Source organism: Neolamprologus brichardi, chromosome 16, assembly GCF_056152115.1.
Source record: "Neolamprologus brichardi isolate AB-2024 chromosome 16, ASM5615211v1, whole genome shotgun sequence".
In the NCBI taxonomy this organism is placed as follows: domain Eukaryota; kingdom Metazoa; phylum Chordata; class Actinopteri; order Cichliformes; family Cichlidae; genus Neolamprologus; species Neolamprologus brichardi.
In genome coordinates, this window is record NC_142119.1 from 31411335 (window position 1) to 31483423 (window position 72089).

At 39.9% G+C, this 72089-nt stretch overlaps 1 long non-coding RNA gene across 1 annotated transcript; it reads left to right on the plus strand.

Moving 5' to 3' along the window:
- The first annotated feature begins 644 nt into the window (after positions 1-644).
- Positions 645-35692, plus strand: LOC148098320 (uncharacterized). Its single transcript, XR_015716611.1, has 3 exons — positions 645-795; positions 26831-26941; positions 35267-35692. It is a non-coding gene; the product is annotated as an uncharacterized LOC148098320 (long non-coding RNA).
- Positions 35693-72089: the final 36397 nt, after the last annotated feature.

The following is a 72089-nucleotide window of genomic DNA, read 5'->3' on the forward strand; positions in this document are numbered from 1 at the left end:
CATAGTAAACAACAATTCATGTGCCCTGTGTTCCTTTTTTTAGTTACTGCTTTTAATAGCTTTATTTAATTACACTTTTTTATTTGCATAGGCTAGAAAAAGCTGATATTCATAAAGTGGATACAAGTGTGATACTAGGAAAACCTGAGATATTCAGATATAAATATAACACAAATTACTGTACACATAATATATTTATAGGGAATGCTCTTTAGTTTTCAGATTTATAGAAAATATGTTTCCCGAATAGACTACATTCACAGTAGACAGATTTTAAACTTGCTCAGTGTGCTTTGCTTCTGGCCAGGTGGTTAAAGAGTAATCCAGCCTTATGAGGAGAGCGTGAGCGAGAGTCGTATGCTGTCTGGACAGCATCCTTGGGACTGGCGGCTGCATGGCAGGTCCAGACAGACCTAGAGAGAGGATTTGGTCACGCAGGAGTGACAAACTGGAGCACACTGGGATCTGTGGTCCTCAGAGTGAAGTCTTGGGCATTAGTTGCATAAACCTGAGCTGACCCAGCAACGGTTGTTGCTACATCCCATTGGTCCAGCTGCAACTTGCGGTGAGCAGATATTGGGTATCAGCTGTTGTGTTGGCAGCTGCTAGTCAGTCACCACCTGTCTTTCTGCTGGATTGGCTTCTAGAGTGGCTGTGTGGCAAGTTCTTGGACTGTGTGTGTTTGGAGGCAGGTTTCACAAGGAAGATTTTTTCTTTTCCTTTAGCTATTTTTCAACTCCACTGGATTATAAAAAACACTGGAGCAGCAGCACTTAGGGTTTCAACACATACCCGGTGAGTGGAATTCTTTTCATAGCAGTATGCCTAGTGTGTTAATTGCTGGTTTGACCAATGCAGACCTGAGCCACTGCATTGATTCTACAGAAAAAAATAATAATAAAAAAATTGAAACGAGCCATCAAATCATGTCATTGTAGGAGATATAAGTTGGTTACTGTTGCTAGACTAAGTGCCTTTCTGGCCCCTTATAACTGGAATACACTGTTAATAATGCTAAGTTTTCTGAATGCATGCATCACCTCCTGGCTCTGTTTTCAACCAGTGGCACAGCAGGTGCTGTATAGACACCCCTTATTACCCAGCCTTAGTTGATTGCTTGTAATGCCTGAGTGCGTATGGCTGAAAGCATGCGCTGGTGTCAGTGGGAATGCCCTCTTAATGGGGCCAGCAATCAGGCAGCCGTCCCCACTGAGCCAAAGGAAAACACGCTGGAAACATGCGGCATGTCAGTGGCTCATTAAGGAATGGAGCAGCGTTTATAGCACCGCTGAGAGGAACAGTAAATCACTGTGCTCCCCTAGAGCGCTGAGTGGAGGGAGTCCTGCCCTCTTAAATGCACCAGTCACTGTGCTCCACACACTACTGGCCCTGTGTGTGTTTGTGCTCAGAAGCAATGGCCAGAGGGCCTATTTTTACTTTCATGTTGTACGAAACAACTGGTATTAAGAAGTATAAATAGTATCCCTGTATTGATGACAAAGTTTACATAGAGTGAACGCTGGCACCTGTGGGAATCTGAATTAAAATACATTTTTGTACTATATCTGACAATAATGACAAGACAGTTTAATTTAATTTGCATTCACAGCTTATAAGAAAGTTGTGGCGTGTTGAGCACACAGCAAGGTTTCTGCACGCTGATGTATCGACCCAATTACGGTCTGACAGTCTCCTGTGTTGGATCGCACTCTCATCTTTTTTTGATACCCCCAAAACTATTGATTGGTCATTTTCAGCCTCACCAGCTTTCTATCAGCACTGTTTGTGTGCATAGTATATAAGCTCAGTTTTAAAAATTCACTTTGTACCCACAGCTTGTGGGCTGAAGGTGTCCCACACATCAAATATCTGAACAAGAAAATAATAAATCTTCCACAGACTAAGGCTTCATTGTGAAAATTAAAATTAGCATCAGGATTTTGAGTCACACTCTGTGGCTGAAATTACTCACTATCAGATGTTTTCTTGGCTGAAGTTTGTTCAGTTCTTCACAATCTTCTTTCTGTTACATGATGTTGTTTGTCTCTGTTCATCAGGGATCCTCAGCATTTAACCCTCATTCCCCTTATAACTGTGCTAATGTGTTTATATTACAGTTACCATAGCGATGTCCTTAAGTGTATGTTTGGTAGATGGTGCTCCATAGTGAAGTGGCAAGTGAAATGTTGGTGGTTTGCTCCAAACAGAAACATGGGGTCATGTCGGCAAGGCTAGCTGATGTAAAAGTCTTCCAGCATAAACATGCAGAGCTACCTGCTGTGGTGACCCCTAGTGTCAAGGGAGCAGCAGAAAGTAACCTTCATAGCAATATAGCACATCATTATACTGTAAACCAACCCAACTTCACAACACAACTTTGCCATTTAGCTTTTGTGTCTTTGTTTAGACCTCAGTGATCATTTAATTGGAACAGAAATGATTTTAATGGGATGGCAGTGTAGACTGGCAAACTGTTCAGGGTGCAGCTACCTTTCTCCCTATGTCAGCTGGGGTAGGTTCCTGCCCAAGCAGTTAAGAAAGTCAATAGATGGATGCATGGTACCTCAGTGTTTACCTTTGGGAACTGAAAGAGCTGGAGCTAATGATGTCAGACTTAACAGCCACACAAATTTCCACTGATAATAACAAATGAAGGACAAGGTTATTGCTGTTTGCATGCAGCCGAAGTTGTATGATTCAAGTTCACATTTATTTAGACACAGGAAGAGAGGTGAGAGCTGGGAGAGAAGGGAGAGAAATCTCAGTGCTTCTTGGTTACTTCCAAAAATATCATGCTTTTCTTGAATTCCAGCTATCAGTAGTGCCTTGGACAAACAGGTTCTCTTAGTAGCTTTTTGCAGTAAATATTTAAGGGCTACTAGATAGACTAAACGATTACAAAATAGTAAACACATGTTACTGATGTATACATGAAGATTATTTGAGAAAATTGGCTAAAACACTCATATGGAAAGAAGTTGTCTTGACCTCAAAACCATGTTTAAAGTTAAACATTTAAAGCATTTAAAGCTGTTTCTAGCCTTAGCTTATCTGAACATGAAAATTTGAAACATTGAAATCACATCATACATGCATTCTCTTAATTTTTCTGGAAACAATTTATCAGACTACTTCTGAGCTATTATGAGGAGGAAAAGCTAAAGCACAGAAATATTAGCTCAAAATGGAAAGAGTCATTTAACCAAAAAAACCCATCTTCTGTTTTTTCTGTTAGATCCAGTCTGAACATAATAACCTTTCTTCTGGCTCTGCTCCACTGGATTTGTAGAGGAATCAGTCTTTGAAAGAAAAGGCACAAACACTTCAATTCTTCTGACATTATCTCTTGATTAACTCTTCCAATTAAATAGCCATCAGCAGGACTGGGGCCCTGATACAATCCAAATGGGATATCGGACACACAACCAGAGTGAATTGTGTCATTGTAAGGCTGATAATGACTGCCTTCTTCCACACATTAAATGCAAGTCAAGGGGCCCTGGTGGCCTGTTTTTGCATGAGGCAAAATGCTTCTCTTTCAATCGGGTACAGGCTGCACCATTAAACATTTACGGAGGCTGTTTAAACAGCCGTTAATTGCACATTAAGTGAGATCTATGCTCCCAGTCTTGATCACACACAGATCACTCTCTCTCTCTCTCTCACACACACACACACACACATCTATATATATGTATATATATATATATATATATATATGCCATACACGTAGATCATTCACATGATGCCATGCAATGCTGCATTCCTTCTGGGACTTATCAGGTGTTCATATGTAACTGAAGTTGTAGATTCCTGTGGGTTCCTGAAAGATATGCATATAACATAGTGCTTATTTTGGCAGATATTGAAGGATTGTTGGGCGATCGTGGCTCAAGAGTTGGGAGTTCGTCTTGTAATCGGAAAGTTGCTGGTTCGAGCCCCGGCTCCGACAGTCTCGGTTGTTGTGTCCTTGGGCAAGACACTTCACCTACTGATGATAGCCAGAGGGGAATAAAGTGGAATTGTAAAGCACTTTGAGGGTCTCAAAAAGCGCTATATGAATGCAATCCATTATTATTTAAACCAACTGTTAACTGTATATTTCTGTACATTTAAGTATTATTATTCATATTGCCGCATTCATTGACCTTGTTTATAGGTAATTTCATTGTTTAATTATGTTAAAATGTTCTTAATTTAATGTTTAAAAGCACTTGAAAAAGGCAAAATCCCATGTAAAATTAGGGCAACAAACTGTATTGTCATTACTGAAAATAACCATATTTTCATGAGAAAGTTATTTTCTGTTATTTTCTGGTATTATTTTGGCGCCCCAGCTGCCGGAAAATTACTGTTTTTTTTAGGATTTTTTTTTTTACAGTGTATAGTGGGTGTGGAATTGTCTGTATTTTTCACACCTTTTCAAAAATCTTTGGAAAAAACACACATTTTACTGCCTTTAAACTGACATCAGCTCTTACATCAATTGTAATTTCAACTCTAATATCAAAGCAGCTTATATTACCATTGAACCGAGATGCAAATTTCACATTTATTTTTTGCAGATCCTTAACAAAAGCAGGAGTAGCGTTAATTGTAAAGCATCTGTTCACTGATTAAAACATTAGAACATTTTTTTTACCATACACACTTACATTTGGCAAAACGGATCTTTCCAGGACTAGGAATTAGGTGTCACCTTCAGCTTAGCTGCAGAGGGGTTGCTTCATTCATGAATAGAAACACAATTAATGTTAATTGCCTGAGTGTACAGAATTCATTTAAGCTAGTGAACATCTTCTATGGCACACAATCTGAAACCTAAAGGGCTTAACCTAGTGTTTAATGGTGATGTTATGGTAATTTCTAAAGACAAACTCAAGAAAGACAGCACAGGTGTCTAATTACAGTAGAGACACTCACTTGTGAGAGAGTCTCTCTACTGTCCTGGTGCCCTGCTATTGGCAAGACCATCTATTTCTTCTTCCTGTTTTCACTTGTTATTTTGCGGCTAATCTGGTCTTGAAACCTCTGTCTGAACAGACGAGATCTGGGGCTGTGTAAAGGATGCAACTGTGACTGAGACTGTGACCAGGCCAGATTAACGTTCTCTGTCAACCCAGACACAAACGTGACGTAAGGCTGAAATCGTGCCTGGAGCGTGTTGTAAAGCGTGTTGGCCTGACTAATATGGAGTTAGCCTCCTTTTGCCGCTCTGTAATTAGCAGTGAAGGCAAGTTGGGAGATAGACTGTAGGTAGGCAGGAAACGCAATGAGGTAACGAGGCTGGTCCCTGCAGGGGTCAGAGGGTCGTTAATGAGGTGAGGATGTTTTGCTGTGTTGATGACTCAGGTGCCGTGTGGAAATACCAGGAACACTGACTCGATGTGTGAGAGAATAAAATAGGTTGAATCGTGGCCAAACTGAAACCAGAAAAACCTGGAATATAAAAAAAATCAACCAAAATAATCCCACTTTAAATAAGCATTGACCAAAATGTATCGAGAATAACAGAATTTGTCGTGTGTGTGGCTTTATTTTCATGCTCCGGGCCAGGGTTGCAAATATGGTAATAAGCCTGCTCACACAGTTGAATTGGCAGCGCTCGCAGTTGGCTCGTTGTTGTTTTGGTGTTTTGTGTGGGCCGGGGCCAGGGTGCCTGCCGAGGCGCTGGTGTGGACAGCTGGCCCGTCTGATCCCTCTAGTCTGCTCTTAAATTGGTTTTAGCGGCAGCACTAATAAAGCTGATTATCTGTGTGGCTCAAGGGCCCACTAACCCTGTGACACTGCTGGCAGCTGGTGGGACCAGAAGCTCGGACGCCATCCACACTGCAAAAGAGGAGCATATTAATGAGAAACTGTATCATGAAAGCATTAAGACTTTATTTTTGTGTGTTTAAAATATGCAGAAACAGTACATCTCTGGCGTAGCCTGCTGGCATTTTACGACACACATTGTGCTTTGGCTAATTTTATTGAAGCCAGTGAGTGTTTTTATGACAGCTATAATTAATTCCACTCATTATAGTGAATAGACTTGAAGCTAATGTACAATTTAAATATTTTTTGAGAGCTTATTCCTTTCTCCTCATCCTCCCTCTCCTCCACCAAGCCACCCCCCACCCCCTTTGCACCTGTCCCCACTTTGTTTGGTAAATTTAATGCTCATAAACTGTGGGCATTGTGCATGTATGTTTGCCTTTAACCATCTACCATGGTTATGTTCAGCATGCTGTTGCTTCCTTCTCTGCCCGCGTGCACTCTGACATATGTGCTTTTCCACTGTTGAACATGGGTGGAGGGCGAGTGAGGGGGTGTCAGCCTCTGTTAGAGCCTAATTGTTTAATGTGTTAAATGTGTGCTAAACGACCACGTGAGGTGCAGGACACTGAAAAGTGGGCACTGGATGCCCAGAGAAAGCACTCAGAGAGAGAGAGGGAGGGAGGGGGTGGTGGTGGAGATTATGGTGTTTTAGCATTCATATTGATTAGTGTGTGATGTTATTTTGGAAGGGCAGCAGGGGACAGGCAGCAGGCGGCGGGGTTATTTTAGTCGAACATGAGAATATTGCTTAAAAGCAGTATTCACACGGACATTCACAAACAACTTGATTGCGGTGAAAATCCAGATTATGATAATAGCTAGATTAAGGCCTTTACATGATTTGCTGTAGCCACAACAATAGCTGAGCCATTATCTGAATAGACAGGCGAGAAAGAGGATTTTAAAAGGAAAATTTAGACTTGCAGTTTTAATAAATTATTTTATGGAACAGCTGATGGTTAACTATATAATTTTCATTTTTATACAATTATTGGATTTACGTATTTCACTAATATGTGTGTGTGGGACTCAAACGGTATATAACAGAAGTTTATGCATTACAGTTTAAAAGTCTTGATATATCATAGGAAATGGGAAATGGGTGCAGTGATTTATTGAAACATGGACTGAACTCTCTCAGCCAAGCCTGTAATTTTTGTAAGTAGTCTTCGGGAATAGTTCTCCAGGTGTCTTAAAGGAAATTTAAAGCTTTTCTGTGGATGTTGGCTGCATTTTGATCTGTTCTCTGCCAAGATGATCTCACACCGCTTCAATAATGTCGAGGTCCAGGCTCTGGGGAGGCCAATCCATGACTGATAGTGTTGTTTACAGTTACTTTTATAGCATTGGAAGTGTGTTTGGGATCATCGTCGTGTTGAAAACTTACGGCACTGTAGATATTTTTTTAAAACCTGAAGCTTTTGTTCTCCAATTCTCCAGTTTATTTATATTTTTCCAAGCACTCACTGCACACCATATTGATATATGTCAAGTTTTGCGCCAATAGCTCTTTAGGAATCACCTTGTAAGCGCAAAAATATTATTTTATTCCTGTCAAACTGTTTAATCTTAGGCACCATTCAACTAAAGTAATGAGTGCAGGTGGCTGCCCCTCCCTGAACCTGGTTCTACTGGAGGTTTCTTCCTGTTAAAAGGGAGTTTTTCCTTCCCATTGTCGCCAAAGTGCTTGCTCATGGGGGGGTCATATAATTGTTGTGTTTTTCTCTTTATGTATTACTGTAGGGTCTACCTTATAGGATTAAGCGCCTTGAGGCGACTGTTGTTGTTGTTTGGCGCTATATAAATAAATAAAATAAATAATTGAACAAATGATGTGTTTTTAGGACAGACTGATAGCAGCTATTTAAAAGTTTATCTTGTCCATCTATTGAGTTACGAGGCTTTTTTATACATGAATAAATTCATAGGTCAGTGTTAAGTGGCTTAATGAACAAAAAACATTCCTTTGAAAATGGTCACGAATGGACTGGACTGAATATGAGGGAAAATGCAGCCAATGTCCAAAAAAGATGAATGCATGACATTTTAAACAAACTGCAGCCTCTCAAAAGTCAATAAAAGTCAGGTATTGTGTACTAAGCTTTCTAAAATAATCAATCAAAGTGTCCATAGTAATAACTCCATGTAGGTAACAACAGAGAATGTGTGCTACTTGTATGACTTACACCCCTGAGAGGAGTGTGTTCTTCGTGAATGGTTGTCTTTGAGTCACTAACCCTGCTCCCATGAGCATTGCCATTTCTCTGGTTTCATTCGCTGAGAGCAGCTAGACTGAACTGGCCAGGGGCGGGGGGCCTCCTAAAGGCTAACAAAGTGTTTATGACCAAATGTCTGTCACCTCACAGGAGAAAGAAGAGTTATCATGGGAGAGAATAATTCTTTCAGCTGAAGTGACCTGTAAGCAGAGTAAAACCTTTTGTGCTTGTGTTGCTTATCAGCAGAAGAAGCATCTGTCTTCTTCATATCTGAGATCAAAAGTTTAAAAAAAAAAAACCCTCTGTAGAAATTCATGTTTGATATTATGACTCAGTTCTGGTGACCTCTCCACCTTCTCACGTGCAGACATGGAAAGCAAAGGAGAGCAGACCACACCTCTGCACCCTTCCATGTGCAGGCATCAGTGATAACAGATATGACACCGATTCAGACACAAGATGAAAGGAAGAGCTGGGGTGGGGATGGGTTTCTGCACATAATGTTCAGCAATTATGTGCAAACCAAACAACAAACAACAAATAGTGTCTGGTGGAAAAAAGTGGCATAGCAATGTTTTTCCAAAAAGTAATCGTCTAGATCAAATTACTCAAAGAAGCCATATCACTTTTGTTTATTCAGTTTTTTTGCAGGGCATGAAATATGTAAAAGGAACATAAAATTAGTTTTTGTTTTTTGTTTTTAAGGCCAAGACAGAATCATTGAGACCTCTGTATATGACCTGGGGTGTAGAAACTGCAGGTATGGAAAGTTAAATGGCGCACACTGAATGAGCAGGCCGTTCTCACTCCCGAGGCGTAACATGCCGACGTTTTGTCACGTCCCGCGGCGTTCCTGAGGAGACCTTCGGCGTTCTTATGGTACGCGGGGGGTTATGGCTGAAATCCAGTGCAATGACGCTCCCGCGGTAATAGACGTTCCAGCCCTGTATTCCAGCCCTAAACCTAACCTTATCCCTAGCCCTAACCATAACCTTTTTCTTGACCTTAACCATGACTTTAATTATGTTAAATAGTGTGTTTCTAAGCGATTTGAAGAAAAAGAGCGAACATGTGTAGATTGAGTCCAGACGGTTCTCATATTTCCGAGGTCGTCATTTAGGAACGTGGTGGGTAGCCGAAAACGTAATATGTTGACGATTTGTCACCTAGCCTAAAATGTGACGCTTTGGGAGTGAGAACGTGTTGCAATGAGATGCGACAACTTTATGTGTAGGAGGGTATCGGCTGATTTGCTGAAATTACAGTTAAGTTTCACTTTGTGGCATGTCTGAACTAATGTTATGCTTGATTTGGTAAACATACTTGTAGCAACCACTGTAGATGGCTCCTGGATACCTAACGTGAAAGGAACTAGCTGTGGACCCTGGGACAGGAGTGAAACACAATAGCTAGATTATATAATTTGCCATAAGTTCCTAAAGCGTTCCCATAACAGACAAAGGCATCTGGGCTATCTTGCATAGCCTGTTGATACTGTTACCCACAACCAGAAACACCAGAGATGTGACTGCTTCTTGTAAATGATGTGATTGTGGCCTTCAGTGTTTAGTCATTTCTGCTTCAAGACAATCTATGAACTGTGCTCTATGTGAATATTTTTCTCTTTCTCAAGAAAAAAAGAATTGCAGGAAGGTGTTGCTTATGTGGCTGAAATGGCCATAAGAGGAATATCCTCTATCTATGACATCACGTGCATCCAAAACTAGAAAAAACTGAGATAAACTGAATGTTTGGAGCAGTCTGTTAACTTACTGAAAACTTTGATCATGTGTAATATGATCATTTGAACAATAGATCTATAAAGAGAATCGAGAAAAGTGGAATAGCTGCTCTTTAGTTTATCACCAGATCTACAGTATGTTCCAACTTTGTCATGGTGATGAGGTCTAGGGAGTGAGAATTCGATCATGATGTTTATTCATAGACTGTCTGCCTGTCCCGAGAACAGGAAAGGTTGTGAGGAAGGAAGGAATATATGCTGCTTTTACAATAAGCAACCTGTTGAGTTTGGATGGGCACCTAATTAGCATCCTTCCTGGCAGCCTTGATGAGGAAGTAGTGCAAGCATGTCCAGCTGGGAGGAAGCTTAAACCAATAAATGCATAGTGCCATTTGGAGGAACATTCAGGCTACCTTTATCAGCCTTAATGCACTGTATTTGAAATTCAGAAGAAAATTGGTTATACTTGTATTTGAGTACATAGCTGTGCTGGAGCAAAATGCAAGTTTTTATGTGTATTCAATAGAAGTAACTCAATGATTCCAGAAAAATCTAAAATTGTAATAATTTGCAAAATACATCTGCTGATTTATCTGGGTATACCGACCTCATTTAAAATAAATTAATAATATCTAGTTCAACTAAATCAACTCATACAGACTCATATTTCATTTGCACAAGTAGTAAGTAAACCCATAAAAAAAAAAACTTAACGTTCTAATTCAAGCTCATCTTCACATTGACCTCTGGACAATTTTTATATTTGTAGTGGTTGTCCTGCTCTCTGGTGTTATATTGCAGTGAATCTCTTCTTTTGTGTTCTTCAACTTGAATTTGATTTTGGGAAAGTTTAAAAAAGTCACTGAGAAGCAAATCTGGTGTGTTAGGTTGGTGGGAAAACTTGGCACTGCCTGACCCTAAGAGGAAGGATTCAAAGTGCGCCAACCAATATACGTTGAGAAGAAAATAACGAAGAGTATTCTTCTGGTCTCATTCTAAAGACTGCTTGGTTGACCACCAACTCTCACCATCAGTAATGATCCACTACATGAAATTCAGGCTTGTCTTAGAGAAAAGTTGGTTGGTTTCTGCACAACTTTGAGGTCTGTGGTGAAATCTCAGAGGCCACGGTGCATGTGGTCAGGACGGGACTTCCAGGGAGAGATCTAAAGGTACAGATGTGCTGGAAGCTGTCTGGACATTCCATAAAGATGACCTTTGAACAGGAGACTGGCCAAATTTAAATCGGGCAAGGCTTTTTATTTTTATGAACTTGTTCCCAGAACTGTTTGATCACATAATAATCCACAGTAGGGCAACCTCAGTAGACTGCCAAACACCTCTGCAGGACAGAAACATTTGTAGTGCAAACATCACTGTTTTTTATACTTACCATAAATCACTATAGTACTCCAGCAGCTTAATTGCATTTTCTTTTTATTGTTTTTTTCTTACCTTTGTGATTTTTGGGGGATAAAATCTGTGTGAAAACAGATTTCAACAGTTCTCACACGCTCAACACATGTGACCATTGTATGATCCCTCTGTCAAGGTGACTGTAATGGAAACTGCAGCCCAGTCAGGAGTGAGTTGGTAATATGGCACACATCTGGACCTTTGCACATTGCTCACAGCTAGTTTCCTACCCTGAGAGAAAGAGGAGCCCCTAGCACAAGGAAAATACTTCAAAAGGCTTAAAGACTTCAGAACATTTTGGAAGTAAACAAAAAAGTGACGCAGGCGGCTGCACTGTAATTGCCTGATTCCTTTGAACGTTGCCCGGACTTTAAACTGGAATGTGTTAGTAGAGGAGCAATGAGTGTAACTTGGCCTGGATGAACAGTCTGCCTGGCACCTGACTTGGGGGCTAGCATAGCTGAAAGACTGATGTCTTCAGAGAAGAGCAAGACATGTTGAGCCAACGCATTCTTACTCACACCATCATTCAACTCTTTAGAAACTGATGCCTGGTAAGGAACCCATAGTGTTACACTTGGACACACTGGAAGTCCCTTTAGGAAAATGTGGAAGATGGTGCTGCATGGTACCGAAGTAAAAAAGGAAGTACAAAACCCACCCAACTCAGGCTGCGATTATGAATAGCATGCCAATTTCCTTAACCTCTTAAGCAACCCAGATTGGGTCAGGGCTAGGACATACTACATAGACACATTTTCATAAAACACAAGGTGTTACATTTCAAATAGTCTCATTAGTCTTTTCAGTAGAAAATTATTCTTCTTCAAAAAGCTCGACATTAACCAAGCCAATGATCTGGTAGGTTTACTTAATTTGAAAACCATCCATGAATATTCTATGAATACTATGAAGTTGCAACTGATAATTATAATAATTATAACTGATAGTGAGAACCTGCAGACTGCGGTTTATGCCATGCTTTGCTACTTAACTTTCACTTGCTGTTTGTGGTTAGGTTCAGGCAGTAAAAGCATGCTTATAGGTGTACCCGGTGTGATACACTGTGATGTCAAGTTTCTGTATGTGACTTCAAAGTGACACCAGTCTCACTATTGTTGCTAGAAGTGCACCAAGACACAAACACTCTGTGCTGACAGTGAAACTTGTTTTACTTTTTAGTTCTAAGGGAACATTTTTGGGAAAAGGTTGCAGAGCTGTGAGTAATTTCATATTTATGTTAAATAACTATATACTCAAGCAAATTTACCTACCTTCAATTTTCTCCCACTTTTTGCTCTTTCACACTAAAGTAATACAAGGACAGCAACCACCCTGTAACTATCCTTCTGGATTCAGCAAACGATTGCAAGTAGTTGCAGTCAGGCAGGCAACCTGGTTGCTCAGAGGTTGAGCATGCAACACCCTCAACCACTTTCAACCTGAAGGCAAATGCAGAAGGTGCCTGGTTGAAGGCAACTTGTCTCCAAACAATTGTGGTCCACCTCAGACCACTGTCTACTAGGGCTGGGCAATATGGCCTAAAATCCATATCGCGGTATAATTTGAAGCATGTGCGGTAACGATATATATCGCGATATATTCCTTTCTTCTGTATAACGTATTTTCCACACTATAAGGCACACTTAAAATCCTTTAATTTTCTCAAAAATCGAGAGTGTGCCTTATGTATGAATTCTGGTTGTGTTTACTGACCTCGAACCGATTTGGGCGTGCAGAAATCTGTTAAAAAATGTTTTAGTACAACTTTGGTAAGCCGCACTGATGGATGGATTGTCAGAGCATTACGGCTGCCGTGGTGAGGAGCTTCGCGGAGTAATCTGGGTCCAAAACTCCCTCCGCTTCAGGTCCCAAAGTCAAATGAAAACAGAATTTATTTAATTTAACGGAGTTACAAGTTAACAGGAAGTTAGCTTGCTAGTTTCCACCTAAACATGACATACCACGTTCTGACTGAGATTTTTGAAACAATTCAAACGTACAGTTCTGCTATACGATATTCTATCGTATATCGTTTATATCGCCCACCCCTACTGTCTACAAACTGGGGTCATTTGTAGACAGATTGGTGTTGGTGAAGGTTTGCAAGTAGTTGCCGTCTAATTTATAAACACAAACAAATTGTCAACATGTCACAGTCGGTCTTAATCAGTCTGCACCAATGAGCATAACTCGTCTGTGATAGGAAGACTCAAAACAAATGGTTGCCAAGTGGTTGTATTGTGGAGCATGGCTAACACACATAGAGACAGCCATTCATTTCTGTTCCCACAGCCTACAAACTCAAACTCAGTTTACCGCAGAGTGAGAGAGACATGATAGAGAAATCTGACTCTATGTATAATATCATAGCACATGTCTCACTTTGCACTAATGCCTGTAATAAATATTCATGAGTATCATTGAAAAGATTAAAAAGTGAAGCATACCACAGGGAATTTATTTGTCAGGCAGCATATCATAGAACCTTTTAAGCTACAAAAGAATTTACTTTCTACCAGTACTTGGTTATGAGAGTACCTAGAGCATATCTCTTCTCATAATATTATTTCTGAATGTGAGTGTGTTAGCAAAGAATGTGCTCCAGTTTACAAGTTTCATCACTTAGAAATGATGATATAAACAACTGGACATTCTTTGGCTATGAGATTTGAGATGATGAAGAGAGAAGTGGAACGTGTTTTCTTTGGACGATTAATCTGGAGTTCAGAAGAATGACATGGGCACGGACCTTATGTTTTCAGACGTTTCTCTGCTTTACTTCATTTTTTTGGGTTTGGTTCTAGAAAGGCTTTGGCAGCTGTCAGCTATAAAAATTTTGAATGGGGGAAAAATCGACTGGCTGCAGATACAAACAATGAAAATTTGAGGTGATGCTGAAGAAAACCTGGTGCTAAAAAGGGAGAAAGTGAAGCTCATCTATAAACCAAATGTATGTAATGCACTACTAATCAACAAGACAGCCCAGATTCAAGTCAATGTTGCATCAAGAGTAGAAGTATTAGGAGTCAAATATAGAGAACAAGTATAACCCCAACTCCAATAAGTTGAGATGCTGTTTAAAATATATATGAACACAGAATGCAATGACTTGCAAGTCTACAAATTGTGCAACATTTTCAGAATAATGCTGCGCTCCATTAAAAACAGGCATGATTCTGTTATGGAAATCATTGCATGGGCCCAGAAACACTTATGAAATCACTGTCTGTGAACACTATTGCTATTCACAAATACAGGTTAAAGCTCTATCATACGGTGGCCCAGAGAGGCCAAACGAACTGCAAATTAAGAAAACACCAGCAATAAGAAAAATGCTGCAAAAGCACACAAAACACAACGGAAATGGGACAGAAGAAAATGTAAATAGAGAAAAAGAAATGAGAAATAGAAAAAATAAAAACGGAAATAGGAAAAAACATATTTCCAAAAGCACAAGGGAAGTGTTTCTGGGAAGTGTTTCTGGGGAGACAATAACCCAACGGACCAGTTGCAGGAACCAAAACGTGCTAGATAAGCGTGTTTTAATCTCATGATTCATATAATACTGATGATGGATTTTTAGGCTAATAGTTAGGATAACACACTTACCTCTCATCTTATCTTTCCTCACAAAACCCATTGATCTTCCACTTCGTTTAAGTGTCTCCTAGCGCAATTCTTAGCATATTTTGGTTCCTACGACTGGTCCGTCGTGTTATTGTCTCCCCAGAAACACTTCCCTTGTGCTTTTGGAAATCTGTTTTTCCTATTTCTGTTTTCTGTTTTTGTTTTTCTTATTTCTGTGTATTGTGTGCTTTTGCAGCATTTTTCTTATTGCTGGTGTTTCCTTGAGTTGTAGTCCGTTTGGTCCTTCAGGGCCACCGTACTATCACGCAAAAATAAAACTGCCATTTTCTCTGTGCTAAACCTCATGAGTAAAGTAGAGAACTGTTCCCTACCAATTCCATATGCAGTAGAGAACCGCACATTGTGCTTCTGGAAGGGCATCATCAGCGCTGAAAGGCATACAAAGGTTTTAGAGCATCTTATAATCTGATCCAGATGAAGTCTTTTTCAGGAAAGAGCTCGGATATTTCAGCAGGACAATGCCAAATCACATACTGGACCTATTGCAACAGCATACCTTCATAGTAGAAGAGTCAAGGCTCATGAATGGGCCCGCCTGCAGTCCAGACCTTTCACCAACGGAAAACATTTGGAACACCATGGAATTAAACGTATGACAAAGAAGACCCGAGACTATTGAGCAGCTTGAATTCTCCGTTGGGAATTTTCAAAAGGAATAAGAAAACATTCTTCTCCCAAAAGTCCAGCAGCTGGTCTCCTTAGTTCCCAGACGGAAGGATGCTAGACAGTGGGAAAAATGTCTAGCATCAAGTGCAAAATTAGCTCATATTTTTGTTAAAATGGTACATTTTCTCAGTTTAAACATTTGATGTGTTTCTTATGTTCTGAATAAAAAAAAAAGACTTGCAATGTAAACCATTGCATTATGTTGTTATTTAAATTTTACAGAGCATCTTAACTTTTGTGAGAATGGGAGCGTATGATACATATATTAAAAAAATAGAATTAAAAAAATTGGAGAAATAAGCAGTTGTAAGCTTCCAGGCAGCTGGACATGCTGACAGGTGTAGGTAGCAGAGGTCTGAATAAAACTGGTTACAGGATGACATGAATGCAAAGACACATAGGATATGAATGATGCAACCGACTGTGGTAAGTTGGAAGGTATGCACTGTGTATACTGTGAGGTGATTTGGAAATGAGAAACACATGAAGTGTGTTTCAGAGAAAGAAAATCAGGACATCTGAAGGGTGGACAGAAAGTCACTCGAGACAGTGTCAGTAATTGAATTCAGTCCACTGTAGAAATCCACAGCAGATCATTCATAACATTAAGATTGTAAAATTAGAACATATGATGTTTTGGTTTTGGGGGGATACTTGTAGTTAGAACGTGTAGTTAATGTTTTTATGGGGCTTCTTTTAAGCCAGACTTGAATTATTTCCTAAACTAAATCTAAGAAAAACATTCATAAGATGATTTTATTTTTAAAAAATCCTTTTTTTCAGTTCCAGAGATGCCTTTATAGCAGAAAACCATTACCAACATTACCATCAATATTAGATCCTCTCCACCAAACCTCTGTCAGACAATCATGTTTATTATCTACACACCTCTCCACACAGATAGTGTGTAAAATAAACCTCAGTGCCTCTTAATCGATTACTCTCTCTGTGATGAGTGGAACTTGTTGTATAGTCTTGCAGTTGCATAAGGGCTTAGCCAAGGTTAGGGTTAGGTTGTATTTTCACCAAATGCTCAAGATGCTACGTTCCAAATGAACTTTCATGTGGGTTTTTTTTTTATGTTTTTGTGTGTTTTAAGACTTCAGGTATGTATGCCAAATAGGTGACAACAGCATATGAACCTAATGTTAAACAGGTCACTAGTGCTCCGTCGGTCACTTTCACTGCTCTGCACATGGTACACAGCTATGCATCATCAAAGAATTCACTTTCCCCATCAGTCACTCTCACTATTGTTGGTCATTGTAAACTGATGTTGCTGTGCATGTGGGCATACAAACTGGAATTTTAGTGCACCAGTCCATTAAAGTTCCTTGATTCTCACTCTTGTAAATGTCTCTAATATTAGGAGTCAGCTTCAGACTCCAGATGAGATGACATTTAATACTGTTTGAGGAAAAGACCGAAGGAATCATCCTGTTACTGTTTCTTACTGTAACGGTTTGCATAAACAATTCTAATGTTTCAGATTTTACTCATAAATGTGTGATAAGTTGTAACTCACAGAAGTATTTAGCTTTTGGATACTAAGGTAAATATCTTGTGAAGCTTTGGGACAGCTTTGAGCATGGGAAAATAACTGATTATGTCAGCAGGGTTATCTCAGTCAGCCAGCTCGTGGGATGGATAATATTGTGGCTGCAAAAACTACAGATATGTAAAGTAATGATATTTGACGTCAGGACTCAGACAAGGACACAGATATGAGGGGTGGGCTGCAGACGTCTGCTAAACCCATTGCTTTTATAATCTTTACCTTTGACAGGCTCAAGTGATATCGTGAGCGATATTTCACTTTATTTATACAATGTGCGTACGGCAATAAGGAGCGCAGCAGCAGACTAAACTAGATGAAACATTTTCTCAAGCTCAATGAGGACGTTTGGAGCGTAAAATAGGACATGACCCTGACACAATTTTGGTGCAGTCTGAGGAGCGACACAGCTGTTATACCGATGATGAGGATACCTGTCAATTTATGCTCATACCTTCACTTCATTCTATGCACGAGTAAAATCGCTTGTATTCACAGTGGATTCATTTTAAGAGACAGTCAAAAAAAAAGGATTTAAAAAGAAAAATAAACTACAGATGGCAGACTGACTGACTTTTCCTAACTCTTAGATCATATAAATACTTGATTTTAAACGATTAGCTTTTATTGTGAAATGAAAAATAATGTTAATGTGCAAGTTTAATCAATTGAATTCAGTTTATGTTTTATTTTCTTCACACTCTGTTGCACATTTTAATACATAAAATATGTATTTCAAATAGCTGACTAGCAGAGCTTTGTTTTTGGTCCTGAGGTCATGACCTTTCAGGTAGTGTCCAACTTACTCACCTAACCTTTGAGCATGTATCCAACATTGCTTTATATAGTCCACTTACTTTCAAATAAACTTTTCCCTTTCAGGATTCGTTATAGTTTTTCTTCAGCTCTCATTATTTATGCTGCTTTACAGAATTTCATTCTATTAATTGCAAAACTTGACGGCCTACTTAAAGGCACTCTGAATCAATTAACCACTCAAGTTTTAGCAGTGAGTAAGGCACTGATAAATGAAGTTTTTAATGATTTAAAATCCAAGGCTGTATAGTGCTTAAAAGGAGGGTTTTGGCCTTTCAGCACCTGCTAGAGAGCAGCCTCCACTGTCCATCTGGAAGAACCAGAGATATCTTCATTGTCAGCAAGGAGAACACTTCCTATCAGTTCTATCAGTCTGGAGAATCTCTGGCCTCTTGTAAACATGCAGTGTTGTTTCCTCCTACAAACAGATGTAATTTCACAAGCTACCTCCATCTCTACAGAGCACCGTAAATCTCCCGGGTCCTGCTTCAGTATATAGGAAGTTTTCATAGCCCCGTCCTCTAAAAGCAGTTTCATAACAGCTACAAATGGCACAGTAAAAACAGGACAACCGTGTTACTGGGCTGAAGTGACAGACAGCATCCAAGCAGTTTACACTGGACTGGGACTGACATAAACACACTCTCTGCCTCTGTGCTATCCGCTCTGGGTATCCCTCTATCCTTTCTGGAGTGGTTCTCAGCAAAACTCAACAGTAGTGGTGGGGTCAGAGGTTAAATATGTGACCTGACCTTGTCAGGATGTGTCGTGGGGTTGCCGTGACGAAAGATAAGACTACACTGCTGCCCAGGCCCTGTGATTTTTCTGAAGCCACATCCAGAACCTGGACTGTGTTGGCCTCCTGAGTATTTATATAAATATCATCAGTCTGCTATGGAACTCCCACAGCACTTATCTCCACAGTGTATATACATATATATAGATAATATGTGAATACATGTCTGTCTAAAAGCATGTAAACCACAGTTAAAAGGCTTTCTCCATATTTTTTTTAGGGTAGTTACTTTTGTCCCTTCTGTTTCCTGTTTTGGTCAATACTGCAACCTTCCTGCAAACTCAATGCATCAAATAAGAAACTCTTGTTGGCCATCAGCCGCTAGTAACGTTCTTCCATAAGCAAGTCTCCCCCATGGGAGATGTGTTGAGAAGAACGATCATTTCTGGGTCTTAGACAGAGCATGAAAATGATCTGCTGCACATAGAGTTTATTGCTTTTGATCATTCCCAAATCTTATCCCTCATTTAAATGTTTATAGTGACAAAACACAAATACAACGTTATGATGTTCAGTTACAAAAACAAAAAAATCCCACAATATACAGTAATAATTAACTGGATAAAAATATAGAACGTACCAGGATACACATGCGTCAAATATGCTACAAAAAATAGGCTGTGACTGCCTCTACTTTGTTCTTACTATTTCTTTGCCATATATAATAGAGTGAAAGTGTGAGATTTGGATTTTATAAACAAGCTCATCTTAAAGTTGTTGAAAACTCTAATAGAGACATGCAGGATAGTACACAGTTACATTTACAGTATACATACTATATACAGTATATATACAGTAATTTATATAGGTATAAGCTGCTTCTGAGCAATAAAGACGTGCATGCAGACCTTTCATCCTTTACTGCAGAAGTTGTGCATGTTCACCTTAGTGTTCTCCCCTTCAGTCCTACCAGAAAAACCTGATTTTAATCTCGTTGTAGAAAGAAGGAAATCTAGAAAGGTGAGCAACAGCCGGTGTAAACAGGTCAATTGAAGCATTCATTTGATACAATAAAAGACCAAAGTGATTTAAAATAGTCTTCAGTCATTTTTTTCTGGTCTTTTTATTGTTTTTATTAAAGTCATCATTAGCGGAATCCGTTTGACCTCTGTTATATCGAGGTGTATTGTCTCATACCCTGATACTACTGCTGCTGTGTGTTGTTAGCAGCGCTAGCCTTGACCTTGACAACCAAGCAGCCTGCCATCACACCTCATTAACATTAACAACAGTCTTCCTGGTGTGAACTGTTGGCTATGGGAACCTTCTGGACTTTTATGACTCCAATTGGCTGTCAGGTTCTAACATGTGGATAGAGGAAGTTGTATTATCTTCACTGCTAGGCTAATGGTAGGCTGCATTCATGCTAGAAATGCCTCACAGTGTGCAGTGGTTAACACCCACGCCTCTGAACAGTGCTGTATCAAATTTTGTCACACCTTTTGAGAAGCCATTGTCAGAACTTGCACCCTTGTACTTGGAGCACTTAACACTCTTAATACGGATGATAATAACTGGGCTGAAGAGGCAATAAAATGTGTGAATGGTGGCCTTTTATTATCATGATGAATACTATAAAAAAGGCGATTTATTTTTAGCTCTGTGTGGTGTAGTATTGAGTAATTTAATTGCATTTTGAAGTTTTATATATATATATATTTCTATGGAGTTTAAAATTCACACTTCCTGTAGCAATTATTATATTGCTACACTATCAGTTTGTGATTAAATAGGGCAAGCAGGCAATTACACACAATCTGTTTGTGATAATACGACAGTTAACTGTGATAAATCTGTGAAACTTGCAAATCTCTTGCTATCTACGAGCACAGTAATTCACATTAACTAGTTACATTCAGATTCTAACCAGAACCTTTATATTGGAATATAAACGGTATATCTGGACACAAATCTATAAACATTCAAACCTACGGTCAATTTAAAATTCACCAGCTAACCTAACTCCATACATGTCTCCATACAGTACCAAGAGAGAACTCACACAGATCTCAGATCATGCAAACTCTGCACAGAATGACCCCAGGCTGGATCTGAACCCAGGGTTTGAACCTGGAACCTTGTTGCTAACTACTGCACTGCTGATTGTCTGATCTACATCCTGCAAATCAAGTCAAACAACATTTTTTCAACACAGGGCATCTCACCATTGTGTACAAGGTATATTCTGGTGTCTGTGCCTTAGTACCAGCTGTGTTCATATTAGCCACTGAGGAATAACAGTCCGTGTTACAGACCTACAAAGTCCGTGGTAGGAAGTTGAATGATTGTGACAGCATGAGCTAAGTTTATTAGCCAGGTTTCCCTTGCCTTTGATTTTTGGGATGTTCTCATACTAAGACTAAGGACCTAAAGTAGTTGGTTAGGGTTAGGAAAGGACTGGAGTTTGTTGGGAGTGACATAATCGCACATTGCTGCAATGGACGCCTTGTTCACAACTTATACACAGTAGACTGGCTCAGTAAACTCTTTATTTGTTGTAGTAAAAAGCGCATCTTTGGACAGTTCATTGACCTGTAGTTGAGAAACTGAATTCTAGCTCCTTGGGAAAAAAGTGCAGCTGAAGATGTGGATCCCCATAAAATGATCTTTGAAAAGATCCTGCTGGAAGCAAGCTGTATTTTCTTTCAGAGTGAACTGAGGTTAGACAATACTCACCAGAGAAGCTTTGTGCAAAAACTGTTCTTTGCTCCTGGGGTGTAACAGGATGGCAGAGTTGGCAGAGTGTACTGTCATGAGGGTTTTCTCATGATGTTGGTCATGTGGGTGCAGAGGCCAGAACTGGAGGAGAAAATATAGAAAATAGGACAGAGGGCAGGGGAGGGAGTATGTCAGAAGAGGGTGGTGTACTGAGGGGTGGAGGGGACTGAAGATTGACTGAATTGCAAAAAGGGAGTGAAAGAAGGAGAGACAGAAGGGAAGAATGTAGGGAATGAGTGAAGGGTAGAAAAGAGGAGGAAATAAGTAGAGAGGGAAGGAACGGACTGAAAAAAGGAATGAGAGGATGGTATGGAGCTATAAGTGGCAAGAAGAGAAGATGTAGGGATGTTGAAGAAGGCACATGGAGGTAATATGAGGTTGGAAATAGGATGGAGGGAGTTCAACATACTTTCAGGCAACTGGGACGTGTGCTCATAACAGTTTCTACATAAAGGCACCCTTATTATATGTCAAAAAGAGCCAAAAGGCAACCCAGGAAAACAAACAAGGTAACCAAAGCTTATTTTCTCTTTGGTTATCTCCTCAAGGTTAGCTAGCGTTAAAGCAAGGCTAAAAAAGTGAAAGCAGAGAGGTCACCATCTGAAAACCTGACAGGAGGAGACTCTGGGGGAATGCACTGTACTCAGCTGAATTTCAAGAACCTGCTGAGGAAATGTAAAAGATTTTAGTGGTGTTTAAAAGAAGATAGCACAAATGGGGCCCTGTTGTAATCAGCCCTGTAGAGGAAAAGTAGCTGAGGTGGGGGAGGGGGGGAGGGGGGGGGGTTGTGGAGGGCTCAAGAAGCTTTGAAACACGGGGTTTTGGGATCAGCCTTCAGCTGTAAAAAAAAAAAACATGAAGGCCAAGCCTGTTTTATTCTGCCATAAAAAGGGCCTCCTGCCGCACGGTGCTGTGTACACAAACACCTTTTATGTAAAGTCACCAAACTAGAAGTGATGTTATTAGGAATGCACAAAAAATTATATTGTTTCTACTTCAAAGCGGAGGGAAAATCTGCTCTGAGGAAATTAACTGCATGCTCATAAATGTGAGCTTTGAGTGAGAAGAACAGCAGCAGTGGCATTTATGCCTGTGAGCTGACTTTGTTTATGAGTTTGGCTGTTAAAAAAAGGAAAAAGGAAAAAAAGAAGAAAGAGGTTTAGTTTGGGAATGCAACATGCTTTACTTCATACATTTTTGAGAGTGCTACCTGTGCCCACATGGCAGCATACGGTGACCTTCAGACCTGACTTGAATGTTGTCACAGCCTCCTGAGTCATATTAATACTTAAAGCAGGGAACATTACTATAAATACTACATAATATAATGGCTAGTTATGCAAACCTTACATTACACAACCTTACAGCGGGGTTGTTTCCATTGAAACTCAGCATCTAAATTTAAAAATCAAATATACTATAAAAAGTAGTATATAATAATAATGGATTGGATTTATATAATGCTTTTCAAGGCACCCAAAGCACTTTACAATGCCACTATTCATTCACTCTCACATTCACACACTGGTGGAGGCAGCTACGGTTGTAGCCACAGCTGCCCTGGGGCAGACTGACAGAAGCGAGGCTGCCATATCGCGCCATCGGCCCCTCTGGCCAACACCAGTAGGCGGTAGGTGAAGTGTCTTGCCCAAGGACACAACGACCAGGACAGAGAGCCCAGGGATCAAACCGGCGACCTTCCGATTACAGATACGCTTCCCAACCCCCTGAGCCACGGTCGCCTACAATATATAATACGTTTTTTGTCTTTGCTTTTATTGGCTAGTTAGGTTTAAGCACTAAAAAATAACTTGGTTAGGATTAAGAAAAGATTGTGACTTGGGTTTAAGCTTTAGTATCAAACCTGATCATTGATCATCTGACACCTTGTAGTTACAAGAGCAAAACAGCAGCTTTGACAATTCAACACGGACTGAGCTTTTGGGTATTAGTGATTCAAACTTTTTTTACTCTTGGATATGATGCCCAGTATATACCGACCTGCTGTTTAAACAGTGTTTGCAAAGCTTCCACAGCAGAACTAAAACTTTGATGTCATGCAAAATGAAAAACATGCATCTCTACTTTCAGTCGCTTCCATAATGGCTGAAATGTATTAACACCTAAATTACAGATTAACGTGAAATTCCCCTCTGATCATTCTCATTAAGGGAAGTAAAAATATCTACAGTTAAGCTACGTGGATACCTGGATGAAAAATCTTTTGATAATACTGCTGAAATGTCCTGATGCTCACGTGTGAGACATGAGCTACAGCTTCCTGGGTGAAAGGTTGAGAGCTATCATACTGATTATATTAATATTGCATGTAGTCTGTGTATAAAAGAAGGCCACAGATACTGGTTTCTGGACTCCACAGAGGAGCCAAAAGTGATCATATTTGGATTTTCTGGATGCAGGAGACCCTCCCTGAGGCTGATTTTATCCGAGGTTTCTTCCTGTTAAAATTGAGTTTTTCCTTCCCGCTATTGTCAAGTGCTTTCTCAAAAGGGAGTCATTTGTTGGGGGTTTCCTCTCTATTTTGTTGGATCTTTACCTTATAATATAAAGTGCCTTGAGGAGACTGCTGTTTATATTTGCAATAAATAAAATATGTATATTGAATTGAATTGAATGATAGGGCAGAGTGCTTACTGGATATCTTGGTTATCAAACAGCATGCATGGACAGAGGCCGATAACAGCTAAGTAATGCTAAGCAACTGAATACTAATACAACAAGTGAATCACTTGAAACTGCCAAAACTGCCAAACATCTTGTGTATGTGTAATGTTAGTACAATGCACCACAGCAGCCATATTAATGGTCAGATAATTACATCAAGGCAAAGCTGTGTTGAGGTGAAGCCTAGCAAACAGTTTGCCAAACCTTTGTCAAAATCCACCTGTCAGTCAAAGAGGCCACCGCCATTAGTACTGCAGTCTCTGAGCTTTATGAGTATCCAAATAATTGAGTTGCATGTATTGAAAATAAAAAAAAACCCTGTAAATTTGTTTGGTACTTTTTTGTGGCTTTAAACGGTTTTTTTCTGCTGTATAGCTGCACATTTTAAAAAGGTAGCCTAAGGGGAGTGACTCACTGCCACAATCTAAAGTGGACATCAGAGGAAATGCAATATGTGACACTTCCATGTTACACGATGGATTGAGGTTGCTGTTGAGAATAAATGTGGTGCAGCTCACAATGGTTTCTGTGGTTTTTGTCTTCCTCAATATGTACCCACTGCGCTCTCTTTATAAACCTAACCGCACCTCCCTGCTCTCTCTGACAGCTGGTTCTTCCATTTGCTTTCCACTGTGGCTATTTTAACGAGTATGTACACATTTCATAGAAACAGTGCTTCTTAGATTCTACAGCATAGCCTTTGGTGTCTTTATGTTCTCATTTTGAACTGTTGGCCCATTAGACTTTTATACAGGAAGTATCCCAGCAATCATTTATTTGCTTTCTCAAAGGTCTGAGGGAATGTTTCCAAACATTTAAAAATTATTATTTTGAATCCATATCTCTTTTCTTGGGAAACTGGGATTTCTTCCTATTAATAAAGTTGAATCTTAAACACACAATCTTAAAAACAATATCATTGTCCCAATGTTGTTGTTTTTGCAGATTGCTTTTGACAGGATAACATTTCCTCCTACAAGCAAAGGTTGAGGAAAATGTTACACAAAAGCAATGTTTGCACAGCAGACCTGGGGATATACCTTTTACAATGTCAGGAAGAGGACATTATGTGCCCTGCAGCCAGTCTAGTGGAGTGTTTCAGTGCTTTGAGATAATGTTATTGCTGGATTTGGGCAGGAACTTTAAAGCCATCCTGGGTACTTTGACCTCCACCTGGACTTGGACAGAGCACTTCTTGGATTAAATGGTTCATCCAAAATACATTTTTCTTTGATGTTAGCTTGGTTATGGTTAAATCTCAATTACCACTGAGGCATAAAAATGAACAACAAAAATCCTCTGTATGTAAAAACTTGATCCAACACAGATGCTTTTCTCTTAGGAAAATGTCATCTATGGACAATGGTTGTTATTCCTACTTTTCCATTACACTTTAACACAAAGAAATACTTCTGCAGTTTCAGTGATGAAAGAGTCTCTGATTTAAAGTCCTCCTGGCTACTTTTAAGCTTTAAGATCATTTAAAATTAAATGTTTCTTTGTGACCATAAATACTAATCTGCTTTAAAACTCAGTACAGGTACAGAGACTGATATCTAATATCTCTATGCAAGTTGGGCATTTAAAGATAAAATAAACAATTTTCAGTAACTAAAAGAAAGATTTCAAATGAAGTCACACAAATTTTGGCATCCACCTTTCTTTGATTTACCCAACGAAGCTGGATGTTAATCAGTCTAACACTAATTTGGCCGCCGATGACCTGGATTGACGATTGAGACAGCCTCAAGTGGACAATACAGAATCTACAGTTTTTTCCACCATCACACTGACATTCTCTAGCTCTCAATTTTGTCACCACTTGGTGCACGTATACACCAAGTCAAGGATCAGAAAAGGAGATTAAGGACTTTTTGAGTTCTCTATCACTATCTGTGCTTAACTTCACCCTTGACTATCAAAACATGCAGTTTATCTGCAAAAAATGAATCACATTAAAACATTTACATTTTCTTCCACAAAATACCTTTTGATTTGAAGTTTGAATCATGACTAAGACCTCACAGGGTTAAAATCAGATGTTCTTTTATTTTTAAAATGGAGTCATGGGATGGGGGTTTTTTTGGGTCACATTAATTGGTTTTAAGTCTGTGTTTTCATGGGATTTGCAGACCAAAAGAACTAAAAACATCATTAAATCTGTTAAATATAGATTTTTGGATACTCAGTTAAGAACTGAACTAAGGTCACAATAACAACAGCGGCGAGTGTCGGATTTTGTAACTGAAGGTGCAGCTGAGAGGGATCTGTTCTTTCCTTGTTTTTGCCTAATTCTCGTGTTATATGACAACTTTACATCTGACATGTGGCCCAGACACAAAATAAAGCAGAAGCCAGGTATTCAGTGTGTTCACGTGCATGTGATGAAAGAGACGAGGATTACAGTTTAAGGCCAAACGTCTAGATTTCCCTTATGCCGTCTGCTGCCCGAGGCTACTTTAGCCAACTAAAGTCCAGCTGTATGTACATAATGCTTACGTCCAACACTGTGTGCATAATAAAAAAAATGCTCATCTTTTACTGTTGCTAGGTAGAAGCATGTTCTATTTAGTGTGATTTTCTGTAGTCAAGCAGCAGCATTTGCCATTTTTGAATATTCCCGAGTGAGAGGCCCAAGGGCTGACATCTCTTTTTTTCATCATATGATTAAATTCCCAGTGCTGTGTTTGGATGTCCTCTCCCTCTCTATTTTTTCACAAACTGCATATTTCTGTGTTTACTTCCAGAGGGCTCAAAGCGAGGACACCCTTCCAGATAGATCTGCATGGGCGTAACCAAAACTCAGGGGATAGCCGACAAGTGAGAACACGTCCTGTCAGAGAAAAGCAAGCTCCCAGGTGATGGACAAACACGTGACTCACATCCATGTACTGTAAAACTATACATGTTGATGTAATGTGTAAATAAAGGAGCAATAAATTCTCTGTTTCCACGCAGATGTTTGTATAACACTAAAGAGTAGATGAAATGCACTTGAATTCAAATGCCATCACACTGTTTCTGGACCAGCTCTAATCCACTTTGTTGGTGTGACTGTTCAGCTAAGGTTCAGCTGAGATTTGTTGCTGTGATTGAATAAAGTGAAAGAAGATAAGCTGCCTTTTATATGGTGACAACAGTACTATTGTACCAGCTGGCCTGATGCAGTCCAATGACAACATCTACGTGTGTGATGTTATTCAGGACAGAGGCATACCAGGTGTTTTCTTTATAGCTCTGAGTGTAGCCTCATCCCAGGTGCTGTTCAAAGGCCTGCCACGAGCTGAATAGACAGCATAATGTGACAGTACAGGACTTTCCCCTGAGCTGAATTAAGTCCACATATACGAGAGCAAATCAAAGCTAATAACAACCAAACTTGAAAGACTTCAGTGCAAATATTGTTTGTTTTTAATTGATATAACACTGGTCCAATCCTGGGACTGGACATAAACTACCACAGTTTCACCAAAGCTGCTTTCATAGGCGTCCTTTGCCATGCTGCTGCATTCTGTTTTCCTCCACTTTTCCTTGAAAGACACTAGTGTATCTCAATTCACTTCATTTTCATTTAGTTTATTGGTTGAATGATCAGTTGAATTGTGATTAAAATTAAATATATAAAATCAAATCAAATAAAAAGACATGTTTCTTTTTTAATAAACTTTGATGAAGTCACTTTAGCTCCTTGAATTGACTGTACTTTTGACTTCGTGCCATAAAAATTAACTTGATTTTGACTATTTTTTCAGTTTGTGATCTTAACTGAGATTATTGTGACCGAATAAATGGATGTTCATCTGTTTTGATAGCTTTTGAATATCAAGCTTTGGCTGCTTGGCTAGAATTGGCATACACTCTGGGTCAAGGCTTTTGTATTAACACCACAGGTAACAAAGTTAACATGTTGCCTCAGTAGAATTTTAATGTCGTGTGTGGAGTTATGAGTGAGTGTTACAAAATGGGGTTATAGTGATGGGTTACCTCAGACTGTACCCACGATAACCAACTCATGATTCAGTAGCTGTTATCATATAAAGTTTAATGGCAAACCTGATAGACTACCAAGGTTTTTTAGATCCATGGCTCACTTACAAGATCAAGAGTTGTAGCATTCCAGCCAGACTTTATTCAGACAATGCACTCAATGATCATTACGGATGGACCATGGTGGGGTATTCCAACCCATTTATTCACAAATTACCATAGACACATCGTAAGAGCTGTAATCATGACATAAAACAAAATAAACATTCACTTGATAGATTGATTCACGCTTCCGTTATGCTAATTAATTCACAGAAAAGGCACAGGAGGTGCTAGCATCAGCCTGCTAGATCACTCATAAACTTATTAACAATCAAATAATACATTTACAAATTGTCCGAAATGTAAACAACAAGTACAACAAACAAACATACCTGTTCGCCTTGCAGCTAGATGCTAATTTAAAGATGGATGGAAAACGGTAACTTTCTCATTAACCGTTTCTATGGCAAGCAGTAGCAATACGATCTTCCTTCCCGGAAGTTGCCCGTTCCGAATTTCAAAATAAGAGTCGAATCTAGATTATAAGGTATAATTCGTTCAGGGACTTAGCTGTTTGAAAAATATCAATAAGATAAATAATCTGGGTCATTTACAAGAGTTTCATAGTCAAACACATTTTCAGAGCACTACAGTCCATATATTGTTCCTCCTCAACCATATATATTTGGACACTGACACAAGCTTTTTTTTTTTACCTGTTTCCTGAAACATATTCTGATTACAGTTATATAATAAAAATAATGTGTAGACTCTCCTTTTGTGGGTATCCACATTCAAATTGGATGAAGAATTTGGGAGTTTCAGGTCCCACAAACATAAAAGAAATTGCTACAATATTAAGAGTGGCAAAATCTACAGTTTGGTACATCTTGAGAAAGAAAGCAAGAAAGCACTGGTGAACTCGACAATGCAAAAAGACCTGGAGGCGTGGAACAACTCATGATCCAAATCATACCACATCATCTGGAAAGTGTGATGGATTGCGTATGCATGCCTGCCAGTGGCACTGGAACACTAGTATTTATTGATAATGTGACACAGAACAGAAGCAGCTGAATAAATGCTGAGGTGTTGGGAGACATAATGTCTCTTCAAATCCAGCTAAAAGCAGTCATGGCGGCGTTTCATAATACAGTTGAACAATGTCCCAAAACACACAGCCAAAACAACCCATAAGTTTATTAAAGCAAAGACGTGGAATTTTCTTGATCTGAATGCAATTGAGCATGCATTTCACTTGCTGAAGACTAAACTTTGGACAAAAAAGGCTCACAAACAAACAGCAACTGAAAGCCACTGCAGTAAAGGCCTGGCACAGCATTCAAAAGGAGCAAACCCAGCTTCTGATGATGTTCAAGACTTCAGGCTGTCATTGCAAGCAAAGGGTTTCCAACCAAGTAATAGAAATGAACATTTCTTTTCACTTATTTCATTTTTTTGAGCCCCTGAAATGAAGGGATCGTGTGTGTGTTTAAAATGCTTTAGTTCCTCACATTTTTATGCAATCTTTTTGTTAGCGAACAAAATTAAAGCTGAAAGTCTGCACTTCAACTTCATTTAAAATTCATTGTGGTAATGTGTCTTTGTACAATGTCAGGAAGAGGACATTATGTGCCCTACAATCAGTCCAGTAGGGTGTTTCAGTGGTTTGAGATAATGTTATTGCTGGATTTGGGCAGGAACTTTAAAGCCATCCTGGGTACTTTGACCTCCACCTGGACTTGGACAGAGCACTTCTTGGATTAAATGGTTCATCCAAAATACATTTTTCTTTGACGTTAGCTTGGTTATGGTTAAATCTCAATTACCACTGAGGCATAAAAATGAACAACAAAAATCCTCTGTATGTAAAAACTTGATCCAACACAGATGCTTTTCTTTCATCTATGGACCGGGATTTTTATTCCTACTTTTCCATTACACTTTAACACAAAGAAAAATGCTTTAGTTCCTCACATTTTTATGCAACCTTTTTGTTCAGTGAACAAAATTAAAGTTGAAAGCCTGCATTTCAACTGCATCTGAGCTGTTTCAATTTCAAATTCATTGTGGTGATGTACAGAACCAATGAGCTCTGTCCAAATATTTATGCACCTAACTTTATGTAATGCATTCCCAGCCGCATATAGCCACACCTGGCAATTTTGGGTGGCAAATAGAATTTCCCTTGATTCCCTGAGATACTTCTGTGTGAGCTTGAAGGAAGACTTGATAAGGCTACTGAAAGAAGAGCAACACAACAGGAATTTCTAAAAGTATTTTCTTTTCTGTGAATTCCCATTTCAAAGTTTCTTTGTAGTTCTATCCTCAATGCTTTTCACATAGATCACATAACACATTCACTATAAAAAGGTGGGTAAAGTTCTGTGATTTTTTAAAACAAAGTTCAAAAGTATTTTTTTTTTTATAACAAAACCAAAGATTGCACTTCATCTTTTCCGACTTATTTGATTTCAAGTTAGCATGATATAATTTGAAAACACAACATAATGTTCAGTTTGTTATGAGCTATCATGTCACCGTCACCTGATTAGATAAACTGCCATATTTCCATCTGTATGTCATGTTTGACTGCACAGTTATTTTGATAAGAAGATTCGTTCCTTCTTGTCTCCTGTACGGTATTATAATTATGTTGTAATCCAGCAAAACAAACACAAATACGTAAGTAAGATATAAGCAGATACTGTAGTTACAGGTCAGCTGTGTTCTGTTAACAGGTTGCAGGCATTATCCTGTCAGAATTCGTGCGCTGCAAAAAGCAAGTACACAGCATATGAAATGAAAGCGCACTAAAGAAAAGCGTGAATTGAGAGTAACAAACAGTATCTATGTGCAGCTAACTCTCGTTTAGACTTCAGGGATTTTGTGAACTGAGTATTAGATACAGGAATGCTCTTTCTAATGTCAAACTTGCTAAAAAGTTTCTCATTGCCGTTTTGTTTACATTATTAGTCTCATTTTTATTTGAAGAATTTCAGTCAAGATGTATTTTTCAGCATAGCACCGAAGCAGTGGCAGTGAAGTGTTACAACCAGTAAGTACCAATGATCTTCGGCCTCTGACAGTAGACTCATCTCTGTGCTTGTCCTGTTAGACCTCAGTGCAGCATTCAGTATCGCTGTCTGCACTCTCGCCACAGAGATTAAAACACAGTGGATATTAAAGGAAATGTGGTACAGTGGTTTGGATCATATCTATCTGATAGTCTCCAATTTTTTCGCTCGCAAAGTTAGTTGTGGAATTCTACAGAGTTCTGTGCCAGGACCAGCATATTTTTAGCTTTAATTACCTTGGCAGCCGGTAACACCATGAGGACTCTTGGGGTTATTTTTGACCAGGGTATGTCCCTCAATGTGCATATTAAACAAATATGTAGGGCTGCTTTCTTTCATCTGTGTAATATCTCTAAAATTAGAAGCATCATTTTTCAGAGCGATGCTGAAGTGTCAGTTCATGCATTTATTACTTCTAGGCTTGAGTATTGTAATCCATTATTATGAGATCACTCTAACATCTACACAAAAAGCCTTCAGTTGATCCATAATACTGCAGTGAGAGTACTAAGTGGAACTGCAATGAGTGAACATATTTCTTGCATATTAGCGTCTCCTCATTGACTCCCTTTTACATCCACAATTGAATTTAAAATCCTTCTCCTCACATACAAAGTCTTGGATAATCAGGCTCCATCATATCTTAAAGACCTCATACTACCTTATTATCCTACTAGAGTTTCTGATAGTAAAATGGATGGGAGAGCCTTCAGCTATTAAGCCCCTCTTCTATGGAACCAGCTCCCAGTTTGGATTCAGGAGACCAACACGTGCTCGACTTTTAAGATTAGGCTTACAACTTTCCGTTTGATAAAGCTTTCCTTAGGGCTGGATCAGGTGAGCCTGAACCGGATTTCTGGGGTTTTGTCTCCAATACACTAAAATCTTAATCTTACAATGTAAAGAGCCTGGAGACAACTGCTGTGAATGGGCACTTGAATTAAATTGACTAGAAATGAAGGTGAATGACTGCTAACCAGGAATATTTGAATGGTTATTACAGCTGCAAAGAAGCACACTGCTGGCGCCAATCTTCCATTACAACGAGCAGGAAGCAGGAATAGTGCTTGTACTTAAGCCTGATATACTGCGCGTGTATATATCATAAAGCATATTAGTGTTAACAAAGGGGACAGACATGCTGCTCTGTCAGTTTAGTGTTGAAGTGGTTCTGTCTGATGTACTGACCTCAGATCAGCATTCTCATTCCACTGTGGTCTGCTAATATTAGAGCTGCAGTGAAACTCTGACACTGGAAATATATTATTTCTGGATACAACTACTCGATACAGTTTATTCTTCCAGTTTCTTCTGTCTTGGCTTTTTCATCACTCTTTTTACACTGTAAATGGAAACAAAGCCCTTGTGATTTTACTTGCTAATATTGAGGTATTCCTTATGATACTGTCATTTTTATCAGCATACTGAGGATTGTAGTTGTGAGACTTGTTTCATTTACTAATCGTGAATACATTTCAGGTGTGGAACACTGCTGTGGCAAGTGAAAAAACTGTTTACCTCAAAGTCATTTAATACATTTTGAGATCATTATTTATTAAAATATTAAAATGGTTTACAGTGACTGTGTGGACAAGAACAATGTCAATGTTTAGCCAATAACAGGCTGCTGTGATTTATTGACTCCCGGTCAGTTCTTATGTCCAGAGTTATAGTACATTTGTTATTAAAACCAGTGTTACTGTGACTGTGTGGTGTATGGGACACACCAAGAAGAATATGTCTAAAAAAACAAAACAAAACAAAAAACTAGGCCCCTTATTGTGATATTTTTGGAGTCTATTTATTATAATGTTTGCTAAACTAACGTTGTATGAAGTGCTTTAACTTTGAAACAAGGTAGAGCTCCTATACTGTAATGTGAAGTTGATTTCACTCACCGTCTTTAAATACTGCACACAACTATAGAAAACACCATCATTTTTCTCATTGAGGAGGAGCAATACACATACAAGTATATATGTTTTAATTTAAAAACACACAATTTGGCATTTAAGCAGACTAAAATTCAAAATCGAATTCTCTCAAACGTACACAGAAATTCCTACAGAAATTCATCAGTGGTTTGGCAACCTGTCCAGGATGTACCCTGCCTATTGCTTTATCCTAACTGGGAGAGGCTCCAGCTGTGATCCTGAACAGGAGAGGTTTAGTATATGGATGGATGGACAAACAGACTGGACCGTATTCAGAATGCCTTTGAAGTTTGTTTGAAATGTGATTGCATTCAAAATTCCCCAAATCCTTCTTAATCAAGACATCCAAAGGTATCTGGTCCTCTGTGAAACAGCAAGTGCCCCCTAAACCTTAATAACTGGTTGTGCCACACCTGGCAGCAAGAACTGCAATCGCATGTCTGTTATAACTGGCAATGATCGTTCTCTTGCTGCATAACCCAATTCTTCTTCAGGATTTTCTGGTGGAGAGAAGAATTCATGGTTGGATCAATTATAACAAGTCATCCAGGTCCTGAAGTGACTGTTGATATAATGATCTTTTTATGAAATGCTGTTAGTTTTCGCACCAGATATAATGGAACTCAAATCCTCCAAAAAGATGAACTTTTATCTCTTGGGTCCACAGAATATTTTCTCAAAAATCTTAGGGATGATCAAAATATTTTTTGGCAAATGTGAGACGAGTCTTTTTTGTTATTTTTTGTCAGCATTGCTTTTCATTCAGAAGTTTTTCTGGGTTAGGTTTAGGTGGCAACTACTTTTTCACATATAGGGCTAGGTAGATTTGAAGATGTTTCCCCTTAATGGATAAAATAATCATTTGAAAAAACATTTTGTGTCTTCTTGGATTATTTTTGACCAGTATTATTAGTTTTATCTGAAACGTTTAAGTGTGAAAAATATGCACTAATAAACTAATAAATCAGGAAGGGGAAATTCTTTTACGACACTGTCCAAAGTCTGTTTTAGGAGGCTGAGGAGTGACATAAATTCCAGGAGACTCTGGTTCATACTACATTGAGACCACTGTGTTTTGCACTTTTTCACTTCCATTTTCACTGGTTGGGTTTATGGACAAAAAACTGCAGCAACCCAGAATATTACAATGAGTGAATGACAGACCCACTTCACAAAACCATAACCCAGTGAAGACAACATGCTGCATACATGCTGCTACGCATGTGACAATTAAAGAACCTTGAACCTTGACAAAATGCCACTAATTGATGTCCCATGTATGAGAACAGGCTGCACATGAAAGGATGACATCATATTGCACTGAACACAATACTTGCTGCCACTAGAATATGGCTAAGGAGGACAACATGGAGGATGACAGTATGTTGACAGATGACAAACCAAAATATATTTCTGCTTCACAACAGTGCACGTGTTTGGTAGATTTTCACTTCTCATTTTTCTGCAGTAGAAACCAGCATAGCTACATAGTTATTGATGCCTCCATTGTTAATACATGCAAATTAGCTAGACACAAATCAAGGACACTTGCAAATGTCAGTGAGGGCAGCCTGTCCTAAGGATCTTATTTGGGTGCAGATGGAACAAAGCCTTACACCGGAGATACACTTCCTCGAAACGCTTAAAAACAGTTAAGAGGGTTTGGAGATGACTGCTCCAGGAAGCAGAATAAATGACCACATCATCTAGGTAGGCCTCACAGTTAGGGACCCCGGCCAAAACCTTAGCCATCAGGCGCTGAAATGTCGCTGGCGCATTACGCAAGCCAAAGGGCATCACGGTATACTGAAGGAAGTGATCGGGGGTAACGAATGCAGAGATCTCAGACGCTCTTGCAGTTAAAGGAACCTGCCAATATCCCTTTAATAAATCCAATTTGGTCACATAAGTAGCGGATCCCACCCGATCATGCGCTGGTCCCTCCTTTTACAAGACTTCAACTTACAAATTAGCCATAAAAAGGGCCTCGATAATGTCCTCGCTGATGCCCTATCTAGAGCAGTGTAAACAGGTAGGAATTAAACATGCAGTGGTTGTTTAATTCTTATGGTGGGGGGTGTTACGTGCCTGTGTTGGTGGGTTATCTGTTTCTTAATGTGTGTATGCAAATCCACCTGTGCAGGGGCTCGGCTGTGATTGGTGGACCTAAGGAACGGCCTGATGTAACTGGTTCCTGCTGTGGACATGGACTATAAAAGGGCGACCGAACAGCTGCGGTGCGGGGGGTGTGGCAGACTTCCCGTGCACTTGCCTCAGGTCCAGACGGAGCAGCCGTAGCAATAGCTATTTGGTTAAATGGTCGGGCATGTATGTGAAGGGTGGAGCAAGTAGGGGTGAGCTGCCGATTATTTTGGGAAGCCTTCTTTTCTCCTGTGTTTTTAGACCAGGGAGGTCAGACTGTGTTATTCCTTTCTTTTCTTTTCCGTAAACAGGTCAGAGGAGAACCGAAGCCTAGGTTGAGTTTTGTTTGTTGTGTTGGCCTTAGCTCACCCCGAAATCATACACTCCCGCTACCGTGAGTGCCATTGCTGTCAATAAATTATTGTTAAAAGTCCGATGCTGTGGCTGTGTCTGTTTGGGCGTGGGAAGTCACGGGACACCCCGCTCTTGTTACGGTCATCTCGAGCCGGGTCGTAACAACCACTGTTTGCATAAACATTCATCTGTGTCATAAATATAGCTAACCTCCATACCACTTGTGTTTTTGTATTCCAGTAGAGACGTTTCTGAGTTAGGCACCACGTTTGGGCCTAATCTGAGATATCAGACCCTTATGTGCTCAATTTTAATTCATAGTTCTGAATCACCAGCTACCACAGGAGTCTGATGACTGAACACTGCACATAATTCAGACACTATTCCCACTCCTTTTTCCATCCTGTAGTGTTGTGCCTGGACCTAATCTTTTAGGATTTGCTTCCATGTATTTTTGGAGGTTTTTGTGTCAATTCCTAAAATGGTACTGAGCTCTTGCCAGATATTTTTTTTAGAACTATATTTATAACTTGGCAAACTTTTTGCTATCCTGTCTGGTAATGTGCCTATGGACTCCATCACATTGCATTCATTTATAAAGTCACAGATTGACTCTGGGAACAGTAGTGTTGTGGAGGTTAGCATTGCCTGGATTTGCATGTGTTGAGTGTAAAAGGTGGTCTGTCTCTATGTGCTAATCCTCAGATAGAGTGGGGATCGGTCCATGATTTATCTCACCCTTTAGCAGGTGGGATAGGCACCAGGCCGTAGGCAACCATGAATTGGACAAGTGTAAGAAAATGGATCAATGGGCAGCTAACACTTTAAAAGGATACAGGATAAGAGAGGCAGCTATCTCAAACACAGAATTAAAAGCAAGCATACCTCTGATGTTAATGTTGTTACTGAAAGGCTATTTTAAATGAAGGTTGGTAGGTAGAGATTAAAATGGCTTTAAACAAGGGGATTGAGAACTTACACTGACATTAAAATATAAAAAAAATGTAACAATTGCACATATACACAATGCATATATACTCATCTGAAGAATTGATAGGTATTTTTGATCTAAGTTGGAAAAATGTAATGTTTAATTGTTTTTCTGCTGTAATGACTGGTTTTAGATTGTAAGACCTTCCTGGGCTTCCTCCAAACATGCTTTCTATTAATCCCTGAGAGAAAAATCTTGCCAGATTCCACTTAGCTCACTCGCATGTCTGCAAACAATTAAACAATCAAACAGAACCATTCCAAGAGGAAGTTAGCCTATTATTCTGAATTACAGTTTAAGAGATTGTATTTCCTTGTCTTGTTTCCTTGACACAGTGTCTCATGTGTCCCTGATCAGCACATCACTCGTGGTTAATCAAGCTCACATTCTACTTTGACGTGCTCTTCCTTTTCTAATGGGTAACATGGAGCTTTCAAAATATTCTGTCTGGCCACTTTCCAGAGAGCCAAATGAGCCTACTGTGCAGTTCAAAATATTGTCAATCAAATCATTTTTAGAGAGTTTTATGTCTTATGTTGAGCTGCAAAATCTTTTGAAATCTGGGTTATAAGATCATATACAGTTTTGATCAAACTGCTTGCTGGGAAACGTTTTTTTTCTTCCACTGTATAACCAGAAATGTTTACCAGAAAGCAGCAGGATATCCCCAAAGCATCAGGAAGGACATCCGCAAAACTAATCAACCCTAAACCGCAGAGACCCCTAAGTGGCTGGATTCACATATCCTTATGGGTTCACCCCAGTCAGATCCTGTATCTAGCAGGGGTAAAGTCCACTAATCAGGCTTTAAGTCATCTTTATTGACCATGAATTAATTCCATGCCCCCCACAAATAACTTGACCGAGATGGGTGTTTAATGGCTTAATGATGGAGCTATTAATCCATCTAAGAGCTTTCTTTCTCCATTTTTGACAGACCCCTCTAATGTTCGCTGTTTTGACTTTAGAATTTTAGTATTTTTACCTACATGAGAGATGTCACTTCAAGGATGTGTTTTTAAGACATGTCCACCACTGTGATCTAAACTATAATAATTACAGCAGTTAAATGGATTGACATGAAACCTTTAAATACTTTGGTAATCTTGTATTATTGTTTGTATTTATCCTGTAAAATACCCCAAAATCTTCTGGACTGACTGACATTTGATGTACATATTACTCTGGTACCAGTGTGAGGTGATTGACAGATTTGAGTAAAATATTAGCTTTTAGACTGTCTATTTGGAAATTGGAAATCATGATGAATGTACTTTTTAAGGTCAAAATTTCAGTTTGCCCAATGCTGACACACTCAAATAACCACTGGATGTTAATCCATAGACCTCCATATTTAAAATGTCTAATCTGAGCATTAAATTATAAATATGTTTTGGTCTCTGCACTTAATTTTCTATACAGAGTAATTTTCTTGTAAATGTATTTTGGGGAAATATTTTATTAAAGTCTAAGATTAATATTTTTGGGGGTGTGGCCTCTTTGACTGTCAGGTAGATGATTATATTTGTAGCTGCTACCTGTCAGCTTCACTTCAGCTAGAGTTCCTGAACTGGACCTCTGGACTAGCTATGGAGTTAATTGTACTCATAAACCAGTCAAGAAGTCTGAGCTCCAGTTTTGGTGAGTGAAATACTAGGATTTTATTTGGATGTTACTAAGCACAAATTTGATTTTGATTGATTTGATCAGATATTTGTGCCTTTGTGAAACACCCATGCAGTCTACTGATGTAGCTTGAAAACTAAGCTAGCTAGCATTACCCGGCTAGCTTTGCTTATGGGGCCAGAAGTGATAATATATAGCAGAGTGTGGTGTGCTAAGGCAAGACAGTAGTAATGGTCAAGTTAAGGCTACAAAATGCAAAACAGTAAATTAATCTGCTTTTAATTTCCACAGGACTCCATCAATTACTTGATAAATTTCTGTACAAAGTTAATCTCTAATCCAACCAAGCTTTCCTGAGTTTTTCTGATGACCAATGTTTTAAAGATCTGCTTTTAAATGCCTTAAATATGATAAGGTCAGAAGAGGAAAGCCAACATGACAGATGTGTTTCTGTCTCATTAATCATTAAAGTACCCCAGTGTGTTAGCTATGTCTACTTCTACATTAACACACTGTGTCAACAACAATGCCACAATCTGTTCCTGAAATAGACATTTTCCTGGAATCAATTCACTCAGTATCTCAGATTGGGGAATGGAGGGGTGGGAGGGAGGATGCCAGGGAGGGAGAGATGGGATCAGAGCCGGATTAGAGTGAAGCTGTAATTTACTGACTGAGAGCTGGGAAAGAGCTTCACATTATCACCACCTTTTTTTTCTTTGGTGATTTGAATTCTTAGAAGTGTTTTTGCTTTAATGTTGAGCTATAGCATGATGATACATGCTATAGCTTGGCAATCTTGTTCAGCTCAGTGTCTAATATTAGAGTCAGGAAAAAACCGGACCATATGGCACAATCTTGAAGATATTTCACGTTTTCATCTTGAATTCAACCTTGCTCTATGAGTCATGTTTTGTTACTGGGCGTTACGTGACTCGAAAATCCTTTTTTTCCCTCAAGGCTTAGAGTTTGTTAAGTCTTCAGTTAAGCATTTGTAGCAAATATCATTAATGATTTGTTTTGACATAGGCTAGAAGCTGCAGGTTGCAGACAGAAGTAATATTTAGAGTCACATGGAAGCCAGTTTACTGGGAGTCTGGGAGTTTAAGGAGATTATGATTATATTTAAACTTGTAACAGCCATCCGGCCTATTTGTGGCCACAGGAAGTACAGTCCTGTTGCTGCTATCTCGATGCAGATGCGAGCAGCTGTGCATCTTTCCTGCCGGAGATAGAGTGAAAGCACCTGGCAGCTTAAAGCTCTGGAGTTCAATCCTGATAAACAAACAAGTAAGCAAAAGGGGGCAAATCACAGTTAAGCCCAGTAAAGACGGATGCGTTTGGAATAACCCCAGGCGGCAAATGAACCAAAGAGATCCTGACCCAATAGGGTCTCTGGGTTTACCAAAGTCCAAGGTCTTGGCTTATATGGGTATCCACCCAGATGCTCCAAATGTTGCTGCTGCTATTCTGGCCAGGATTTGAAAGTAGGAAAGAAACTGCACCTCAAAAATAAGCAAATATTTGCAGTGAAGTATTTTATTGTTCTCCCATTTTTTTGTTCCATCCCATTTGATCTTGCTCTTACTTGACTCTGCTTCCAGCATGTTGTAGGGTTTAAGGAAAACCTCAGTAATGCAGTGCCTTTGTCTGGTCTTATGCTGCCTCGTCCTTCTTTTGAAATCTTTTTTTTTTTATTCTTAAGGCTCCCCCCCCTCCTCACAGAGAAATCCACAGGGGTTTTTAACCATCCCACCTGCAGAGAGAATAATATCCTAAATCCATATTAGTGCTCTTTCCCAAAAGCTTTGGTCAACAGATGGTTTACCCAAATCCCCTGGACCTCCCATCCAAAGCCCCCCAGCCCCATTTGACTCTGAGCTTGGACATGTGTTGACAGGGTCACTATTATATTAAAAAAATGACTCCGGGAGTCCCTGTCATATGTTATTTATGGCTTTATTTGTTTCTAAAGCCCTCTACAGGACATATCTAAAATAAATTCTCCATTTTACTTCATGTAAATAATAATTATACATAAACACACAATTGGAATGCGGCAGTCTGAAAAAACAAAACTGAGGAAGTGTGACTATTCATGATGCCATAAAAAGAAGCCTTTTCATCAGGTATGTTGCTGAATTTCCTGCAATCAACATGTTTTGATTCACACTTCACTGCTGATTTTTCTCAGCTGGCTATGAGATAAGCAGTGAGGATTGCTGTGCCAGACCCAATTAGGGCTAACCCGGCGCTGTTCAGGAAGTGTCCCTGCTGCTGGCTTTTGCCGTGCTCGGTCATTAAGCCCAACAGGAGTGGCTGGTTAATTGTAATCCTTCTGTGCTGGAACAACAGCCACACTGCCGTGAACCCAGTTGAGTCCCCCCTCCCATCAGAAAACAAGTTAGTTCAAGCTGCTTGTCATGTGTCAAATGGTTTTGCCGCTTGTTGTCCCAGGAAACAACGGCGACCAATCAGGAGTCATCTCTGAGAAAGAATGACTGATAATATTAATCCTACATAAAAGAGAGATTTCAGAAATGTCAGCTGATTGTTTTTTTGTCTATTTTGCCAACATTTGCAGGGGTTTTCCTCTAACAGCGATTAATGGTTAAATATCATACAGGAAATAAGACAAAAAAAAAAGTATCAAAATGTAAAGTTACTACAGGGAAAAGGAGAGAAGTCAGTGAACCAATGAAATTTAATTTTGTTTTAATTACATCATACAATCCCAACAACAGTCACCTCAAGGTGCGTTACTGTATTTTAAAAGGTAAAGACCCTACAATAATACATCGTTAAGGAACTTTTCAAAGACCCATCCGAGACGAATGGTAAAGAGGAGCGGCATCCATAGTCTAAACACTACACAACAAATAAAGAAAAGATGGGAGAGATGGCAGATACCAGTTATCCAGTTCAGTGGAGAAGCACAAAATCTCAAGCATGGACAACGTTTTTGTGGGAAAACATTGCTCAGTTCTCTATTACCCCTCATATGAAAGCATGCCATGATAATGGTAAACCTTTATGCTGGAGGAGCGTAGCTCTCAATCTGCCATCTTACTCTCTGGGTATGTGAACACTTTCAGAATAAATAATATATAATGGATCCTTTATTTCTCCAGCTAAAAGTCTCACTGAAATAAAAAAACAAACCCTGCTTTTCAAGAGGGATCTGGGCATGAGGGCAACATTACTGGAGAGAGCTTCATCGGGCTCTGCCTATGGTCCTCAACACAAGCATACCAATACAAGGCCTTTTTTGGATGAATAGAAAAGTAGAAAAAGTAGAAAAAGGTTGTCACTGAAAGATGGCTAACTAACTAAACAGATGTGCCAAAGGACACCTGGGGGGAGAGGTTGGTTTCTCTTTAAATATGACCTTAAACCTTAAACTTAGCCAATAGCTTTCTCAAGGTGAGAAGTAGGATTAGTGTTGAGTTTTGTGCTAAATCGGCACATATAAGAAAATTTAGTTTTAATTAAGGCATGCATTTATTTTAGCAGCACAGATTTATTGTCAGATGTTTTTCTTCCTTCTTCCACAAAGACAAAATTCTTTAAAAAGGCATCAAGCAAATGCAGACTTTAGTTCCAGCTACTAGATGTCTCACCAATGACTCTGCTCCAATGTGGGGACTGGACTCCAGGAGACCTGTTCTCCCTCTTATGTTCATTTGGGCGATTGCTGAGCATGTAGAGCAATCGCACTTCTCCTTCACCCCTTTTCCTCCTTCCCTGTGCGCATGCCATTAGATTTTGTCTTCTCTCTGTTATAGTTCTTTTGTTTTAGTCTCCCTATACTCTCCTTTTTTCTCTTCTCTTTTACCTCACCCCACATTCAGGCAAGCATATCAATACAAGGACACCAGAAGCAAAAGGTTTGGATGAATACTTAGAAAGTAGAAAAAGGTTGTCACTGAAAGGTGGCCAACTAACTAAACAGATGTGCCAAAGGACATCTGGGGGGAGAGGTTGATTTCTCTTTAACCCTTTAAGACCTACCATAGAACCAAGTCCACCAGAGCTTATATTATATTTTTACATGCTGTGGAGCCATTTTTGGGAGCATTTCAAGTTGCTATACATCAATACAACCATTATAGCCCAAATTTTAATAATATGTCTGCATTAAGTGCATAGTAATTACATAAATTGCAAAAAAGTGCAATAAACTACAAAAAAATTGAAAATCGTTTTTGCTTTTTTAACATATATTTCTAGTTAGAGAAATTTAAGAGGCTTATCCCTCAAAACTGTAAATACAAAAAAGTTGCACAAAATAGTTTCCTACCACAAGAAATTTATTTTGAGTGTCTTCATAGTTTTATTTTTGAAATACACCAATTTTTATATACTGCAGGAAAAAAGAAAATAAATATTATAATGCAAATTTGCAAAAAAACAGCATGTGCATCAAAATAAACTATTTCCAGCAGTGCAATATGAGTCCTAAGCATCCCAGAAACGACACAGAAAGTCAGAAAGTCAAAGATAACTTTTAAAAACACCAGTATAGGCTCATGAGGCCCTGATGGTAAAAAACTACATTTCCGCGAAAATGACCTCACTTCCGGTTTCGGGCAGGTCATGGCGGACATGCGATAGTTCGCGCTGACGTCCATTCCAACATAGGAAGTGTTACGAACAGCTGATCGGATCGGCAAAGCGTGCTTCTGGAATATTATGTTTTTGTTCCTGCAAGCACTTTTTTATACAATATTTGCAAAGCTATATGTGGAAGGAAACTGTGACCGAGGACAAGCTGATGGCATAAGATGTACAACTCCTCCGGTTTCATATGCAAAAAAAATTATTGTGCTAGCTCACGTGGTTGCAGTGCTACTGGGATTTAAAAGTAGTTGCGCAAAACGGAGCGTGCCCGCTCTGACCGGTTTTAAAGGGTTAAATATGACCTTAAACTCTAACCCACAACTTTCTCAAGGTTAGAGCTAGGATTAGTGTTGAGTTTTGTGCTAAATAAGCACATATAGGAAAACGTGAAGATGTTACATTTTAAATTAAGTCATGCATTTATTTTAGCAGCACAAATTTATTGTCAGATGTTTTTCTTCCTTCTCAAAGTGTTGAGAAAAATGAGTATGATTCCAGATCTGAATGAGTTAAAATAAGTGATTGAAGGTGATCTACTAATTAATTATTTAGTTGTTTTTTTTCATTACATGTGTCATCATCTCCTTATTGTGAACTCCTTGTTTCTAATATATCCAAATATGCACGCCCAAATTAGTACAGATTCACTTTACATAGTATATTTTCAAAAGAAGAAAAGTTGCTAGTACCTTCTCTTATTTTTTTCTCTCGTGCTTTGCACACCTGTGAACTGTAATACTGACAAATTTTTTTCTTTAAAAGATTATACAACACTGCCTTTAAGATGGCCGTCTTTTCTCCTGCAGTGCTTACCTACAGTATAGAGTGCAGCTGAAAGGAATGTCATCTTGGTTTACGGTCTTTCTGCCTTTCTGTGAGGTCCCATTTGTGCATCGTAGGGAGGAATGTGAAGAATGTCAAGTTTGCAGTACAGAAACCTTACAGGGAACACATGACACATGACGAATCCAAACTGGAACCAGCTTCCAGTTTGGATTCGGGAGACAGACACTATCTCTACTTTTAAGATTAGGCTTAAAACTTTCCTTTTTGCTAAAGCATATAGTTAGGGCTGGACCAGGTGACCCTGAATCCTCCCTTAGTTATGCTGCAATAGATGTAGGCTGCTGGGGGATTCCCATGATGCATTGAGTTTTTCCTTTCCAGTCACCTTTCTCACTCACTATGTGTTAACAGACCTCTCTGCATTGAATCATATCTGTTATTAACCTCTGTCTCTCTTCCACAGCATGTCTTTATCCTGTCTTCCTTCTCTCACCCCAACCAATCACAGCAGATGGCTCCGCCCCTCCCTGAGCCTGGTTCTGCCGAAGGTTTCTTCCTGTTAAAAGGGAGTTTTTTCCTTCCCACTGTCGCCAAAGTGCTTGCTCATAGGGGGTCATATGATTGTTGGGTTTTTCTCTGTATCTATGAAGCGCCTTGAGGCGACTTTTGTTGTGATTTGGCGCTATATAAATAAAATTGAATTGAATTGAATTGAATGACTGAGAATGACTGATGCTCTGACTGAAATCAGTATAAAATATTGTTGGTGATTCTGAGCCTAGATGGAGGCCGTACATTCGACAGAAATGACTACATTTGGAAAACGACATCATCTCTTGTGTTACTTTCCCAAAGCAGTCCCATCCAGCTGCTGTTCCACGGACAGCGACTAAAGTTCCTTGAGTCACTATTTTACTGTCTGCATTGACTCTCATATTGTCAGATAGTTTAGAAATGTTAGGTATGTAGGATATTTTCACTCTAGCTATACTCATTCACTGCTCCCTATTTAATGAGTTAATTGGCAGAAATCCTCTGAGCAGGCTATGGTTACAGTAAATCACCCAATTTACTTTCAATAAAATCACCCAATCAACTCCAGGAACTCTGTCGTTAGGAGTGTTCACGGCTTCCTCCAACTGTAGTGTCACGGTTGTGAATGTTGTCCTTGCATGTGTCTCTTCTATTCATTTTTTAAAAACAAACGCTTTTTTAGCACCTTTTCAAGCACATTTTCCTGTGTGGCTTTGAAGCGTGCCGCATTATGTGCTGTAATTTGTTCCTGGATAACTTGTATACATGTGCACTGCAATAATTGTATAAGAGCAATTGTATATCTACTGTACCACAAAGAGTGTCTGGTTACACTGCTGGTGTATTCTATACTATATCTCTATGAGCATGCACAATGCAGCGTGTATTCTATGTTATGGTGTGTGTGAACTTGATCCGTTTGATCTCTGACCAGAGATGTTAACACGGCATGGGAGTGTGACACTCCTAGTGTACCCGTCAGCATGGAGTGTCAGGTCACGTGGCCTGTGCGTCCAGAACTAGCACGCAATCCTGTGTCAGCTGCTGTCAAGGTGCTGCAGGTGCTTTCTGCACTGGCTTTCCCACACTGAAGGGCACTGGGGGGCATGGACACCTTAGCTGCCTATTCAACCAACACACTGCCTCGGACGGGCAAGCGGGGCTGGGCTCCTCCCCTCTCAATAGCACGGGGCCGCTCCTCTCTCCTTAGTCCAACAATGGCCACTGCTATCACTGCCCAGCAATACAAACCAGGGCGGGGACCCGCCAAGTGCTCATAAAAGACTCTGTCACTTTGACACAGGCAATCAGAGAGCTTGCCTTTATGGAAACCATAGAAAGAAAAATAGGGCTTTCTCTCAATCTCCCTCTCTTTCCTGCTCACTTTCCAATTCAGAATTCCTCCCTGTCCTTTTGTCTCGGGGCTCACCTGTGCCTGATGTGACATGTTGAGTGTATCAGTCAGGTTGTGCATGCTCTCTGGCCTCTGTGTGACCTCTACCACAAAGCAGGAGTTCAGGCAGGACGATTCTGCCCTTATCCAGCTGTTTTCAGTGCATCGTCACTTTCCCTTTCACACGCTGTCAAAATCATTTCATTCACAATTTCAGCATTGCTGTGATTGTCCACTGATCTTTGACCCTGTTCTTGGACCTGGTTCTTTAAATATCAACATGAATTTTTCTCTCTGTCTTTCAGACCCTTACATTGTCCCTCTGGATGTCCACAGCGTGTTGAAGTTTCTATCACATATCCACTAGCTCTGCTCCAACACGGGGAATGACTCCGGGAGTCCTGTCCTCCCTGTTATTTTCATTTGGGTGATTGCTGAGCATGTAGAGTAATCACATGAAGCACTGGACACTTCTCCTTCACCCCTTCTTCTTATTCCCTGTGTGTTAATCTGCCACTTTTACATGCCATTAGATTTTGTCTTCTCTCTGTTATAGTTCTTTTGTTTTAGTCTCCCTATACTCTCCTTTTTTCTCTTATCTTTTACCTCACCGTACATTCAAGCACAGCAGACTGCTGCCCCTCCTTGTGCCTGCTTCTTTTGGAGATTTCTTCCTGTTCTTTTTCCACGCCACTGCAAATGCTTCTCGTAGGTTTGATAAAGTGTCTGAAGACGTTGTGAATTGTCTCTATATATAAAAAAAATTTGATTTAATCTGTGATCAACACTTTGTTTTTTCTTATTGCTTCAGTAAAATTTTGCTAGAAACATTTTGCTGGAAAAATAAAGTTTAAAATGTTTTAGTATTTTTTTCCCTGCAAGTTATATTTTTGCTCTGCATGCTCACCTCTTTACAGCTTCATTAATGGTTCACTCTCTAGTGTTGACCATAAATAACATGGACAGCCACAGTGAGGTCACCCATTGGTTATGAAGCCTTGAGCTGAGCATTTTCACTATCGCCTTCTTGGTGTTTTTTAAGCCCGTTCTCACTCCCGAGGCGTAACATGCCGACGTTTTGTCACGTCCCGCGGCGTTCCTGAGGAACGCGAAAGGAGACCTTCGGCATTCTTATGGTACGCGGCAGGTTATAGACGTTCCAGCCCTGTATTCCAGCCCTAAACCTAACCTTATCCCTAGCCCTAACCATAACCTTTTTCCTGACCTTAACCAAGACTTTAATTATGTTAAATAGCGTGTTTCTAAGCGATTTGAAGAAAAAGAGCGAACATGTGTAGATTGAGTCCATACGGTTCTTATATTTCCTCATTTTTCCGAGGTCGTCATTTAGGAACGGGGTGGGTAGCCGAAAACGTAATATGTTGACGATTTGTCACCTAGCGTAAAATGTTACGCTTTGGGAGTGAGAACGTGTTGGGATGTGACGTGATAGTGGTTACTGTCAAACTGTGAAACTGAGCAAACCACAAGCCCTAGATGATTCTCCTTCTGAGCCTAACGATTAGCATAATGTCAACTTTTTTATTATGAACTGAAAGCGGTGAATGAGCCAGTGAAGTCAACAGTGCTTACTGAGGTCACAAAGCAAGGGAGCTGAGAGCCATTTTCCAATAGATGTCTATACAACAGAAAGTGTTTTTAGTAGTCAGAGGAGCCGCCCCCTGCTGACCTTTAGAGAGAATGGAGGTATTCTGGTTTGGCTTCTCTTTTTAAATCAGCAAGCTGCTCCCATCTTTTATACAGTTTGTGGTGCTGGTATGATCAGCATCTCTGGCTCCTCCCACCTTTCATAACAGTTTCACATTACACAAGTTGTCAGTTAGTAAGTACACCTACTGACTTTTACTACAACGTTTCTTTCTTTACTGAAGTTACTTCTTTAAATTCAAGTCCAAAGTAATAGAAATAGGAAGATCTATTATGTGAAAGTATACATGCCACACCATAAATGCTCTATTAAAATGCTGTCTATATATAATTGCTCATTACATTTGTTTAAAAATCATTATGATGTTGATTTTTTGTAAATTAAACAAATATGAAAAATCACTTTAAGGTGGCACTGGTTTTTTCAGCTGTACTTGTCTCATGTCTTCTAACACATGTTCATTTTCCTTATATAAGTCTTAAGTATTAAATTGACTCTAATAGCTGTGTTGAAATAGGCTGGAGTTGATGTTCTTTCTGCATACCAAAAAAAAAAAAAAGGCTCCCTTTCTACTATTTCAAAATTTAATTCCCTGTAACTTGCTTCAGGCTCATTAAAATCATCATATTCTTTACTGTGTGGCTGTAGGAGCTCGATCCAGCCCTGGAATTATAATTAAATACTCACAAACATGCCTTCATGGAGTGCCGCCTTTTCCACTTTGAGTGATTTATCTTGTTGTACTTCAGTGCACACTTTTACTGTCAGGAATGTACACGACGTTTTTGGCATTCACACTCAAAACATTTTTATTTCCGCATCGAAATCATCATTATTCAGCCTGACATATTTGGTATCTTTGGACGCTTTGGGATCAGCACAGAGCTGCATGTTATTTACTGACATTTAAAGTGAGCTGTGAAACAGTTATATAATGTACGTGCAGCAACACGCAGGAAGCCCTTAAGCGCCTGAAACAAGGTGGAAGCAGAACCTCAGTAAATAGATTTCAGATATTCTTTTTAAAAACAGTTTAGAAAGCTATAGTATTAGGAATGCAGCTGGGATAAATAAGGCTCTGGCAAATTGTTGCACCGGTTGAGTGTCTAAGTCACTGTGTGGAGATAACAGAGATATCTTGAGTGCACTTTGATGTTTTTGATCGTTATTGCAGCTGCATATCGAGTGGAGATTGAGTATGTCTATTTATCTATTGATAGGATTTATTAACTGATTGAAGGTGCAGTGAAGTAAATAAGAGAATGACTGCATAAAGTTGTTCGAATTCAGTTTGGCTGCTGATAAAGTGTGATACAGGCTGCTTCTTGCTTCAGCGCCTTCACACGGTGATGGCAATACAAGTCTGTTTCACATTTTACAATTAGGGACATGAAAAACTGCTTAGTTACTAACAAATGAGTGACAATCTGGAATGATATTTCTGCTCAGTGCTTGGATCAGAATGTAGAAAGTAAAGCATTAGACTGATCTATGGGTAGTTATGAGCCCTCACTGGTTCTGTATAATAGCCTCCATATAATCCTGCATATAGAGGTTCATTTGTGCACTTGATTCATGGAGGTCATGTGGTTTTTGGGAATAAATCCAATGCTGAGTGGTCTTTCTTTTGAATTGTACTGTATTGAATTGTCCCTTTATCAGCTAACATTCCAAGCTAACCACTGGCAGATTTGTGGAGCTGACTCACAATTAGCAAAACCAAGTCTGTATGGAAAACACTACCTGCCAAATACCTTGCTAGCTTGTGTGTAAAGTCAAAAAGTGTTGATTTCAGCATAATCAAGGAACTACATATTGTCTATAGGACATCATACTGAGCATATATATGTGTGTGTATGCTCAGTATAATATAGTGCATCTTCTAATTCGTAAAGACATGTGCATGCTTGCGTGCACACACATGAAAGAAATAAAGAGCAGATGAAAGTATGTCAGGTATTGTGTACTAGTTCTGTAGAGTACAATAGCAGGATAATATGTGATAGGATCTTGCAGGGTTGCATTATGTTCAGGCTTTTGTTAAGTACAAAGTACTGCCTGTATAGTATCCGCTGCATCTGTGGATTACCTTTTAAATGTTTGATTTAGAGCACGTGTGGAATTTCACCATAAGCGGGATTTTTCTCCCTAACAAATATCTTTTTGCAGTGACTCCTGAGCTGGCAGAGAGTATGTTAATTCTTCTTAATGCTATTTTTTATTCTTTTATTGGTGCGTGAAAACCTGATGACAAAACATGATTTTGTCCATGCACCTCTGGCTCTCCCAAAGCTCATCAGGAATGAATTCATACACAGATTAATATTTGTGATGTGGCGTGTTTCACCACTGTGACCCTGTGAAGAATGTAGCATTGGAAACATTGCCATGCTTATTTCCACTCTTGCAATAAAACCATGCAGACCTGAGTCCATAAAATCCCCAATTTATGCCGCTCTCAAATTGCTACTTGCGAGCATCATCAACTACTGTAACCTACAGCAAAAAACAAACAAAACGCCTGTGCCCGTTTTAGGATCATTTAATAGATCCAGTGATAGATTTATGAGGACAGGAGTCAAAGCTCCACTCTTGTCTTGGCAAAGTTTCAGTTTAAATGCAGTCCCAGTATCTGTTCATTATTTCATTGTGCAGCCTAGCCACCATGTCTCATGTAAAACTCAAGGGAGGCCATAAAGCAGCTTCTAAAACAGCACCTCACTGTACACGTCTAACACTTTTGTCATTTTCATTAGGGGAAAATGTTTTTCTACAGACGCTCTTGAGGCTCCAATGAATGCCTTGTATGTTAACAACATCCCCTGTGGCACCACCATAAAGGTTACAAGTGTTTTCCTGTTGGTGATTGCGCGGTTAATACAAACCTTTATTCATTTTGATTCCCTGACAAATGTCTGAGGTTGACTCCGGCATCATGCGACTGTTCCCCTTTTTAAGGACACAGACAGCTGTCTGTCATACTTGTTTGCAGTATGTTCCAGGATTCATTTGGAGATATTAATCTTAGACTGCGCACTTCTCAGGCAGGAGCCAGACTGGATATACAGTACACTGTGTAGCTCACAGTCACATTCAGCAGTATCGACCAATAAGCTTGTTGAAAAAAAAAAAGATAAATTTGCGCTGCTACTGCAGTACAGACGTAATTATCGTAAGTTATGCTGTTATAATTGTTTTCAAAACCTGCCTTAAATCTTAAAAAAGACATTATAAACCAAGGATGACGGGCAGCTTATTTGTGTATGAACTGAAGGCTGCAGCGAGCGGTTTGAGTCCAGTTACAACTTTACGACAACGAGTCAATGAAATGCAATAATTCACAAATTACTGTGTTTTTCTCGACAAGATTACAGTCAAGGTTATGCAAAGAACATGATATTACAACAAATAAACGTTATAACTCCAACTTCAGGCTTGGGTTGCGTTAGCTTGTTCCCAACAATTCAGGGAAGGCTGCGACATTGTGTGAAAGATTTTGACCTTGTTGTCACAACACATACAGCGCTCCAGAGTGTCTACTCTAAAATGAAAAGGTGAGTAAGTAAATGGAGTGAACAAAATCCATCACGCAGCCTTGTTAATTATTATGGAAGCTTAAAAGCAGCTGTAAAGTGATGGATCTTAATGGCTCTCTTGTCATATGTCATGGGTTCTTTCCATGTTTATGCAAAAACTCAATGTCACTAAGTTTCTTCATGCCCTCTGTCAGTCATGGATCATGGCACAAAGGCAATTCGAACCATCTAAGATGCAATTACAAACTAATTACAGATTACCCCCTCCCTGCCTCCCCCTCCTTCCCAGCCCTCCCTACCTTTCCATAATCCTTCCTCAATCCCCCTTACAGCTACAGTAACTCCTCCAATTATGTGCTCCCCCTCATGTCAGCTCAGATGAGATTGTTTTTATTTTACATTCACAGACACATGTTGTCATACACTTTTAGTTTGACAGATGAGAGAATGAAGTTGACAGAAAGACATCATTTTGTGGTAGTGGGGATTTTGTGTTGTGTGCATGTGTTGATGGTGGATATTGTGCTTGCCCAGTGAAGCATGATGTTGGACAAAAGACTGTTTACTCTGGGTAAATTATTGAACTTGTGCAAATGCTGTGGGGCCCCATATAATCAGTGAAGACACATCAGCCTGGGAGGCAAACAGCAAGACGTCATTTTATATCCTCTTTCTATTTAAGGTTTGGTTTTGGTGAAAACTGGAGTGCAAATATCGTAGCAGAGTATGATTTCAAGGTCAAACGCTCTTGCTACAATTCAGCTGCCCACAGACGTTTATATTTCTTCAAAAAACAAGTTAAAAATGCCCGTGATACACAGCACAGCATTGTGTGTTTACATGGAAATGTTCTCGGTTCTGTAGACATCCTTGACACAATGTATACAGTCTGTAGCCACCCAGAGATTGGATGCTTTTGACTGCATACCATGCATCCTCGTTATATATTATCTGCTTCACATTCTGGTTGTGTCTACTGACTTGTGCATGCTGCGTAGTCAGCACACAAAGCGATAGAAGCTCCCATGCTGGTCTTCAGTGTCCTTGTTAATGGATTACGCCCAGACATAGTTATATTCTACAGACTTCGAAAGTCTGCAAGGACATCTGAAAGACTTAATGTCATACATTCTGGGAGAATCTTCAGTAGTTGTCTACAAGAGTAGCAGAAATGCACCAGGGCACACGTATATACGTATTCCTAGTAGAGACTTGACTCAGACACCTCATGTTTAGGTTCTTTTAGTAACAGAAAACAGTGGAGCTGAGAGTTTGAGCTAAATCTGGATACATTCTTTCTCACATTACACCAGGAGCAAACACACTGGACACTATAGGTACATTAAACAGAAGCACATGGTGTGCTACTCCTATTGCAAACAGGAAAAACACAGGATGCTGAAGCAATTACAACAAAGATGCAATATCCTAAAGTACAGATAAACTCTGATAGTCTGAGGATTAGAGCCAGTGACCTCTAACCCTTTGGCTGCAGTTGCCCTTTCTCAGAGCATGTGTCCGCATGTCATGGCTCAGGCCTGCAATACATGGTCCATCCCAGCTGAAGACAACAGCCAACACTGGTGCCCAATCCCCATCGTTTAGCTTAAGTAAGCAGATTCCTTCCTGGGATCATCACCCGTCACTGTTGCAGAGGGACCCTTCTATGTAACATGGAAGAAGCTGGCTGGGGGGTTGGGATGGGCTGTGGTGTTGACCTGAGTAACCTTGTTGACCCCTAGGCCCATGTCTCCTTAATATGTGTTGCCCTCCCCAGTGGTAACAGAATGGTCAAACATTATGTCAAGGGTAATTAAGGTCCAAACGCTCCTGACCCTGATCTAATCCCCTTTGAAAGGATCTCCAACTGTTTACTGTGATTAACAAGGACTGCTGGACTGGGAGGATCTGCCGGTGGTGAGAAGGCTTTATTGGGCCCTTTTTTTTATCACCACATAAAGTTGCTTCCAAGAGCTTCAGAAGATGTCCACAGGTCCCAGAGACAACAAGTCGGTGCTTTGAGCTGCTATTGAATATTACCAGCCAAATGGTCAGGTGGTTTCAGACTTCGGAAGCTATAAAAGGTTCTCTCAAGTCGAATCATGTAGGCAAGCAGAAATGAAAGAACAACACAACAGATACTAAGGGTTTTTCCAAATGACGCCCCTGCATGACTGGGCTGTTGCTCAGACTGTTGGGGGAATTTCAACAACAAAGCTAGTTTTGATAAACTGTTGCAACATTTTAATTCAATGGACACTAAATATTTCCCAGTGTTTTATGTATCACAAATGTGGAAGCTGGCCAAAGGACAACAGAGACAGGACACGAGGGATATTTTCCAAACTGTGCAAACTAAATCCAACACACAGTTTAAGAAATCTGTTGAAACCCAAGGTTTGGATAGGTTCAAACTGCCATGGATTACCAGACCATGGATCCATGGATCAAACAAAGACGATGCTTAACATACCAGGAAGTTGCTGCAGTTAAAACTGTTTTTTTGTTTGTTTTTTTTTGGATTGAACATCCACCACAATCCTGGCAAACTGCTTAAAGTTACAGTTGTTTCATAATCTGGATGATATCACCTTTAAGTCAAATAATTTACACGCATTTTGGCCTTACAGCTCTTTCTATTCATTTCGCTGTCCAAAAATAGGTGATAATTATTCATGAAGCAGCAGACACCAACCTAACCCTAACACTATGCAGGTCACCGGTGACCTGGTGGATGCTCAGGGGTTAATAAGGATGATAAGAAGAAGCATACATGCTGGCTCAGTGAGGCGTGCGTAACAACCACATCACATTAGTCTGGTTGTGGGCCCCTGTAATAGCCCAATTCCCCAACAGACCCCACACCCCACCTTGTACTTGTGGCCTGACAAGTACTGACCACTCGCACACACCATCCTTCCAAGGGGATTCCAAAATGACAGACTGTTCTTGCCATGTTCACTAACGGTCACTCTAATGCGCTGGAGGTCACAGGATTAGTCTTAGGGGGTCATCTTCACAGGGCTGGAGTTTTTAATATGAATCTTACAACGAGGCCAGTGTCCGAGGGCAGGAGAGGTGCTGGGTGATGATGAGACAGCCCCTCCCTTACCCCTTTCCCCACAATCTAAACCTAACTCTTCACCCACTCCCTCCCTTCCACCTTCTTGTAACACCACCCCCCAACATACACACACATTCGCACACACACACACACTGGCCTCCCCATGAGGACAGCAGCACCCCATCTAGCCTTTATCTCTGGGGGCAGCGTAAGTCATGCAGAACTCACGAGAGGAACATGCTGAGTGTGAGCTCATCGGATTAGGCCTCAAGATAGGGGCAGGGTGCCTCTGAAAGCAGCAGAGTGGCTTCCTCTGTCTCATGTGCCTTCCCTCCACAGCCAACTTTTGCACAAACACAGGCCTGAACGGGAAGATAAATAAGCTCAAATCCATCCGGCAGCCACAGCTCGGCTTGAAAGAAAGCCTGGAGGAGAGGGAAAACTGCTAAACTCTCCAACCTGCCATGAGCTCTTCTGGATGTTTTCCATTCTTTGTCCTTTCTTCAAAACAGAAAAAAAGCATAAACAAGGATGCATCTATATCAAAGCTATTCCAAAGAGGGACTGAAAAACAAAGGCATCATCAAGGAGTATTCCACATCTCAGTGCTAATTTGTGGTGATATGCTCAAATGGGTTAGGCCAGATGAAATATCAAAAGAGTAACAAAGCATGATAACACAAGCCACGGGTGACTGTGGGTGCAGATATGGCACAGATCACAGATCAAAGATGACTCTGGGAGTGTTGAATTATCCCTCCTTGAATTACATCAGATTCTGAGATGCTCACCATGCTTTGTTAGATGCCCAAATGCCTGAACAATTTGACTCTGTTACAGCTTCGACAGGAGCAGTGTTGTGTGATGAATGGGGTGAGGCGCTAACCTTTTGAAGTAATAAAACAAAGAAAAGTAGGCTGATGCATGGCCATGTGCCAGAGTTTAGCAAAGGGGGGCAGAGTTGTGGGGGGAAGAAAAGCGCATGATCGCTAACGGGAGGCTTTGATCACGCTCCCAAACAAACGGCCAGATAAAAAGGGTAATCAACACCTTTGGCCACAAGTCCAAATTTGCTCCTGCCAGTGTCTATAAATTACCCGCCATTAAAGACAAACATTTGGCATACATTTGGCATTGTTACACCACTACTCATGGCCCAGGCAGTGACATGTGGAGGGCATAGCCTATGCTGAGAGTTTTCAGTTACGCAGGCAGGCAGGAACAGCGAGTGGGGGGACGGGAGGCAGTTTCTAGCTTCTCGACCTTGTAGCTGAGAGTTGGTTGGGATCAGTGGGCGCCAAAGAGCAAGCAAGATGAAGACCATGGCTGAATAGAGTGGGGGGTTTACACCTTAGTCTCTGAGTCATGACCTTTGTTCTCGTCAATGTGGTTTATGTTTCCCTGTGCACAGTCTCTCAGGCTTGCTGCTCCTGCCAAACGAGGGAATCCCTCAGGCTGAATATCGTACATGGATCTTTCTTTTTGCGGCTACTCAGTTTACAATTGTCCCACTGTCCTCATAACAAATTATTATACAGATTATATGTTTGCAAAAACTTTAGGTTAAACAGTTATACCTCTCATGCTGAGCAGCTAATCTTATCGTGCCTTGAGGCACAGGAGATGCACATGTTTGGGTTTTATTCTGTTTATGTCATGCCAATTATTACAATAACTAGTCCTAAAACACACATGAGGAGACAGAGACACAACACAATGAAAGCTCATGCTTCAGACTGCTCTGAACACTCAGTTTCACAGAGTCTTTTCTACTCTTTGATCTGTATGCTGTCATAGAGAGAGGATAGTGCTAATATGTTCATCAAAGACTCCACCCACCTGTTTGATGTTTCTTGTTCATGAGGGGCAGCCAATCAGAAAAAAATGCCATCAAGAGGGAGGAGTTACATGGGGTGAACGGAGAGCTCTCCGTTCACCCCATGTAAGCCTAGTCTGGAGCCTAGTCTGTAACCCTTTGTAGGTGACCAGTCCATCACAGTCAGTGTATTATTTGTTATTTAATTGGATTAAAAATGCTCTAAAACACTCCCCTTTAAAGAGTGACTCAGTCTAAATTTGGAGTTTTCAGGGGCAGGGAAAGAGAAACTCACATAGTAGACTATGGTTTTTGTCCTGTTTGACACTTTGTGAGTTGTAAAACAAATCCTATTAGTTACAAAGTGTCAAACACTGTAAAAAATACAGCTTGGGGTTGTATCGTGGTACACTGGCTGTCATTGATCATCTGACAGGAAGAAGGTCCCTGGTTTGAACCTGCCAGCTATCTGGAGCCTTTCTGTGTGGAGGTTATATGCTCTCCCCGGGCCTCTTACCCTATGACAGCTGCCATATGCTCCAGACCCCCGTGACTCTGAATCGGATAAGTGGTTACGAAAAGTATATATTAATATACTTCTTTTTTTCATGTTTTAACCCTCTCAGGCTCTAATTAAACCTTTTGTTGCTAATGCACAACCAAGTCCTGCAGTGGTACTTCTGAGTAAAAAAAACCTCATAAAATATGTATGTGGGGTAATCAGGTTGTTAGTTTTTAACTGTTGCAAATTGGCAACGCCTGCCTTGAGAGGGTTAAATTGGGATTAAAAAAACAGAAACTAGAAGATCCTTTAAAGTGTTTTACAAGCATTGTGACATTAAAGTTCTACATGCTCTCCACTGAGGAACACCAAATAGCTGAACATTTTACGAGTGTGAGGGTTAAAAATGTACCTCATCATCATCCTCAACAAGTTACCGGCTACCTGATTGATGTTACGCTCTTCAGTGCTTGCATATCTTTAAATTCTTTGAAGAGTAAAGATAGAGTAAAGAGGCAAGAAAGTAGTACATACAATAAATACATTTTAAAGCATTGGGGGTTTACTGTTTGATGTTTGCATGAAGCTGTCCTGACTTCAGTGCTTTCAAGATTATATAACTGACCTTTGTCAGGTGCAGGTGTGTATCAGCGTACAGTAAATCACAGCACTCCACTTGAACCTTTGCAAATATTAAGCAGAGCCATGTGTGAATGTAGCCGTGTAGCAGCGGTTGCAGTAGGGTTAAGCTAATGGGTAGAGCTGTAGGAAAGCTTGGCATGAGATGAGTGCGAGAAGCGGCTACAAACAGGAAACATCCACCAAACTCTTAATTTAAAGTTTGTTTAGCTCCTCATCTCCGCTGCTTCAACTTGTCGTCTTCAGCAGTTCCTGTGCAAATTTAATATCGAAACCTAAATCAGAGGAAATGCTCTCAGCATGCAATCTTCTGATGATTAGGCTCAATTATCAAAGCCCACAATAGAAGCCCAAACAAACAAATTTAAAGATATTTATGTGTGTTCACAGTAAACAAATGAACCCTGGCCACAGGCCATAATTGGCTTTAGGAATGTGGCAAGCGCTTAGCTTCCTTGTTGTATCATCTTTGATTATTTTGGTGGATGAGGAAGAATCTGCTTTTTCTTTCTGTCTTTTGTCTTGATGGAAAACAGAATTGGAACAGACTGTGATACATGCTATATGTGATGCCTAAATGATTTATGAAGTATACATTTCAGAAGATATTACTGATGTTGATGGACACTGGTGTTTTCCTGCTCCCATGACCAATTTTAAACATAATGCCTCTATTGTTGCCTTGTGTAAATCTGAGTGCCAGCCTTTAAGCCTGTTGTTTTCTCATGGGCTTTGAATGACACAAAAGTCATTGTTTTTGTGTTGCGACATTACTGTGAACTGGCTCATCTGGTACAGAGTTTATAGTTTACAGGGGGGGAAAAAATTCCCACTCTCGGGCACTCGTCGATATGTCACGTCAAGAGAAAGCAAAGTGTTGCTCGAGTATGTTCCAGCTGATTTCTGTGTTTAAATCCAAGCCCTAATGTTTGGGTTAGAGATTGTAATTTTGTAATGACTGTTTACATAGCTTCAGGGCTGGCATGGAGACAGTGAGAACAAGCTGGGAACACCTCACGCACTGCCCTTTAGCTGGAAGGGTCAGCCTACACATTCATATATACATTAAAGCTCTTTGAGTGTTTGTGCTGATGTTGTAAATTTGTTACCACTGCTATATTACATTATATATATTTGGATGAAGTAGTGTGGTCTGTTTGGGGATTTTCCTCCATGTCACAGTAATAAACATGCTGTGGAAAAAAGTTCCAGTCTCAGGACACTTACACTGATAGCATCTCACACCAAGAGCTGCAGTCTCAGCAAAGATTCATATTTTGTTTGTTGTAGATAAATTGGGCTTTTGTAGATAGAAGTAAGTGCATAGGTGAATGAGGCTTGCAGTAAGAATGCCGTACAAGTTGTCAAGTAGTGTAGAAAAGTTTTATCTAAGCATAAACTTGACCTACCTAACCATTTATACACTTATACATTGATAGATTCAGAGTATAAGCGTATAAGTTGTGTAGTATAAGTGTACCTGATTCAACATGCAGACTAGAGGAGCTGGGGACAGAACCACCAACCTTCCAATTGGTAAATAACCTGCCTACCTTCTGAGCCACAGTTGCTCCATCTTTGAAATAATCTGTATGAATCCAGTTGGGTCTAGTATGCAGTGCAGGGTTCAAAAATGTTGTCACAGGGTCACTGGGATGTCTGACAGAACATCTGATCTACAAGGTTTTTGAAATTGGAAATTTCCTCTTATCTGCTCTTTAATGCAAGGACGAACGGGATGAGCACTGCCACAGACCTACAAAATGACCTCCAGCAGGCCACCAAACAATCAGAAATAGACTTCATGAGGGTGGCCCGAGGGCCTGACGTACTGTGCTCACTGTCCAGCACCGTGGAGCTCTATCTGCATTTACCATAGAATAACAGAATTGATACGTCCACTACTGGGGCCCTGTGCTTTTAACAAATGAGAGCGCATTCACCCTGAGAAAGGCTCCGATGAACGTTATGTATACTGTCTTTGACATTGTGTGGCATGACCGGTTTGGTGATGGGTTTTGAGAAGCACAAGCATGGAGGGACGCACAGGCCTCTACAGGCTAGGCCAGGGTTCCCTGACTGCCATTCAATATCAGTATAAAATCCTTAGACTTATTATCAGACCCTATGCCGTAGGTAATTTGTTACCTTACTCATTACAAAACTTTCTCATTACTCTGTAAAGTGACCTCAGACGCACTGTCACACAAATACTAGTTAACAATAAAACCTATAAGGCTCCAATCCCACAAACAAACACAAATCTGTCCTAATGAGGACACACATACCATCTTTCTTTTAGTTTTTACGTATGAACATGTATGAAAGCTGACGATACAAACCAAAGATGAAAACAAGCCCAAAGAGACTTTAAAGTGATCGGCACAGTGGCTCCACTTTTAAAAAAAATGAACGAGCAGAAACTGAAGCTTCAACCGTGACTGCTTGTCACTGCTTTTTTTACATGTTGAAAATCAGGCTTTGGCTTTTGGGCTGGTGTTGACATGCATTAAGCTTTAAAATCAAGCTGTGTTCTTGGCTAGCTTTGTGCTAAGAGTCTGTTAGCAATATTATGTGGCTCTTTCTGTCTTGGATGCAATTTCCGCTTTGGCATTGCAGTCTTGTGCTTTGTGGAATAAAAATAAAAGCGATGACCATAATTATACTCATCAAAAGTTGTATTTCTGTCCACCATTTTCACCACCGTTTTCCTCCTCCTGCACACAAACTGAAATCAGCTGATGGCAGCACAAGTGCACAAAAAGAAAAAAAGCACTTTTGTTATATTTTTTTTCCCCTTTCTAGCACACCGATACCTGAAAACTCTTTGTAGCACATGTAACAACATCCTTAGGAATTGGTAGCACTGACTGGCTCCAGACCTAATTCCAATCAGATCATATTTGGAACATCATGTTTTGGTCTATCTGATGTCACTATTTTGCACATCAGACTTTCCAGGAGCTCAGTGAGCCCCTAGTCCAGATCTGGGAGGAGATCCCCCAGGACACCATCTGCTCTCTTATTAGGAGAATGCCCTGATGTTCTCAGGCATCCATACAGGCACATGGGAGTCAAATGAAGTAATGCATATAATTGCTGCAATGTAATTTCTTCAAAATGGACTACTTGCATCATTTTTTCATTTGGATTTTCAGGGTTTCTTTGAATTCCTCTGTAGGTCAATAACTTTCATTTCCACTGAACAATGTAGCCTTATCCAGTCAATATCAATAATGACGTCCAGCATGATTTTTTTTTCTTGCCTATTGAGATCTAGGGTGGTTGTACCTCAGGTGGCAGAGCAGGTCAGCCACGAACCAGAAGGTCGGTGGTTCGATCCCAGGCTGCTCCTGGCTGCATGTCAAATATCTTTGGGCAATTACTAACCCCATGTTAGCCTACCGTGGTGGTCACTGGTGGCGCCAGTGTCTGGCAGCCTTGCCTGTGTCAGTGCGCCCCAGGGCAGCTGTGGTTACAATATAGCTTGCCATCACCAGTGTGTGTGAATGACTGAATGTAGTGTAAAGCGCTTTGGCATCCTTAGGGACCAAGTAAAGCGCTATACAAATGCAGGCCATTTACCCTCTAATGTGTTTTCAAAATGTTCCTTCAGTTTTCTCTAAGCAGTGAGCTGCTAAAAGATGACATTTCAGACACGACAAAGTCCTCATTAGGATAGTAGAAGGGTGTCACATGTTTGTCAACCAGGAGATGCAGATTACGTGCTGTTTTGATTCTGTTTCATATCTTTTTTTGCTTTTTTCTTTTGTTTTCACGCAGTGAAATGTGACTGTAGTTTCACAGCTGCAACCATGCGTATCTAACTAATACCATAACTCTGTGTGTCAAGGTCCCTTGCCAAAGTACACCTTAGCATATCTGTGAGAAATGGCACTATGACAGTCTGAGAATGGGAGCAGGCTGATATTTGCTGTAGTTTAAGTCCAAGTAAATGGGGATGAGGAAACTCGTAGCTCTGACAAGGATGCTTTGTGGATGCTGAAAAAATAGATGAAAGCCAAATAGGTTAATAGATGCTTAATTTCTGACAGTGTTATGTGGAAAACAATGCAAGAATGTTTTCTTGCATTGTGGAATTTCTCCATTGTTGGAAAAGCACCTTAAACCAAACAAACTATATGTTGTCTTGACTTTCAAACAATAAGATGTTGTATTTGAGTTTGGCTCAATTCCAAAATTAGAAACTCAACCCAAGTTGTGGCAATCAGGGAGAAAAAATATAGTTTTAAGTTACATACATAAAAACTGTTTTACATGTTTCCCCCCCGTAAAGTTCTTTTTGCTTGTCTCCAAAACATATGGTCAGGATTCGTGGCTCAGGTCGGGGTCACAGATGATGACTTAAACCTCCGAGGGTTCGTGAGAAAGAAAGTCTTTAAAATGAGCTCCTCTTTAAACTAAAAGGCTGCTACCAGTTTCATAAAAATCTAAAATAGCCAAAGCATTTTGGTACACAAGAGCAGACATTATGTTCACTTGAAGTGAATATATTAAAAAAAATTTGCACAAATGTTTCAGAAAAGAATTCGGAATTTTTTTTAAAGCAATCAGATTTTTCTACAATCTTAAATCACGCTTGTATCATCATCTAATAGCAGCGTGGATCATCCAAAGCTGCCTTCAAGCCAACACTAGTGAAGCCTCTGATGACAGACGCTGCTGTGTGCAGGGCATAACCTCACATTAAAGCTAATCCTTAAATGTTATTTTATGAGATTACACTTTTCAAGGAGTCTGCCATACAGTCCTCACTGTGCTACATCACCTTTCAAGAAATGAATAAACAATCTATGCGTTTTATCTCTTGCTGCCTCTATTAGCTTTTTATTTTAAGTGCAGGAGGTAGCTTACAATAGTTGTTTTGTTAGACATCGCCAGTGCGACTGCATTTAGAGAAGAGATGATTATGTCTCACGTTTCCTTCAGTGGAAAAAAGGCGATCCTTAACATGACCTCATTTACAACGTGTCGTAACAAGACTGGAAAAATAATTTAGGCCTTACTTCTGATGTCAACAAATGAGTCAGTTCAAATTTTTTTTATTATAAACCAGTTTTGAGCAGGGAGATTTTGAAGAGAGCTCATTTATCATTTGTTCATTTCAGGTGTGAGTTACTCTTGTATTAGATTGAAAAAAAAAGTCATATGACAGAAAACGAGTTCGTTCACAAACCCACGATTGCTGGTATGATGCCTCCTCGGATCCTCACATACATCTATACGACTGACTCGTCACATTCACTCTGTTTATCAGATATATATGTCGCTCATTCATTGCTCAGCTTCACCGACCCGTTGGCACAGTTAACACGTTAGCGCCGCGTTAACTCGTTAATAGAGATTTACCATGTTAATGCGGTTATGGCGTTAACATCATTTTAACACGATTAACGCTGACAACACTAGTAAATATTCATCTATCCATCCATGTTTTTTGAATTTTTATTTTATTAGTACATAAACCCAGCCAGTGAGTGAAACTGAAAGTAAAAAAGCAAGAGAGAAGCTAAACATAAATTTCTCTAACCTCTGAGTTATCCAGCTAAAACCCTCCAACCTCAAAGTTGCACTGGGGTATCTCTCGGTTGAGATAATTGAAAGAGGAGATACTTTCCGCAAGAGCTGTGATTCTTAGGGGTACATCAGTTGCCTTGGGAGAAGGCACTGCCTTAAAGGCTGAAGTCAGTGAACAAAAGTCTGCAGAGTATCGGAAAAACCACAAAGCAAAATGACTGATTACAGACTCATGCTGAAAAACCTGTACTGATCTCTGGCTGTTTTTAGGTAAGTAATGCCACCTAAATCCCTTGCAAAGACATGGATATCTTCTCTAAATGCGCCACTGCATTTCTGAGGAACACTTTCATGATGTAGGCTGAATCAGCGAAAGCAAAACAGACATTTCATTGTTCAAAGGTCTGATATGTTATTACTTTCTGGGCAGTGATGCAACAAAACTGCAAGGATGAATTAGTAAAAGAAGAGGAAAAGAACTCGCAAGGGAAAATTAGTTTGCCTGACCTTTCTCACGCTGCGCCGCTGTCACCTCATAATTTCCCATATCATCGAACAGTACCATGAAACAGTTTATCATACCTCTCACTGGGAGTCCTCGGTTTTCATCGTCCCCTCAGGAGGGATCACAAACCACAACCCAGTCTTGGTGCAGGTGTGCGACCAAATGATTCCCCCACACTTTCCCCAGTATATGTTTGTCTCTAGCCCTTCCTCACTTGATCCCCATGGAAAAGATTTGTAACTGTCCATTACTCAGCGAGGCCGCAGGGTCCTGCCTGCTGATCTCTCCAAAGCCTTTACTAGCCAAGGATATTTATTTAACATTCACCAGTATTTTTCCTGCCATATGTTAGCACGAACTCCAAACCTAACCTGATAGTTCATTAAATTTTTAGTTTCCTTCTGAAATGTGTGATGGGAAAAACCCTCAAGCTCTAACGTTATGAGCTCAGTTGTTCACAGACAAAAACAGCCACACCAGTCATTTGTTCAAACACATAATATGAGTGACAGTGTGTTGACGCTTTCCTGAAAACAACCTCTGACTGTCATAATGGTAATTACTGTCCTCCTGAAGGCAGAAATTACATGACATAACACACAGAAGTCAGTGCGGTCTGTCAGAAAAGTGTGCGACGGTATGTGTTCAACAGTCAATACTTCTTTTTTTTTACATTAAAGTATTTTTTTTACCTTTACTAAACGTGTTTTCTGACCTGCCAGAAACTTTGCCTTATCCTGCAGAAAACACGCTTAGTAGAGGTAACAAATAACCCAAGCAAACACTCATCTGTGGCCATGTTCAGTATGCTGGGGCTCTATTATAGTTTGTTGTGTACAAGAGAACTGTGTCTCTTTATTTGAGTAAAAATTACATTAACATTCAAAATTCTGTAAGTATATTAGTTAGAATGAGCAGGACGGCATTTTATGGTAAAAGTTGTTTTCTGCTGCTACATGTGCTAAATTTAGTAGATGTGACAGGTGGCTTGAAGATGATCCCGTTTTTCCTCACACTTGTTTTAGAAGAAAAGATGTGTGTGGCATTCTGCTTCACGGGAAGAACACCCATCAAACTGTCAGTGAATGATTTGCTTGGGTTTCATATATTTTTCATAGTCGCTTTGAGTTCTGTGAAACTGCAGTTTCATGGCTGTTTCTGCAAAGACTAGCCTCAGGAGTCTTAGATCTCTACAATGATAAACTTTGAAACAGCATTTCGGTACACTGTATACTGTGTATACTACTGTATTGACAATAAAGCTCTTGAATCTTGAATCTTTAAACACTGTAAACATGCAAGCCAGCAGTACTAAGACTCCAGATCGTCAAACCTTTAACTTGCTACAGGTCAATAGCTTATTGTGAAAGTCTTTGCTAAGCCAACTCTTGGTGTCATGGTTCCTTACCTGATAGGCTGCCAGGTCACTCTCTGTGAAATTTGCTCGATCCAGCTGGATCCTGCAGCAGGGGGAGAGCTTTTCATGTTTCACCAAGCTCATTTAGGCTGAAGAGCACAAAAAAAAGGACTAATCTTCCTTTTGTGGGCCACTTGTAGTCCATATAGTATTGACTGAGATTGTTTGAGGAAGCTTTGGTTAAAGTAAAAGGTTTATGTGAAGAACCGAAGGTCTGTTGCAAAAGTGTAATCTCAAATTAATTGATTATTGTCATTGGTTTATCTTTGATTTCTATGTTTGTGTCCACTCGCCTGTACTGAATGGTGGGTGTTTTTGCAAATATGTTATATTTGTTATACTTCTTGCCCTCTATGCTAGATCTCTCCAATTAGACATTTTAGCTGGATAAATAAAGGATAGATATATATAATACACAAAGATCCTTTGAATGGCCTTTAGTCAGTCCTGAAATGTTGGGAGGAACTTTGCAGACTAAAATTTCTGCTTCACTGGAAAGTTTTTGGTTTTCGTTAGCTCAAGAAAAGGATAAGAGAGCCCAAAGTCACGGCTTCCAAAATATATTGTCATGGATTTGTTTAACTTCAGATGGGCATCGTGGTCCACTGACACACAGACAGCCTTTCCTTGTGAAGCACTCAAAGATCACTTAACAGCCCTCACATGTCATTCATGTGCACAGAGAACTAACAGCCATCGATTAGTGGATTCAGGTGCACTAATTCAAGCATAGAACAATGTGGGTACTTGAAGAATAATAGCTGCTGATCTTCAAAGTAGCTCAGCAGTTTGATTCCTCAGTGTGTACTTTGTTTGTGTCACAACACAGGGAGGCGTTCTGGGCAAAGTGAAGACTCCCAGCTGGATGTGGCGACCCATAGAACCAACATAAAACCCGTAAGAAGGGGATGAAAGAGGGGTTTAATCCCTCCTATTCAATGTGCGTTGACAGCACACATCGAGGGTCTAAAGTGTGTGTTCGATGAGGGTAATGGGGGTAGGTTATTATCTAGCCATCAACCTGGGTAGTTCTTCATACACAAATATTGTCCAGACACTTCAGAGCTCAGTGTTTGGATCAGGATGTAGAGGATATGGCTATAAAAGGCTGGTGTAACTCAGGGGCTGGAGAATCACATTAAGGGTTCACTTCACTGATTTATATAGATTCTTGAAATTTTAACATTAAAATGTGAAAGATTCAAGCTGAGATTATAACGCTGCTGAAAATTCCTTCCACACTGTGCATGAATTAAGTCTCGGTTCCACGAGGAGCCCTGCAGCTGGATCCATTTGTGATATTTCCAAAAGAACTTTAAGATGATGACTCCCTATTTTTCTTACTTAAGTTTCATTGTGTTTGTCAGGTTTGGGCCAGTCTTGCTATGGTAAATAATCCTTCCAAAAATCCCTGGATCCAAATACGGATATGGATTTGGATAGACTCCGAAAGAAAGTCCTCCTTGTCCTTCACACATAGAAACAAGATATTAAAAGTTAAAAAATAAATCAATAATTAAAAATTAAGACAGGAAAACAAGATTTTTTGTTCCTTCTAGGTATGGTTTTGCCATCTCTTTGTGGTCTTTTTTAAATCAAGTTTTTTGTTTTTCCCAATGGAGCAATTTTCTGTTTCTTTCTTGACAGCTTGTGTTTCTTTGTGGTCATTTTGCATCTGTCTTTGATTGTCTTGCCTCTGAATGTGGTCATTTTTCATTTGCTTGGTGATTCTGATTTTCTATACAGCCCTTCAGTACCTTCATGTAGTTTTATTTTGTCTTATTGTGGTTGTTTTGTGTCCATTTAGTCTTCCTTCCCATCCACTACCTATCACTGGGAATCCTGTGGGAGGAAACTGTGGGGAGAATGATATTTTTATCACGTCTTTGCTCTCCATTGGAGTTCTCTACTCTTTAGTATATCACTGGTATGAATTTACATATATCTTGTCAAATCTGACAACACAGATTTCAACAGATATGAAAAGAGATCGCTGAATGAAATACAAACCCACCTATTTTCAGTGTGCCACATTGCTTTGTGATCCTCAGGGGAGATGAGTTGCTCTAAATATTAGCCGTATTGTTTGGCATATCGTGTCACAGTTGACTGCTCATCCACCCCTTTCAGGCTTAAGAAGAAAAAAAAAAAGCTCTGATGTTTTTCAAGCTATCACTGCCTCGTCAGCCAATGATCCCGCCTTTCATTTGAAGGCATGGAAACCTCAGCAAACACGATGCTGAGCGTTCAGGCTTGATTGATGACTTGCTCTTATTGATACAATCTCTTACATGTGGTTTGGCCATTGTAGCACATGTGGTTAACCAATAAAGGACAGATCTAGGTTACATGCAAAGAGAACATGTAGATTATAGGCTTTGGTTGCTGTTCTAATTCAACTCACTGCATTGTCATTGGCTGGTGAAATGACTCCAAATGACAGTTATATTTTTCAACCTGTCATTATTGTATACCAGAGGTTTTCTGTCATCCTTCATGTTTCCAATAGCAGAAGCGGAGTAAGTTTTCTCATGGTATACAGCAGCTGAAAATAAACAGTTGGCTTTGTGAGAGGACAGTTTTTGCTTCAGTAGCCATAATCGACACTCTTGCTGCTAATTAAAAAACCTGCAGACGTTTCAACTTGTCTTAACAGAAGAAGTACAGGTGTACTTTATAGCATTGCATGCATTCCACCTTAAGTCTGTGAAGGTTCTCAGTCATCCAGGTCATCGTAGTCAAAGGAGCTTGCAAAGAAAAGCGTCTGGTTTACGACACCAACTCTCTGCCATCTATAATCCAGTTTTGAGATCCCTTCCCAGACGCCTTAAGGCCCACTCACACCCTGGGCCATCTGACCTCAGGAATTCGCATGATAAGGTGGGGCCAGGTTTCACAATGAACTCACCCGAAACTCTGGCTGATTGGGACCCACACCCAGTTCCACACCTTGGCTCAGGCGATTAGAGGATCATCAGGGGGTCCTTTTGTCCCTCTGTGGGGGGACACTCCCACTAGGGTTATATCTGGGACTCTCCACCATTTGACCTTAGAACTGAAGAAGCCTCTCGGATGAGAGGTGAAACGTCTTCAAGTAACTTAAAGAAGTCCAGACGCTTTTCTTTGCAAGCTCCTTTGATTCCACCTTAAGGGTTGTCAGGATGCTATTCATTGGAACATCAAATAGAACTGAGTCATTGCTAATATTATTATTATCACCTTTGCTATGGCAAGACAAACTCTTGCAGCACACATGGAAAATGTGCAAAAAGGTGCACCGGCGTGGTGAGCTCTGGGAATACAGCAGCATTGCTACAAGATGTCATTCAGGACAAGAAAAAAGCCAAAAACTCACAAAAGGTTTAGGCCCATGTTTAGATTCCCATCCATCATGCAATACCATCAGGGAGGTGATCCGTCCCCACTTCATTTTGCAACATGACAGTGAGCCCACACATACAACCAGAGTCATTAAGAGCTGTCTTCAGGCACAGGAAAAACACAAGTATCTCGCAAAACATGGTCACACAGACACGCAAATAGTGATTTGACTTGTGTGATGTAACTCATAAATAAGAAACTGCCATCACATGATTTGTGACAACATCCCAGTGTTTCCCACAGAATACGACTGGATTTGTTGTGGTGGCGGGGAAGGGAGAAAAAAGCCCCTCTCACACTTTCTTCAATGAATTGATAAATCTTTTCCTTCTTCTGCTTCCTTTAGGGGTCACCACAGCAGATCGTCTGCCTCCATCTCACCCTGCGCTTTATATACTTCTCTGTCACACCAACTGTGTACATGTACTCTTTCACTACATCCATGAATCTTAATATTGTGTGACAACAAACACAGTTTTCATGTCAGACTATAAACAATATGATTGTGTTTGATTTGACACAGGCCAGTCATTCTCCTCACCAGTCTTTGAGTCAGGTCTCTGAGGGAGAGGAACATTTGACTGAATTCAAAAGACTGTATTGTATTCACACTTAAATGTTGAGAGTTTGCCTCTCTTTGGCGTTAACGAGAAAAAACTTAATGGAACAAAGAGAGTGAAAAAAGCTCTCCAAACTGAGGGAGTTCAGACTGAATAACCTTTTAGTTTCTGACATCACTGTCCAGTCTGGGATTGTGTTCCCATTAGTCATTTTTTGTTTGGACAGGCAGTTATTTACCTCATGAAAAACACCCGGACTAGACTGAAACATCTCTGAAGATAATTTTGAGTCAGTGAGGAAGTTGTAGCAATTGACAGGTGCAGCTAAACGTGCTGCAGCAGTTTTTTTTGTTTCTGTAAGTCTGGCACAACAAGATGATGTCTCCATCCAGCCACTCAGTTCTAACTGAATGGTTTTGCAGAAAGAGTGTTAACAATGAAAGCGTCTGGAACACAACACGCTTTCATGAAGCAAATGCACTAGTACCAAAGCTGTAATTCTCTTAATGTCCACTTGAGGCTGTCCAACTTTACATCAGAAATAAACATGTTTACAGCTTATCACAAAAAACAGTTTTGGTCTCTTTATTTAATTTTCCTTTCATAACAACTGTGCAAAAGTAGATTTTTTGTAACTGTTTAAACTGTATTAAGGCTTAAGCATTATTGCATTATTCAGTTCAATTCAATTTTATTTAACCCTTTAAAACCAGTCCGAGCGGCTCTGTTTTGCGTAACTATTTTTAAATCCCGGTAGCTCTGCAACCACGTGAGCTAGCGCAATAATTTTTTTTGCATATGAAACCGGAGGAGTTGTACTTACATCTTATGCCATCAGCTTGTCCTAGGTCACGGTTTCCTTCCACATATAGCTTTGCAAAAACTGCATAAAAAGCGCTTGCAGCAACAAAAACATAATATTCCAGAAACACGCTTTGCCAATCTGATCAGCTGTTCATAACACTTCCTACATTGGATTAGATGTCAGCGCGAACTATCGCATGTCCGCCATGACCTGCCCGAAACCGGAAGTGAGGTCATTTTCGCGGGAAATGTAGTTTTTTACCGTCCGGGCCTCAATGAGCCTATACTGGTGTTTTTAAAAGTTATGTTTGACTTTATGACTTTCTGTGTCGTTTCTGGGATGCTTAGGACTCAAATTGCACTGCTGGAAATAGTTTATTTTGATGCATATGCTGCTTTTTTGCAAATTTGCACTATAATATTTATTTTCTTTTTTCCTGCAGTGTATAAAAATTGGTGTATTTCAAAAACAAAACTATGAAGATACTCAAAATAAATTTTCTGTGGTGGGAAACTATTTTGTGCAACTTTTTTGTATTTACAGTTTTGAGGGATAAGCCTCTTAAATTTCTCTAACTAGAAATATATGTTAAAAAAACAAAAACGATTTTCAATTTGTTTGTAGTTTATTGCACTTTTTTGCAATTTATGTAATTACTATGCACTTAATTCATACATATTATTAAAATCTAGGCTGTAATGGTTGTATTGATGTATAGCAACTTGAAATGCTCCCAAAAATGGCTCCACAGCATGTAAAAATATAATATAAGCTCTGGCGGACTTGGTTCTATGGTAGGTCTTAAAGGGTTAAATAGCACCAATCATGACTACAGCTGCCTCAATGCTCTTTACATTAGAAGGTAAAAGACTACAATATTAGAACGAAGCACCAACAATACGACAAGCCTTATGAAAAAGTACTTGGTGACAGTAGGAAGGAACAAACAAAACAAACAAGCAAGCTTTATTATTTGTCACATACAATATCATACAGAGTACAACGTGCAGTGAAATGTTTTTGTGTCCATGCACGTAGTCGCACCATTCCAGGGCTTGGTTTAGCATGGGGAGTCTAGCCAGGACCCTTACTGGATAGGAATCAAACTTGCAACTCGCGCTCCAAAGGTCTGTAGTCTTACCACTACACTATTCAGCTGTAACTCACTTTTAACAGGAAGAAACCTCCTGCAGAACAAAGATAAGAGAGGGTCAGCCATCCATCTTGACCAGTTGGAGGTGAGGGAAGGGAGAAGAGACCAGAGAGGGACAGCGCAAAAGTCAAAAGAGCTTACGAATGCAGTCCAGTGAAGATACCATAAATGGAAGCAGGTACAAACTGCCATGAAACAGTGAGTCAGATCAGAAAACCTTACAGTCCTGACTCTGCAGAGTGCTGCTTCAGACTGTTCTTGACTCATTGTTGATATTAGTGCTCTTGTCTAAGCCATCTGCAATAGCTGTCTGGATGCCTGAGGATTTTCAACATGCAAACACCCACACTTTAAGCTCTGAGGTTATCACGAAAAATTAATGATTTAAGAAGTTAAACTTTCAGATATTTAGAAAACCTCTGATTCTCAGCACTCATTAATGTTGACCTGATTTTGAATATTTGTGTTCTAATCAGGTTCCCAGCACTGTTTGATTTATTTATTCATGACATATTAACTGCATGCTCATGTATCAACAATACTGTTTGCTAGGTAACAATTGCAGTGGCATGTTTAACAGAAGAAACATGTTGTGTTGAGGCAGTCAGGGAAAATAACTGGCCATATTTGCTCATTTTTTTATTGACACTCAGGTTGGGATCCAGTTATTTGCTGCTTTTGGTTGTAGGGATGGGCGGCAACCATGTTCCCTGTGTGTATGTGAGTGTGTGCGTGCATCTGAGCATGTGTTTGAACCTGATGCATTACTGACAGGAGCGGGCCTTGCTGCAGCAGCGCGCTATTGTTTTCGTTGGCAGAGATTAGCGGCCCCCAGGGGCCCGTGCCACAAAGAGAGCTCTGTTACCCACTAGAGTGCTTTATTGTGCCCCAAATTACCCCTGTGGAGAGGGTAAAAAACAGCATGGCAAATATCAAGCATGCATAATGTCACTGAGCGAAATGACAGCTGCCTGGTCCAAAGATTCCTTGCTGTAGGCTTTACCCGTACTGCTTGAAGAGATGTGTCAGCTTGACCTTAGAAACACTCATAAACTCATAAATGTAACTAATTCAAATCCATGGATAAGATTTTTTTTCTCATCGAAGCTTCCTGCAGTGTTTCCACTTTGTGTTTAATGCCACCCTTTTTTATCACATCATACTGAAGAAACCACATGATTTTGTGCAGCTTTTCTCCCTCTTAAAAGCTTGTTGTTGTTTCTTTTTCTTCATCTAAAGCATGGATACAACTTCACATCCTCAAAGTCCTCTAAGAAAGCTCAAACCACTCAAAAAGACAAATGGGGTCATGTCGACAAAGAGCAATAATCTTCTTTGCTCCGCGGCCTACGAACAGGCCTGTCAATTGGATTCATTCTCAGCATCCAAGGGGACTGGTTTTTAAAAGTGTCAAGATCAAAAGGCTTGACTGACAAAGCACGCTTTTTATTATTGCAGTGGCAGCCCATAAGCTTTTAATGTTGAAAATTACAGTAATTAAGTACATGCTGAACAAGCCTTGGATCTTGAGGGAGGCTTTGAGGAGCAAACCACAAATAAAAAAAAAAACAAGCCCATAGCTGAGATGAAGAGGGTTGTATGTAAATATGAGCCCTTTGTACTGGTATGCAGTGCAAAGTCTCGCCTGCGGTGGCTCTTATCATCCCGAACAGCATGGGATTCATCAAATTTAACGTGCCTTCATGGTGTCTTTGGTTTCAGAGGAAGGAAGATCCAAAAAAGAAAAAGAAATTGTAATAAATGAGTCAGTGGGTGAAAAAAGTTAACAAAGAAGGTGAAATGATGTGAGACATAAAAGCAGCATGATTAAAAAAATTCCTGTTTGATTAGTCATCACGGAATAATCTGACTGACTTTGCCGGCAATAAATAAACAAGTCAGAGAAAAGATTTTCCCAGCGGTGATCTGGAATCA